Source organism: Cyprinodon tularosa, unplaced genomic scaffold (assembly GCF_016077235.1).
Source record: "Cyprinodon tularosa strain WSP-4 unplaced genomic scaffold, ASM1607723v1 ctg210, whole genome shotgun sequence".
In the NCBI taxonomy this organism is placed as follows: Eukaryota; Metazoa; Chordata; class Actinopteri; order Cyprinodontiformes; family Cyprinodontidae; genus Cyprinodon; species Cyprinodon tularosa.
Window position 1 is genome coordinate 2,068,712 of NW_024038779.1, and position 72,089 is coordinate 2,140,800.

General features: G+C 38.5%; 1 protein-coding gene across 1 annotated transcript; it reads left to right on the top strand.

Annotated features, from left to right (window-relative positions):
* Nucleotides 1-27,679: 27,679 nt before the first annotated feature.
* LOC119783754 lies at nt 27,680-60,411 on the top strand. The gene is made up of 2 exons (XM_038285403.1): nt 27,680-31,926; nt 59,490-60,411. The coding sequence occupies exons 1-2, from the start codon at nt 27,704-27,706 to the stop codon at nt 60,409-60,411; spliced, it is 5,145 nt and encodes a 1,714-aa protein (XP_038141331.1). The 5' UTR covers nt 27,680-27,703.
* The last annotated feature ends 11,678 nt before the right edge of the window (nt 60,412-72,089 follow it).

A 72,089-nucleotide genomic window follows, 5' to 3' on the forward strand; every position in this document is an offset into this window, starting at 1 on the left:
AAACTTTACATTCAAATGATAATTAAAGTAAAGCTATTATTTATTCATTTTCTCTTACCATGTGTCATACAGGTACAAGAATTCTGCAGACTTTGCAGACAGATCACTATTACTTTCAACTCCAGGAATCATTAGTTGTTAGCTTCCTTATCCTCCGTCAATTGAGATGACAGCTTTGTTAGACCTTTTGTGTTGATGCTGTTCATACGAGCTGAGACATGAGGATCTGCTAATAATTAGCTAAATCAAAGAAGGAAAGCCTCCAACATATTCTCTTTCATCGTCCATGAGCCTTCTTATTTTCATCTGTTTAGGTTTACCTTTTGAGTTTTCAGTAACACTTTGTCTTTCTGTGTTTTCTAGTTTATTGGTTTAATTTCCATTTTGTGTTATTCTAGTTGTTTTCGGTTATATTTTTTGAGTTATTTTGTATTTCTTGAGTTACTCCCTGTTGCCCCCTTGCGTTTGTTTCCTTTCCCCTTGGCTTACTTCTAGACGCTTCCAGCCACACCTGTTCCTTGTCAGGTAATTAGCCCAGTCTTTGTTCTGTCACCATTATATAATCTCTCTTTGCAGTTCTTCAGTGTTGGTTCCTCATCCTTTCCTGGGTCCTTATGTGTCCTAAATTTTGGTTTTCTGTATTTAGTTCATTTTTGAATTTGTTTTTATTGATTTTTGCTTCAGTTGCCATCTTTTTGTTATTAAGCTGGTGAAGATTCTAAGTCATCTAGGTCATAGTCATTAAAAAAAAAATTTAAAACCTTCCACTGGACATTGTTTCCAAGTTTTAAGATGTTTCGCCTCCCATCCAGGAAGCTTTTTCAATTCAAAATGTCAGAATTAGCGTGCAGATCAAAGCTTTATAGAGTTGCCCAAAACAAAGCCTTGTTTTGTCTTAGAAAACAGGCAAATTGAACCAGAAGAATAGGTCCACCCCTTAGGAGTGGGGAGTCGTTTGGGTTCTTCTTTGGCCTGCAATACCCAATACTGGTCTATGCCTCTGAAAGGGGTAGTTAGGGGGCAATATAGTCCTAGCTGACCAAGCGAGATTTTTTGGTCCCCTGCATGGGGGTGCGGTTTGAAATGATAGGGGAAAGGAATCAAATCTATTGTTATGTTGCGGGTTTTTGAGAGCTGAAACCTGAGTCCATTCCCTCTTTTTAAGGTTGGTGTAAAAGAGAAAAGAGATGTGTTGTGAATCACTATATGAATTTACTAAGTTTATTTTATTTGTTCCTTTGTGCTACTTTAGGGGATGTATGTACACTGTATATTTTACGTTTTTTTAAATTCTTGTCAAAATACTCTTTTAATACAATGGCTGAACCTTGATTCCTGTCTCCAGAGTTTTATTCTAATTTGTGATTCTGATATTTGGTTCTGATTATTTCCAGAAACCAAGATGAAGTTAAAAAAACCGGGTAAGTTTATTATTTTTTTATTCAGTTAAAACCTAACTATATTCCTAACAGTATGCATGCTTCTTATATGAGGCCCCAGGTTAAAAATGTAGACTCAGTCTGTCTAAGTCTACCGTCTATTTATTCTGTCTTATATTTTGGTCCTATCCATTTTCATTCATTTTCATTATATGTTTCCTGTCCTTAGTACAGCAGCCTGGTAGGAGACAATGAATAAGTCTGGAAACTTCATAGTAGAAGATGATTAAGCTCAATAGTTGGAAAAAGTAAAGTTATTGATGTTCGCTGGCAGAAAGGCAGCTAGTTATCAACAACAGGATGAAAGTCAAACATTTTAATGCAGTCTTTCAATATGGTTTAATCATTTAGAAATTCTTACCTGCCTTTCTGCTACACAGACAAATCAGTTATTAATAGCTTTGAAGCATTTAAGCATGAACAAATTAAATCCGGCAACATTTTATAATTTTGTTATTTAGTCTGACATGCAAAGGTTTTATGACAAAATGACAGAAAGAAGCTTTCTATTCTTAATGACTTTTTACGTCTAGTGAACTGATGTGAATTCCAGAGACTAGAAAGCCATTATACTGCAAAATTATTTTTGAAACTTTTTGAATGCTTGGCAACTTTCATAAAAGAAAATAAAGTACATCCATGGCCCGAGTTCCCCTTACTCTACTAGTGCAGTAACTACTATGCGTCACATGCATAGTAGTTACTGCACAGGTAGCTACTTAACCCCTTGAACCCTACGGACCCACCGGCGGGTCCAGCTGCTACGTGACCTCGTAATTTTAACAAACCCCCAGTATTGATGTAAAAAACACATTCGGCACAGTTTGGTGACATTTTTGGATAAATGTGCCAAAATGGCCTCTCCGCCTAAGAAATTTCTCACTAATACCATTCTAAAATAAATATGACTCATCTGATTGAGTCCAAATTTGGTATATTTTTACACAACATTTAGATTTGAAAGTCTGTACTACTTTTTTGTACTATAAATAATATTTTGGTAGTGTTTTGCAATTTTTATTTCAAAGAAAATTTTGGCAAGGTTAAAAAAAATCCAAAATATTTTGTATTTTGTCCCTAATATTTCAGGCAGGGTCAAACCTACAATTGTGCTGACACCAGAAAACCATTCTATGACATCTTACCTTTACAGAGGTACCAAAAGTTTCTTCTTAAATCTAATAGCTGTGAGGCTATAAGTGATTTACTTTTGTGTGTTTTTGTCAGGCAGAAATTTATTTATACCCCCTTAGGGTGTAAGAGGTTAACAAGATTCTGTATGATCTTCCTCATGACAGTAGCAATAGCAACTAAGGGTGAAGTGTGCAATACAGAACTTTTAAAGAATATGTTAAAAATTGTATACAACAGATGCTCCTAAACAAGTGCTCTGTGAGAGCTAAAAAACAAACAACAAACTAATCTGGGTCCTCAGCCGCATTGAACATTTTGTTGGTAACTCCTCATTCTTTATTGAATAATTCCTGAATACGGATTATTAAAACAATATTAACATTGTGACATAAAATTCACAGATGATGCTAATAAAATTTGTCAAACTAGGAAAAAAAAAAAAAAAAAGACTTGGTGTGACAATATTTATTTGCTTAAATTTATTGTCCGTTTTCATGAATTCATTTTTAAATTGCAATTTACATTAGCTTTTTATATAAACAATCAATGAAGCCACAATTGTCATAATATTCCATTTCATATGAGTGTTAGGCTGTAGTTGTACTAATAAAGGCTTGATGCTTTGAGTTCTGCATAATTTTTCAGCAGTATTTCTCTCCAGAACCATGCACAGCGTGTTATGCTCCACCGTAAAAACTTACTGACAACATAGACATATTTTTAATTCTCCTCATATTCATTCCCACTGATGCTGTTTAGCCAATGTTCAGCAAGGCTTTCTCCCACTCATGTCTGCTTTTTCTTAAGAAATTCATTTTAAGGATGGGGTGAAATATCTGCCAGCAGACGCAAAGCTGAGACATTCCTGTAAGATCCTGTCATGACAGTTTAGCTGACTTTAGTATTTCTTACTATTTATTAGATTTAGCATTGATGTATGTGCCCCAGATATTTGTTTTGGACCTTTACAGAAATATGTAGCAAATCACCATCCTGTGTTGGACCAATATTGGATGTATCATTTGACTGCCACACAAAGGACTATTCTGTAATTCAGGTGACGTTTAGTTACCCTACTGTAACTCACTCACTCACTGACTTTGCTCAGACTGTGCAGCAACACCTACATACTACTTCTATCTCACTAGTATAGAACAGACAAAAACAACCTTACTTAAAGTCGATGTAGGAGAACTTTTCTGACAAATTATTTTACAATGTGGCTTGAAGATCTCCCCATAGCCGCATAACAAGCAAGGAAATAGAAGGTCTGGAAACAAACAAAAAAAAAAGGTCCCCGCTACAGTGTGAAATCAATGAGTTACGTCCACCAATCACAAAACACGGTCCGCGGTCCACTATTGATTCCTGACACGTCAATCAGGGTCGTCTGCTTCTCCCTCGCCCCTGTGCGCGTACCTTGACACATAAACAAATCAACCCCCCCAATGTTTATGCAGGAAGCTATGGCTGGAAGCTCCACTGTTATGCTACGTTTGCACCTAAAGCAGCAAGAACAGCAAAAACGCATGTGCTGCTTAAGTTATGATGCTTGTACTAGTTTAGTTCTGACTCGCAGCTGAAGCAGCTTCACTGCTCTGGCTGTGCGGTGGAAAAAGTGGGTCTGATGCGTGTTGGGCGAGCTACCCTATCCTTTCTTTGCCTGTAAGAATGACAGCTATATGCTGTGATTAGTGGGTAAAAAGAAGTTTGAATCTATTTTGAAGTGAGAAAGTCAACTGTCAACTGTTGACTTTTCATGTAAACTAGCTGCTTTTGCTGCCTCTGCTGCTTTAGGTGTGAACATAGCATTATGTTGTTATTAGTTGTGTCACAAGCACTCGGTCTTGACTTGTTTCTTTCTCGATCTTGGAAACATCGGAACACCTCGACAGACAGCATGCGCATTCATGTGTTTTGGAGGGGTGGTCTGAAGGGAGAGGCATGGTTGTGTATTTTCAAAAATACAGCTTGCTGGAACTGTTTTTCCCCTGATCTCCTATGGCACCTTTAATCCCCTTTTACTTAGAATCAAACAGGTGTTGCAACATAAACAAACCTGTGATTGTGAAGTCAGTTTTTGACTTATTTCACATAAAAGGCTTTGCCAATGCATTATATGCTGCACCAATACATAGTGCTTTTAGGGATACCTCCCTCTCAGATTCTCTAGTTAATCATTGATCTGAGCAGTGTTGAGATCAGTGAATATTTAACATGGCAACACTGTTACTGTTAGAGCCAAAACAGAATGCTGCAAGTAGTCAAAACAGTATTGAGAGAGGTGTTAAATTATGTAGCATTACACTTATGACCATATACGATCTTCCTATATATTATTGGTCACTCACTGTACCCCTGGCATCAGAAGTTCGATAAAAAAAAAAAAAAACAATTCCAAACATCATTCAGTAATTGTGGGAATAAAATCCTGACTTATTTTCAAAGGAGAGACGTAATGATACAAATCAGTTTTCTTCCTTCTAGTTTCATTATATTTGCAAATATTTATGAAAATTGATTTTGAATGAACAAAAATATTTTTTCACCAACTGGATTTTTCAACATACGTTGGTATAGAAAGCAAAGGAATCAATCTATATCTTTAACAATTGTCACATAGAGAAAGTTTTCTAACTACAAAACTGATAAGCTTTGTCACAATTAATAAAGGTAAGATCCTGTATGTTATCCTCTCCAGTAATTTAAAACATTATGTTCCTGTTTAAGCAAGTATCGTACAGACAAAAGTAAATGTCTCCATTTAGCTCCTGTAGAAATATTTCATATTTTTTAACCATAAAATGCAATATTTCTTTATGTTACTGTATACCAAATAAATATAGCATGTAAGTACATCTAAAAATAAAACTTTATGCAAACAGACAGGTTTTTAATTTTTCACCTGTTTAAAAATGAGAGTTTTCTACTTTGTTTTATCATCACCACCATGTGATGCTCTGTTTTTGAATGCTGGGTTACTTTTATAACAGTATGGGTCACACATGTTCAACCAAAGTTACAGTTATGAGATTTATTTCCCATGGGGAATAATTGGGTAAAACTAATGTGAGAGTGTTACTTATTTTTTAATCATAAACTCTGATGCCTGTTGAAGTAGGTAAGTAGTAAGTTTTAGGTTTTATTCTTCTTTTTTGACCTCCTGGATCAGTTTTTGATCCTTGTGCATAAATACAAAGGGACCATTAAAAAATGGGGCTTAGAGAGCAGGTGAATAAAGGCAGCTGGGGGAGAAAGAGCACAGGGTGACAAAAGAAAAGATAGCAGAAGTGAAATGAGATATGTAGAAATTATTAAACCATAGGGCAAAAGATCTCAAAGTGATGTAATGGCCAATGTACAAAGAACAGAAAGCCAGAATTATAAAATAAGAATCTAGGAATTACCAAATGACAAACATGTGGAGATCATGAAATGGATGCATAGAAAGGTAAGATATAATTGCATTGGTGTCTTGTAGAGTGATGCATTAATGGTTATTGCAGACCTTTGAATTGTGCGTGATATTACATAAAGTAATGGATAGATGTGTATTTTAAATCTGCCCTCATGTAAAAAAGCCGGGGCAAAGGGACCCAGTATTCAGGAAGAACAGACAGTTGGAAGGTTGTTAACATTTATCAATAAATAAACAGAAATGAACAGAAGCGGGCTGCAGTGGATCTGCAGCGGCTGCTGGGGGATGCAGGGGGACCGCCCATCAATGACACTCTAGATTAGGAAAAGCACAGGTAAGTGACCACGATAATCTGACAGAAGATTATAATCTACATGGGTCACTTACCCGGTTTAACATTTCAGTCCATCACCTCAGGCGAGGTAGGATCCAGCCGATGCACTGCCAACGAGATGGGGTGCGGAGCCGCCCAGAGTGTCCCTGATGCAGCAGCCCCAATGAACAGGCAGGAGTCCAAGCCAGGACAGGGAAACATTCCACAACAAGGACTGTTCTGAAATCCAGGAGTTCGAAACCTAATCAGGGGTTGCACGAATCCTCAGAGTGTTCAGGCAGAATCAGAGTTTCATGAGTCCAGCAGCAAGCTCAAGCAGATACGCTCAGACGGAAACAGGCACGCTCAGTAGAAGAGATGCAGAAACAAGAGATGGCACCAGCAGAAATGCGAAACTTTCAACTGGGCACCTCCACTGAACCAAACAGGAACAATGCATGCTTCAATGGATAAGAGCCAGGACTTCGGAACTTTAAACTAGCTCCACCCCCACTGAGCCAATATAGGAAAAGGGAACGCTCAGCGGAGAAGAGCCAGGACACGATCAGGAAACACAAGACAGCACTAAACACCCGTGTCTCAAACTCCTGGCCTCTGAGAACGAAAACTTGAACTACGGAAAAAAACTCTAACTCAAACAAAAAACGAACAAACATCCAATGATCTGGCCCGTATATATACCAGAAGGAGCAGATGAATAAGATGAATGGTAATTAGTGAGCAGGTAGGGTTCGAAAGGTGAGAGAAGTGTGCTTTTTTTTTTACACCATCTTATTATAATGTTAAAACATATTTTAATATATTATTTGACATACTTCAATTATTTTTTGCTTTTAGGCTGAGTAAGATTTGGGCAAACATTTACTGACGGGATTATTCCATCAAAAACCAAAAAAAAATTATAAAATATGTGTCAGGCATGGCACACAATTTTGGTGGGCCAAAACAGGTACCGTTAACACAGGCATTTATAAAAGCACTCCATATGAGAAGAAAAGCAAGAAGTGGAAAGAGGTATTTGAAGCGGTTACTTTAGACTCCTTTAAAAAAGGGATTAAAACACTTGTTCAAAGTAGTTGACCAGTTGTACGAGCTGCCTTGCAAAATTCTTCTTCAATATTGTCATTCTATGTCTCAGGTGCATGTTTATGGTCTTTAAAAATGTTAGTTAAACTGCTTCTATTTAAATAAAAATTAGTTCATATAGGTTCTTTGGGCTAAATTGTCAGTTTTATTCTCCTTTTTTGCAGAACTGTTTTAATTCTAGAAATAGTTTGGTAACACTGACCAGAGACTTATTATTCTCAGAAATACGTATAAGATTGTGATAAAACTGAAATTAGGGTTCTTATATAAAAAAATTGTGATCTAATATTTATGCCCACCTGTATTATTACCCACCCTTACATGGATAATTTTCCTGGTTTTAATTTAAACAGGCAAACTTTTTTTAAAGTTAAATTCCATTACTTCTAACTCGGTCCAATAACTTTTTGTTGAAATTTCCAGAAGAAATGGTGGCATTTTTCTATAAGTCTGGCCATTCTAATTTATTTAATTGCATAGAACTTTCAGGGAGTAATTTTCCTTTATGTTTTGCTTTTGCTTATAAAAGATACTATTAATTATCACTGATGTTTACGGGCTGAGTCATTGAGTGGTCTGTCACTTTGTGAGATAGAAGTCATCACTGTAAGTATTAATATTATGTCAAAATTCATATGCAAGAATAAAGGCTGGGTTATGCTTGACACATCATAATTATGTGTGGAAATGAAACAAATGAAACATCGCTGGCACAGCTTGTACAACTACTTATACTGTAGTTGAGGGCCCCTCAACTACAATATAAGTAGTTGACTGGCCCTCTCTAAGGGGGAGTTTAGGGCACAGTAAACAAAGTTTATTTAAAGTTAGATCACTGAAATAGGAGGAGGCAGCATTTAATAGAATTTCTCATCAGCTCTAAACTAACTTCTTGAAGATCTGAGATTTAAGGATAACTTAAAACCTATTCATCTTGCAAGCTAGTTGTTAAAGAATGTTTAGTAATGTTTAATGTTTATTTTCCAGCTCACAAAAGCTGGAAGAAATAAAACCTTGTTAGTTAGACAAAGGGCTTCTTTTATGCTTGGCAGAGGATGATCAGCCACATATAGTTTATTAGGTAGCGAGAGTAGGAAGTGCCATACTGCTGAGAGCGAACCATCAGTGTGGAGTGTGAACATAGGCTCTGAGCTACACATACGATACGCATTTCTGCACAAGTACAACTGGAAGAGCGGAGTTTGTCTGAGTTCAGTGAGCAGGACTGGACCATTCCAGCTTATTTTCTCCCCTGCCAATGCTGCCATGATCCATCAGTCAGCTGTGCTAGTTATAAAACAAATCACAAATATTATAAGTCACAGCAGCTACGATAGCCCAAAATCTCGACATGGAAGACATGCGCCACTTGAAATTCGTAATCAGCCTAAAGAATTGTACTCCCTTTTTACAAATGCTTTTTAAAGGAGACTTACCAAAAAAATTTTCAAATTGAACTGCACGTATCAATCTTTTCAAATACAACACTCACAGTGTTGTATTTAAAAAGATTTAATGGAAGGTTTAATAGAAACTTTTGATAATGATGGTTTAACAGACTTTTTAGAACATGACCAGAGTCAGAAATTGATAAGAACCCTTTGAAGGAAGGGGGAGCACATAGGAAGGTTGGCAGTGCACACTCTCACAGGAATAACCCTCTTGCAGGCAAGGAGAGACAATCTGGTAAAGATTGACCCAAAAGAGGCAGGTATTCATAGGCATGAACACAGCTGAAGGAATGAGGGTGATTAGGAGATAGGCAGTTGCATCTGCCCACTCTAATTAGTGGATGGAGCAGAGAAGAAACTGTTAAGCAGGCAACATGGTCAAAAACATTAAAACGGACAGGCTGCATGACAGCACTGTGGGAGAATATCTAAGAAACACATGATTTCTCGATACTTGGCCTGGAAGTTGTTGGTAGTTGTTGGTAGTGTGTCTATATATATATACATACACTACCATTCAAAAGTTTGGAGTCACATTGAAATGTACTTATTTTTGAAGGAAAAGCACTGTACTTTTCAATGAAGATAACTTTAAACTAGTCTTAACTTTAAACAAATACACTCTATACATTGCTAATGTGGTAAATGACTATTCTAACTGCAAATGTCTGGTTTTTGGTGCATATCTACATAGGTGTATACAGGCCCATTTCCAGCAACTATCACTCCAGTGTTCTAATGGTACAATGTGTTTGCTCATTGGCTCAGAAGGTTAATTGATGATTAGAAAACCCTTGTGCAATCATGTTCACACATCTGAAAACAGTTTAGCTCGTTACAGAAGCTACAAAACTGACCTTCCTTTGAGCAGATTGAGTTTCTGGAGCATCACATTTGTGTGGTCAATTAAATGCTCAAAATGTCCAGAAAAAGAGAACTTTCATCTGAAACTTGACAGTCTATTCTTGTTCTTAGAAATGAAGGCTATTCCATGCGAGAAATTGCTAAAAAATTGAAGATTTCCTACAACGGTGTGAACTACTCCCTTCAGAGGACAGCACAAACAGGCTCTAACCAGAGTAGAAAAAGAAGTGATCGTTGCACAACTGAGCAAGAAGATAAGTACATTAGAGTCTCTAGTTTGAGAAACAGATGCCTCACAGGTCCCCAACTGGCATCTTCATTTAATAGTACCTGCAAAACACCAGTGCCAACATCTACAGTGAAGAGGCGGCTGCGGGATTCTGGGCTTCAGGGCAGAGTGGCAAAGAAAAAGCCATATCTGAGATTGGCCAATAAATAAATTAAGATGAGCAAAAGAACACAGACATTGGACAGAGGAAGACTGGAAAAAAGTGTTGTGGAAGGATGAATCCAAGTTTGAGGTGTTTGGATCACAAAGAAGAACATTTATGAGATGCAGAACAAATGAAAAGATGCTGGAAGAATGAATGACGCAATCTGTTAAGCATGGTGGAGGTAATGTGATGGTCTGGGGTTGCTTTGGTGCTGGTAAGATGGGAGATTTGTACAGGGTAAAAGGGATTCTGAATAAGGAAGGCTATCATTGCATTTTGCAATGCCATGCCATACACAGTGGACAGCGCTTGATTGGAGCCAATTTCATCCTACAACAGGACAATGACCCTAAACACACCTCCAAATTTTGCAAGAATTATTTAGAGCACAAGCAGGCAGCTGGTATTCTATCGGTAATGGATTGGCCAGCACAGTCACCAGATCTAAACCCCATTGAGCTGTTGTGGGAGCAGCTTGACCGTATGGTACACAGGAAGTGCCGATCCAACCAATCCAACTTGTGGGAGCTGCTTCTGGAAGCTTTGGGTGCAATTTCTCCAGATTACCTCAACAAATTAACAGCTAGAATGCCAAAGGTCTGCAATGCTGTAATTGCTGCAAATGGAAGATTCTTTGACGAAAGCAAAGCTTGATGTAAAAAAAAAAAAATCTTATTTCAAATACAAATCATTATTTCTAACCTTGTCAATGTCTTCACTCTATTTTCTATTCATTTCACAAGGTATGGTGGTGAATAAGTTTGACTTTCCAGGAAAACACATGAGAGTGTATGTATATATATATATATATATATATATATATATATATATATATATATATATATATATATATATATATATATATAACATAAACATAGTGCCGCAATTAAGCTACAGTAGGGTTTCAATATGTACTACTTTACTCTCAACATTAAAAGAAGCACAAAATAAATGTTATGCATGTGTCACCCTCCAGGCACAGATTGAAACTAGGACTGAGAAATTGGCAAAGCTTTGTGGGTTTATTTTTGGACAATCCAGGTAATGTTGGCAGACAAGCAGGGGGTCAAAGCTAGGGAATCCAAGGTTGGGGGTTCGGGGTTCAGACAGGCAGTAGACTAGACAAAGAGAGAAACAAAACAAGCAGGTTAGATCTTACTAGACTTGGTCTATTTGGTAAAATGGCCTGAATGTGTTACCACTGCGTTAGACAACAGTCTGATGCCGTGCTGGTGGAGGATCTATCCTTAAATGGCTGCAACTTCTGATTAGGGTGATGAATCCCAGGTGACAGCAGAGGAGCTGGTGTGAAGGTATGATAATATTTAACTATTGCTGGATTAGCATCATATAAAACACCCACATTAAACTAGAAATAAGATTTCTGGGTAGACAACAACACATAGGAGCACAAAGTTTAAATACTATATATATATATATATATATATATATATATATATATATATATATATATATATATATATATATATATATATATATATATATATATATATATATATATATAAATTTTTTTTTTTTTTTTTTTTTTTTTTTATACAATATTTAAAAAAATAAAATAAATCAAAACTGATTAAGAAAAAAAAAAGTGTATAAAATGTTTTTACTCCAAGCTGCTGTTTGGGGGTACATATACTGAGGGGGCTGATTGGCTAAGTGTAAACTGGGGAGCAGGGATTGTGGGAAATATTTTTAATAATGCAGCAGGTGATCCAAATTTAAATGAGAAGAAACCTGGCTAAATACAACAAGAAAGGGGGGAAAATGGGATTATTGTATTTGATGTTCAAAAAAGAACTGAATGGGGACCAGCCAAGGGCCCATCAAGGAAAGTGGGGAAATTGTGAATGGCTACTACTGTAGAGGTAACTGTAGAGGGGTGCTGGGCCGCTGACTGGACCGAACCTGTGACTGTATGCTTCCCTGGGCCGGCCTTACTGGGCTGGCGGGGAGAAGCTCGGGGCCGCGGCTACCGTCACTGGGTCCGGCTCGGTTGATCCGTCCCCTGCTGGATCCCTGCCCCCGTCCGCCGGGGTTCCTGGACCAGCACCGGAGCTGACGGCTCGGTTCGAATGTCTGATGTGTTTCGACTACGTGCAGCACTGTAGTCGACCAAAATCTAGGACAATTTTGAAATTCCCCCCGGAAATTTTTTTTAGGTATAAAAAATAGGACATGTCCAGGAAAAAGACGACGTGTGGTCACCCTAAGGCACCTGGGTTGCTGGCTTGTAAAGGCTATTTCTGGATGCTAAAGACCTGTGGATACGCCCACAGCTATTTTTTCTCTAGTGATGTAAGCATGTGTGAATTTATCGGCAAAATATACTTTTCACAGAGAAACAGCAGAGGTAAGATATATTTTTACAACCAGTTTCTGACAGAGTTGTGTCATCTATTGCTGTTTTTTGGCTCATATCCCAGCTATGCTTTTTTTTAGGGGAAAGTGAAACACACGACTCGATTCTACTGAGTCTCTGCTTTCATTTGATATGTATTTTGGGGTGGTTTTGGGGTTGTGGCCGTTGAGACAGAAATGTTGTTTATAGGTTGCTATTGTCACATGCGTTTATATTTTGCATATTAAGTTTCCTTTAGCCAGTTTGCATATTTTTTAAAGGATTGTGCTAGGTTGTAGTCTAGATTCTAAAGTTTAATTTGATATGATACATTGCCTTATGCTTTGTCATTTATGCATTTATCACTGTTGTTATGGTGTAACTGGGGTATCATAAAAGGTACCCCTCAGGTTCAAAGGGATTCATGCAACCAATTTGTTTTAGTATTTTCCTTTTTAAACAAATTTGTTTTTAAGTTGACCTACATGGAATGAATGATATACTGAAGTTTGTTTTCCTGTTTTTGTTAACAATTTGTCACATTCTCAACTTTATGTCTCACAGAAAATGTTCTTTTAACACGATTGTTAACTGTGAGATTTTTTACCTACAGTATGTCCACGCAGTAACAAACCGAAAACGATCAATGTCACTATGACCTTAACTCTCTTGTATGGTGCTTTAATTTAACCAGCAGATATCAGTCACCAATTAGCCTTGTTCATAGTTGTCTGATTCTGGTCAAAAACTGATTTCTGGATGAATCTTTCGATTTTTAAGTCCTCTGTTGTAGTAACATTTTGCTGATATCTGGCAAATGACCAACAGTCTTCCCATACCTGAGGACAAGGAGGAATTTTGTTTCATAATAAAACGTATTTCTCCGATTGACATAACTCGTCATAGAACATAGGAATGGGATGCACTGTTTGTTCTTAAGAAAAAAAATACATTTTCATATCTACAGTAAATGTTAGAATAAACAGTCCTTATATTTGTAGTACTTGTAAACATGTTCATTAAATTAATTAGTAAAAACTGATTTTCTGCAGCTTTATAAACTAAGCCCTTTTTTTCCTTTGTAGGGGACAATATTGAATCAATGAACAAATAAAATCTATGTTCAGGGTTTGACCATCAACATCTGGTGTTGCACAGAGACTGCTTACAGGACACAGCTGTGCTTAAGGTTGACTTCACAGTGATGATTTATGATTAGATTTTCCTGTTTAGAGTAGATTTCTCCCAGAGAATGATTATTCTTTCAATATTTAAAGCAAAAAGTTTGGCGTGTTTTAAGCTAATCAAAACAGAGAAAGAATAGTCAGATCACACATAAACTAATTTTGTCTGCATTTTTTTTTTTTTTTTAACTTTATTACTAGTTAAAGCATCAGAATGAAGTATAGCCTCCTCAAAAAACTCCCCTGAAATAGTCCTGAAATCAAGGAAGTTCATTTTATTGCAATACGGCTTATCAATAATTTCTTCAAGCATGTCCCGCTCTGCAAATAGAGCGATGATTGCTTGTGCAGACTTCTAATTGCCACGTAAATGAGAGCAGAATAACCAATATGTCAGCATAGAACCCATAACATGTTTGCTCATAAAACCACTAGGCACTCAGAGTTTAGACCACTCCACCAATCTTTCAAAATGTCTTAAAACAATGTTTGCAGATATGCAGTAAATAAAATTTTATTTTGTTTTAGGTTATTTAGTCCTTTCATAGGTGTCCAATGTAAATGCGGAATTTATGTTTGATTCACAAAGAGCTCAGAACACACAGGAAAGGTAACCTTCTAATATGTATACTACAGGGTAGCATTATGTCCACCTGGCTAAATGTTTGTCTTCCTGTATTTTGCTGCCAAAACAGCCTTAACTCATTGAGACATATATCCCACTATACACCTGAAAATGTGCTATGTAATCAACAGCAACATTTTATTAACAGTTGCTATAAGTAATGTAAGTTGAGAGGAGGGACTCCATACTTTAAACTCATTTTTCTAGCTCATCACATATTTTTATCAGATTTCCACTGTAAGAGGCCAAATCCAGGGAATACATTTGAAATCTTCTATATGACCCACAATAAAGGTTTCCTACGTGTATTAGAGGGTAACTTTGGTCCTACCATTTGATGGATTGCAGGACCCAAATTTCCCAGCAGAACAGCTTGCCTTCTACCGAATGATGCACTCTGGTGTCATATTTTATTAGTTAAGAAAATGACAAGTACCTGGCCATTCAAGTGGAGTAAAAAAGAAACAAACAGGATTCAATTATCCAGTTCCAATGCTTCATTACCAGTTCTGATACCCATCTGGCCATTTTTTATCTTTCCCACACACTTAAATTGTAATGTACTGTGTTTTCTGAAACCTTTCCATCAAAGCCAGCATTCATTTTCTCAGAATCAGGCAGAATCATAAGCATATGAGTAGGGGTGAGTAATGGCACGGGTGTTGCGATATAATATACAGTATGTCACAATTTTTGGGTCCCAATACTATATTATCATGATATTGCAATATCACTATATATTATAATACTCTTCTCAACTATCAAAATTACACATGTAGATAAAAAAGCAACTGTTGTATATGTTCATCAGAAGATATTGATCATTTAGTTATTATGGTATCCAGGTTGTTAGGGGTTGTAGTCATTCCACGTCTTCCACAGTGACTGCCTCAACTACAGATATGGTTCTGTGCCTTACAGCAAAAGGACTCTGTGATGCTATATACCACATTTGCGGTGCAGTGGTAGCCCATTTTCCCTCATTGTTTTAGGTAAAATATTTTGTTTTAAAAATTGATACTAGGAAATGAAAAATCAATATTATATCGTGCAGCTAAAAAAAAAATCACAATATTTCACCAAAACGATTTTTTCCCCCACACCTATACATATAAGCATCAATGAGCCTGGCAAGTACTTGACTCTACCAATTTACTGTTCTTTCAACACAGGCTCCCTTTGACAGGTACTGATGGCTGCAGCCAGGGAAAACCCCACAAGAGAAGCAGATTTTGAAAAATTCAGACTCTGTACCGTTTAGGGCTCTTTGAACTCTTTCAAATCAGTCCATCTGCCAATTTCTACTACTTCTCATATGTCAGCATAAAAAAATATTTTATTGCAGATCCCACAAACAGAGCCCACTTATTTAACATCATTTTCTACTGTATATACTCTACCAAAGGAACTCATGAATATATCTTATTTATAGATTTTCACTGTTACTTCCAAAATAATGTAGGGAATGTCTTGCAACATTTCAAGCTGTACATCACATTGGTTGGAAACATGTATTGACAGATATATTAGCACCTGTATTTGCAAGACTATTTTAGTAAAATCATGTCAAACATATGTTTTTAAGGGGTTGAAAGGTACCTTAATTTACTACTAGAAAGTAGATCTGAAACATGTTACAACTGCTTGATTAAGGACAAAGAGGTGAAATGAAACTCAACATAAAAAACAAAACAAAAAAATGTGTATTGATGTTTGTAACATGTTGTGTCTTACGTTTTGTCTGATTTGCCTACAGAATGTTGTAATATTTGGGTATCAAGTGTGCAGGTTAACATAAAATATGTTGTGCTTACATTGCATCATTTGCAGAGGTATTAATGGACAGCTTCAGGAAACCAGGCTTTCCTAGAGACTAGATGGTGATTTCTTTCTATAGCGTTTTTTTTTTCTCTTTGTGGAGCCATCACTATCTTCCTTTTTAAATCCTAAGTAACAGCTTTGAAAGCAACAACCAACCTGTTGGTTATAATAAGGTGTTATAATAATTGTATAAAATGTGTCTTAAGGGGTTAACTAGAAAACATGAGACAGCTAAGATAGCTAAAAGAATATAAAAAAAAACTTAAAATTGCATAAACTTAATGCACATTCCATGATAAAATAGTCTTCCTATTGCTTCTTCATTACTCAACTTTTCAGTTACTTTCATAATATGACAAATATATTTCTGAGGTGTTTTTGTGTTTTTTGAGTGTTTTGAAAATGAATCAGGTACAAAACACCAGCTATTAGCCCATTGTTTTTCACTTTACGCTTCATGCAGCCACTTATTTTCATTTTTAATGCTCATCTGTAGAAGCGAAATCTAATTAGCATAATACACTAAGTTTATATACGTTTATTTGACATACCAGGTAGTGTTGCACTGATACCAATACCAGTATTGGGCAGGGCCCCGATACCAGTATTGGGCAGGGCCCCGATACTGCACTAAAATGGTGCTATCTGTATCGGCAAGTACCGGCAAATACGGTACCGATACCATTTTGAGAGCCAAAAGTTTATTCAACTATTTTCACCCATTCCAGGTAGGCAATAAAAAGTTCTACTGGATTCACTTTGTATTAGTCTTTTTCCTGCCTCACAAAGGTAGGCAGCAGCTTGACAAAGCCATGATGGCAATTAATTTAAATCCAAGTAGTATGCAGTTCTTCATATCTACACACAACCATCAATTTCAATTTCGAACAGATGGTGTGGGTATGGTACCGGTATCGACCGATACTGCACAGCCAGGTATCAGGTATCGGGGGCCAAAAAATGGCATCGGCGCAACACTAATAACAGGTGTCAGATGCAGCATCTGCAGAGTTAAAGATAGTTAAGGCTCCAGAATCTAAATCAGCAGCACAAAAATTGATTGATCACAATTGAAAAAAACACTTGTGAGAAGGGCTGTCAGAGTTAACACATAAATGCACGAAAATGCAATGTCCATTTACTGCCAGTTACATATTTTAATGCAGGATTAATAAAATTTATTAAAACATGCATTTGTGTTTTGTGAAACTTCTCTGCTCTCCTTTAAAGCTCTGTAGAAAGGTCCACTGTCCTTCCACTTCTTCTCATCAGTGCTCTGACCAGATGACTAACCAGATGTGATCTGAGAGGCAATGAGAAGAGAAATAGAACAAACCTTTGGATCATTTAACTTTTCCAGACAAAAGAATGTAACAGACCTTCATTGTGCATGCTGTTATCTACTACTGTAGCAATAATAAACTTTTTAACCAAACAAAAATCTTGGAAGTTGTGAATTCAGAAGCAAGAAAGATATAAAAACTGCCCTCATGTTCATCCTTCTTTTATTGTCCAAATTAGAAATGATTTACTCTCCATAGCACCGTCTGTGAATTTAAATGAAGATGAAAACATTTTAGAGACTTTGAGGATGTCTGTTTTTGACCTAATGTTTGTATCAATTAAATTATTGCCCCAGGTGTATTTATTTTTTATATACAGCACTTTTTGCGTATATTTGTGTTCATATACAAAAATATTGCTACTGTACTTGTTAATGTATTGCTATGGTGCTCCACGCATCTTATGTGTGTTAATGTTTCTGCATAAACAGGTGACTGATGTTGTTCAGTTTAACCATCATACCCCGTAATGATAAATTATAATATTAGTGCTACTTTTTATAGATCATAGAAAATAATAATTTAATAAGAGCCAAATTTGACAGTTTTCCCTAATGACTTTATTTTTAACAAAGTGAACAGTGAAATAACATTTCAAAACAATTGCACCTTTTGTAGGTATTCTATGTGGAAAAAAATCTGTATATAAGGTTTTTTAGCAGATATAAATTGTCTTTGAGTTTACTTATAAATTGGTTATGAAAGATTTTTGGTTATTGATCTATCTATACCGATTTATTATAGAATAAAACTATGGATTCTTGTTAGTATTGTGATTTTTTTTTTTATAAATCATTGCTGCTAAAAATCAACAAAAATCTTACTAAGTAGTTGGATATTTTTACTTTCATATCAAAATTATAATGTAATATTTTTTACCTATTTTCCTGTGACAGAGTTCTGCCTTTAATCAAACTGAATTTTACACACATATACCAAAGTTACATCCCATCCTCCATGCCAGCCATAATTTGGTGCTGCATGTCATGCTTGAGTGGGAAACAGATCCTCACTCGATGTGGATGGGCTTATTAGCCATTAGCAGTTGTGATTGGTTTCAGACAGGACTTAATATGAGCGACCATATGTGGACACACGCGAACATCGTGACAAGTAAGTAGGGTGATGAAGTGGCCATCAATTGGGAAAGGCCCTCAAAGTAGGCCATTACACATTATGGTATCACTGCTGCCCGCCTATGGTTTAGAAGAGAAGTGCTATTCCCAGAGGTCGTAAATTACATCCCATTGTCTCCACTCCTACTCCCCTGGTAGGAGTGGAGACAGTGGTGTCCAATTATTTGCTAAGGTTGCTATGGCCCCCTTGGCCACCCTTGCCTTAAACCATGGTGATGTTGATGACTGGCCAAAAGGTTTTAGGTCAGTCTCGATCTGTCTAAGCTGGAGAGGTACAAGTTGTATTTTTGGTTGTTTGTAAACACACAAATCCCACAAGAATTTGGCTTGCACCTCGCTTTGACTAACTGTAAGAAGGAAATATTCCTGCTCAGACCAAATTCATTTGACAGGTAACCAGCTGTATTCCAACACTCTCCTCTCACAGTAACAAAATATGGGGAATTCAAGTTTTTTTGCATATTCTTTGGGGACTCCATGCACTTCTATTAACACATTAAGACACATAAATTTAGCCCCATGCACAGTGAGCTGCATGTTAAAATTTTTCTTGAATCTGTGGGATTTTTTTTTCCCTCAAGTAAAATGTGCAGGACGAAAACTAAATTAAGGGATACTAATGTATGCTGAAGTTTCTCTGCAATTTATTATTCATTATGATTCATCTATCAAAATCTGAAAAAAAAGTATCCTTGTATCCTGCCTTGAATCCATCTGAGGAGGTGCTGTCTGTTTTAAATGGAGGTGACATTTGTCATTGGCTGTTACAATTGATTAACTTGATGAGCTCTTTAAAAAAAGGCTTCCTTGCCCATAAAACATGTCTGTGTGGTTTCTTTCTCTCTCTTTTTGTCATTAAAAAATGTTGCTTAGACACCATCTGCCTCTACATCATGTCAGGTCCGCTGTGCAACTTGAAATATTGAGAAAGAGACTCAATGCTCTCCAGACACTGGTACCCTGAATATAAGATGGGGTTGTTTACAACAAAACTTTAACAAGGCACAGAGAGAAAAACACACAACACTTACAAACTGAAATGGCTACATTTATTGATTATGTGACTGTGTGTAGATATTTCAGACTGACAATAGTTTCTTACAGTAGAAGATTGTTGGAGCCTTAGTGCAGACCTATTTGATGTGTCATATGTCAAGCAAGCTTTTGAGACTGTGGCCCTGTTTGCTGTTGTTCTCAGAAGTTCAGGTCATTTCCAGGGTTTGTTCAAAAAGCTTAAAACTGTTCATCTTCCATCCGCTTTCTGTCTGTCTATCTATCCATCTATGCAGGTACAGTAAGTTACTCTGTTTGTTTTTATACATACAGGGTAGTACAAGAAAAAACTGCAGAACAGATTGAGGGTTAGCCTGAGCCGCTGTGACTGAGCACTCTGCTCCTTAATGGCTGAGCTGACCTGCATGTCTTTACTTTGGGGGAAATTGGAGCGACTGGAGGAAACCTACAGAGATAAGTTTAGAACATGCAAATTCCATACAGAAAGGCCTCTATCAAGCCAAAGACTTCAGCCAATGACCCTTCTTGCTGTAAGGGAAGAGTGCTAACCACTGTGCCACATCCATCCATCCATCCATCCATCCTTCCACCCATCCATCCATCCATCCATCCATCCATCCATCCATCCATCCATCCATCCATCCATCCATCCACCCATCCATCCATCCATCCATCCATCCATCCATCCATCCATCCATCCATCCATCCATCCATCCATCCATCCATCCATCTATCCATCCATCCGAGACTTTGAATTTCAATGAAACCACATTGTGTGCAAAAGCACAGACAAGACAGTTTTTTAAACCAGAGTCTGCTTTTACTTTTAATGCACACCCCTTCAGGTTCTGAAGAATAAAAAGCAATCTCCTGGTGAAGGCTAGGGACTGTTGTTTAAAAAAATAAATAAAATAGGAAAAAAAAAAACAGAAAGTTCATGAGTCAATGAAGTCGACAGCAGCTGTGAAGTACAGAGTGGCAGCATCATGTTTTATGGATTTTTATTTTTTTTATTTTGCAGGAGAGACAGGTCCACTTTGCAAAACACAAAAAGATGCCATCATTAGGGAAAAAAACATTATGTTGAAATATCAAAATATTTCAAAAAATATTCCAGGAAAAGCTTGGGAACAAATTTATCTTTTAAATAATTAAGAACGAATACATAAGTTATAAAGTAAATATTTCAGAGTGAGCAATGCCCTAAAATCTGTGGGTAGAAGTGAAAAGTTTACAACCAAAAAAAGGAAGGGGGAAATAAAAATGACACCACTGGAAGACTGCCTTTAAGTTGCTCTCGTACTCGTTCCACAAAAATTACATTTCACTTTTTTTTTCAATGGAAAAACAACTGTACAGAATTTTTTTTTTCTTTCTATTGTGTTTAAAATAAACAAATCTATAACTTTTTCTATTTTAATTGTGGGTTTAAACTCCCTGTCAGGCAGTCCACCAGGAAAAAATAGCTTATTTACAAGAAACATGCTCAGCAGGTCATTTAGGAGCCACATCATAGCCTGATACGTAATCTACCCCCAGTGAGAGGATTTTTAGTGTTATAGCACCTAATAGTGCATGTGACTCCATAGGAAGTGCAGTTTATACATACTATGTTTTTAAGCTTAATGGGAGATATTGTAATTCTACTGCAGCTTTTGATTTGTCTAATGGCAGAGACTTCGTTAGGAACACAGCATGCATTTTGTGTGACAATTTTCTCTAGACGGTATCAGATAATGGATGACTCTGTACAGGCTTAGATGAAATCAGTGGGGAAGGAGCTCAGTTGGAGAGGGGGAGAAAAAGGCTACCTTACTTTCACTCAATATGTTCAGTATGCATCCACAGGAGGCGAATGATAGATTCATCAAGCTAGCAGAATCGATAGAAACCTGCTTGAGTTGCCACTCATTGCATCAAAGTAACAGAAGTCTGAGTCACATTTAAACATTGCAAGTATGAGGAAGAAAACAATAAAGAGAATTTTGCTTGGCGGTTAAAAATATTGGTTTGCACAAAGAAAATCCAATACACATATCCATATGTATGCTGGTGATCTAAAGGGGCCTAAAGCATTTGGTTTATAAATGTTAAACTGATCAATTGCCTTTGTTACAAAAAAGAAAGAAAAAAAAAAACGTTGCTGAATATTTTCCACCAAACAAACTGATTTGTTTCCCTAAAATGAAGAAATTATCCTCAAAAAAATTACAGAGGTTTAAAAGAAGAGGTAGAGAAAATTTAACATCTTCTCTTCAAAGCTTTACTTCACTAACTATGAGAAGATATTAGAATTCAAAATCAGATCAAATTTAGAACTGCGCATTCTGGTGATAAACATATTTTCCACCTTAAAAGAAGGGTCTGCCTTAAAAAGAGGAGACCATTATTTCATCACAGCAAGCAATGGAGCAAAGCCTATCACCATCCATCGTTTTCACTGACACTAGTGATATCCCTGACAGCACATTGTTGTACATGTGATGAAGTTCTTATAGTTATAAATTATAATTCCTAATGGAAAGAAAGCACAGTAAAGTTGACAGTTGTCTTAGTAAATATATTACATATATATTACAATGAGGTCTACTATTTTTGTTTATCTTATAAGACGACTTGGAGCATAAACAATGTGTTTTCGAGCAGCCGTAAATCAGTTTCCTTGTGCAAGGAAGTTCTTTTTTTAATCCAACCAGCTTGGTAACCATGTAGTTTCTCTTCTGGAGTAATAGCAAAGGGCAACATGTGAAGATGAATCACTGGTGCAAAGTCCAGAGACAGAGAGGGTGAGCATTGGGTCAGCACAACAACCAGCTTATACACAAAATATCAGTTCCAATCCAGCAGAGTTAGATTTCCCACTGTTTGCAATAGAAGGGGATTCTGCTCTGCTTTTATCTTACATCTCAACATTAATTGCTACTACTAATATAAAACTAAATCCCCTTATCTCTGGTGGAGGACACTAAAACAACAGTGGTTCACTTTGTCCAAAAGTTGGAAGTCTAATAAAGCATAAACAAATGACTTTACTTCTAAATAATTAGAAAATAAACATTATAAAAGGATACAGTGACATGCAAATCAATCAGAACTCTAGTTTTCTAATTGTTATTGTTTCATTTGGTATGAAAAATACAGCCATTCTGTGAAGACCTCTAATGTTAGAAATGATCAGTGAAGAAACAGCATAATGAAGAGCAAAGAACCAAGCAGACTGGTTTACCATAAAGTAGTGGAGAAGTTTAGAGCAGAATCAGGTACCCAGAGAAAACCCACGCATGCTAAGGGAGAACATGCAAACTCCATGCAGAAAGACTTCGGGCCGGGAATCGAATCCAGAACCTTCATTATGCAAGGGAGTAGTGCTACACTCTGCCCCACTGAGCAGCCCTTGGTATATTGTAATCTGCAAAAAAATATTTTCTTACAGTATATATTTAGATTTAAATGTATTCTTTATCTAAAGAAAGTACAGTAAAAAAAATATATATGTTCAAAGTCTTATATTTTGTTGATAAACTCATCAAAAAATAAATAAAAAATCTGGACTCAAAGCAAACCTACAAATTAAATTTTATAGCTCACCTCATCCCAAATGCCTTTTTCTGCAAAACACACGGATAAGCATGACTACGACATAAATTTTAGTTATTTAAAAAACATGTTTGTAAGTCTCTTACCTCACAATAAGAATGCACATGATCTTTTCATTCATATCTGGTATTCTTTTGTCTTCTAATTGTCCTCCCTTTGATGTAGCTGTTTTTAATGACTGATGGTCTGCCTGGGATGTAATCTGTTGGGGCTGAGGACTAGAAACACGTTCCAAATACATAAATGTTGAGCAAAAGGAAAAAAAATATATACAAAAAAAATTAGACTAGCGAACGTAAACTTATACTAACACACAAAAAGCATGCAAATGAAAAATCCTGCAAGTAGCAACAAAAACTGCAAAACAGCATTTTACAATGGAAGCTTTCTAGTCCACCACATTAACATCTATATATTACATCCTTAGTAAAAATGTAAATGGGATGCCAAGAGGATATTCTGAGAGTAGAAAGAAAATTTAGTATTTCCTCTGATTTGTTTTGCTGCTTGTGTTATTTGGAGCTAGCAGCTTTTCTGTACATGCAGTAATTTTTGCTATTTGCATCACTTTACCTTGCATATGTTGTATGTGTTAGCACCATAAGTGCAGCAAGTTTTTTTTTATTAGTGCATTTGCACCTTGTTGGTCGGTTTTGATCGATTGCAATTGCTCATCACATAGTTGTGTTTGTTGTCACTGTTGTATTTACTTATTTACTTTTATTCACTGCACATTGTTGCATTGCTGCCACTAACTTTAAGGAGATTGAATATCCAATATCTAACTTGCAACCAACTTAATGTTCTCCTATTCCTTATTATTATTTTATTTTATATACTCTAATAATTCCAGAGGGAAATTACTTCTCTGCATTTAACCCATCCCTTTGGGGAGCAGTGAGCTGCCATTGTGTGGCGCCCGGGAAGCAGTGTGGGGTAAAGGGTCTTGCTCAGGGAGCCAGAGTGGCAGTCTGTAGGAGTGGGGGATCGAACTCAGAACCGCTGGATTCCAAGCTCTATGCCCTAACCACTAGGCTGCCCCCTTAAAAAAATCTCTGCATTTAACCCACCTGTCAACACAGGATACTCCTGAACTGCTTTATTCTGTACATTTGTTTTATTTATCAAGCAATCATCCCTTTTAACATTTCACCTCTTTTAATCAGGTTAGTGTCAGGCTAGAACACTTACGGTAACATGATTTTTTTTTTTTCTGTACGCGCATTTATGTGTTTTCCTTATGATTTACTAAATTAGCCTGTACAAATTGTTGCTCTATCCTAAATACCGTATATATGTATACCAAAAAGATTTCAAAGTTAGAGGTTGACATCTTTTGTGAACTTAATGATGCTGAGGATGCTAAACAGATCAGGGCAACTACAACCTACACAACCTTGATATGTGTTAAAGCAGGATCACTAATAAATGCATAATTTTTCTCAGTCAATTAAAGATTTAGAAATGTTTGAAGAAACCATTTAGACTGGGTTTAAATGGATCAGATCCTTTGATTTGTGGACTTTCTGTTCTTGTATTTTTTCTTGGTCCCTTTTGTATTACATTACAAAGCTGTAATTTAATGTAGTACATTCATTGGGGTTCCCTCCGGGGATGGGGTGCCCCTGGGTTTCTCGGGTCCCCAGGGCCCATGGCCGGATCCACTTCAGGGTTGCTGGCTACTGCTGAAGCCCGCAGCCTCATCCCCACAGCTCCTGGGGGCTACGGCATTGTGGTGGATGGGGGTTTTCCTCTGGGCCATCTCTTCTCCTCCCTTGGTGCTGGGTTGGATTTCCTGGTTTGGCCCCTCCTGGGCGCCTTTGCTCTTGGGGTCCCATTAGGCGTCTGGGGCTTCGGGTCCCCCGACACTCGCCCTGGTGCTCTGCAGAGGAGCATCTTTGGCTCTTCACAACCACTATTGAGCATTTTTCCTTTGGATAAAATGTACATGCACAAGTGCACCCTCACAAAACACCTACAGGTGCTTGGTTCCAGGAACTTAGAGATTCACTTCCATACAGTAAGCCCATATTGTTATCTTCAGCTACCACAGTATAGATGTCAGATTGAAAAATACTACTTATACTTCAGCGATAGTATCAAGGTGTTACTTTATTGTATCTCTTATACTATATCCGTTGGTTATGCTGTTCTTTTTATATCTCTGTGCAGGTGATGAAGCAGACTGAATAATTTCGTTATCTCCCTTTTACCTCCTCTTTCATCTTTTCTTCTTTTTTCTGTTTTTCCTTTCCTGTTCTACTTTCATTGCAGGTCCATAAAATCTTTAATACTCCCTGTATGAATAAAAATAAAAATATTTAGAAGCATTAATCAAGCAGAACACTATGGTGATAGCCTTACGGCTCCACTTGTGAAAGCAAAATCTGTTGGGCTCTCTTTATGGCATCAAGACAACAACAAAAAAGCTGTAATTTTCTATTTCTTTTTTATTATTAAATTACATACATTATAAAGCTGTACTGTCATATTTCAGTCTTACATCTGAAACTCTGCTCAGGATGCAATCTGCTGGGGCTGACAGCGTTGCAGTAAAAATTTGGTGGAATTTGGTAGACAAAGCCAAGTTTGATTAGCTTAGCTTATGAAGCTATAGAGGATGATTAGTTGTAATTTGCTAGGAGGTATTTGTGAACACACCACCCTAAATCAAAAAGAAAAAGCCTCTGAGAGGCAGCCCTCCACTAAGCAGAAAATTTTGTTCCATATTGTGACTGTAGCTAAAATTCATTAATGATCTTCATCATTACCAAATGTTGCCCTCTTACCCTCTCTATTCAGCAGATCGACACATCGAGTAAAGCATGGCTCACCTGTCCATTGTATTTGTCTTCAGTATAATACTTCTGGACTTTTTTTGAGTCCGATACTGAAGCTGTCAACAGTCACTGCTGCCACTCTCCGGTTTAGGGGAAAAACTAATTGTTATGAAAATGAATGTTAAAGAATTCTTTAAAAAATTCTTGCATCTGGATTCCAGAGATGGGAAGTAACGAAGTACAAATACTTCGTTACTGTACTCAAGTAGATTTTTCTGATATTTTTACTTTAAACTTTACTACTTATTTTTATGGTGACTTTTTACTTCTACTTGTAGCCCGGATGTATAATTAACCCATGCATTTAAAAAAGTCTAAGTTAATATTAATAAATAGCTGAGTTCACCTAACATAAATAGTTTAAAAAAGGTTAAATACATTTTTCTGGAGTTATTTAAAATGTTCATTTTGTAAATTTATTTACAATGTGTTTAAAATATCTGTTTACATGGTTTTATTTCATTTTAGAAAGGTTTCATGTGAGAAGTGTAATTTCCTACAGAGAGGAAGGTTTTTGAAGGTATCACAGGTGTTGAGAGAGCGGGGAGGGAAAAAGAAATCAGCGCCGGTTCGGCTGACTTTAAGTCCACATCTCCAGGGTGATGTTCACTTATTCATGGTTGTAGATGGTTATTGTCGCCGTGGATTGTCCCTACGATAACCCACAAGAGGTGACAGTTGGTTAAGTCCGCGGTAGAAGACAGCAGAGCTTCTACTCGAAGCTTGTGGGACTGTTTTTAGCCGTTAGCTTACCATTAGCAACTCGCTAATGGGATATAGGCTCCCATCGTTCGCTTATTCAGCTGGATATAGGAGCTTGCAAAGGACCGGTACTCAACCAGACAAGAGAGTTTGGACCCAGATAGCACTCTGAGCCACCAGGAAGCGCTCAGAGGACCTCTGGCACCGTTGGAGACAAAGTTTGTGAACGTTTGTGGATTACGCACGTGGTTGGAGCTGTGACTGTGAGCGCCAGTATTTTTTTCTTTCCCGCTGGAGACCAGGACTGAACAGAGCAGAGCGTTTCTGTAGGATTTTTACATCACCTTCCACCAGGTATTCTTTTTTTTTCCCTCATCACAAGCATCAGAACAGGCCTGCAACGTAGGTTTAAGTTGGGGTTTGCCGGCTTTAGAATTAGTCTATAATTTTGTTTTTCAAGAAATATTGAACTGTGAATTTGGATTATCCCATTGTGGGTGTTTTACTTTTGGGTATGTGTTTGTTTTTCTTTTAAAAAAAATAAGGTTCAAAAGTAATTATTTTATCCCTCCTTATTTGTGTTTTTTTTTATTCTTCTCAATAAATGGACGGTTAATGTTAACACGTTATACTTTGTGTACAGTGATGATTCAGTCTGCAATTTCTTAGTTAAATATTAAGTGTGCAATACAAAATCTGAATAGTGTACAGATCAAAGACATAAAATTTAAAGAAAAGAAGATTTATAGAACCCAGAGCCCACTCAGTTAATTGGTGAGTAAAAGAGGGCTACATAAAATGGAGGCACCGCTGGGATGTATTTAACCTAAGATAACCAAAAAGTAATTTGACCCCACAACTCTAGAGTATTTTTTTACTTATTTGTAACGTACAGATTAAAAGTAAGTCAAGTAAACTTTTTTCGATGGCAGCCCAAACAAGTAATCCATCACAACGTGAGCTAATTAACTGGTGCATAGGAGAAGCAGTAGACTTAAAGCATGCTCTTTTGTTATATGGAGTGCCTAAAGCCGCTTCAAAGGAAGACATTGAAAGCACAGCTGAGACCATTAAGGCATTGGGAAAAGTTACTGTTAGAGGAAAAATGTTTCACCCTCAACAAAAATCTCTGATGGTGTTATGTGAGTGTCGTGAAGAGATCGACCCATCTAAAATCCCACCTGAGATAATGCCTTTAAATGAAGGAAGTGGTTGGAAAACTGTTTGGTACTCAGAGCCTCAGACTGATAACTTTGAAGATAAGTTGCTCACCTTTTTACAAAGTGAAGGGAGAACCCTGGAGGACATCCAGAGTCTATATTCACCCCCCAAAGAGGTTAATAGCAATCCTGAAGACATTATCCGTGCCGTCGGTGATGTTATGAGCAGAGCAAACAAACATCCTGACACCCACCCATACAGACGTCTGCGGACATATTCAGGGATTAGTCCCACTCCCGCTGGAGAGGAATCACTGGACAATTGGTTGGAGCAAGCAACACTCTTAGTAGAGGAAGGAGAGTGCTCGGACAAAGAGAAACGACGCCGGATCCTAGAAAGTCTCAAGGGACCAGCTTTTGAAATTATTCAAGCTGTGCGTTTGACTCAACCAGATGCTAGCCCACATGAGTACATAAAGGCTATAGTGAGCATCTTTGGTATGGTTGAGTCCCCAGAAGAACAATATCTGTCTTTTAGAGCCCTCCACCAACGTCCTGATGAGCGTTTGTCTGAGTTCCTACGAAGAATAGAGAGATCTCTTGTCAAAGTAGTCCAAGGAGGGGGTTTATCTGTCAGCGCTGCAAACAGCGCTCGTTTAGAGCAGTTACTTAGAGGGTCCACCTCTGAACTCATGTTGCTGCAGTTGAAAATAAGGGAAAGGAGCAGTAATCCTCCTACATTTTTGAACCTGTTAAGAGAAGTGATGGAAGAAGAAAACCGCCAGTCAGCCAGACAAAGCCACGTGTCACATCTGCGTCCTCAGCGTGTGCGCACTATTCAAGCCGAAAAAGAGAAAGAAATCTCCTCACCCTCCAGGATTGAACTTCAAGCCCAGATCCAAGAGTTGAGAGCACAGTTAGAGCAGACAGCTCAGCCACTCACCGAGGAGTCCATTAATGATCCTAAAGAGAAGCAAAACCAAAAACATGAGGCAAAGAGTGAACTGCAATCACTAAGAAAGCAAGTGAAAGCCTTAGAAAACAAAATGTGTGCAATGGCTGTAAAATATACTACAGACCCCTCAAAAGAGCACACACAGCAACCTTATAGATGCAAAGTAGTTCCAGGTCACAAGCCCACTCATTCCAGAGGCTCCTCTCCAAAAGACAGTAATGAGTTCTTCTGTTATCGCTGCGGCGAAAATGGCCACATAGCTACTAGATGTACTGCTCCTGAGGATCTTCAGAAAGTCATCAGAAAGCTCATACGCTTGGTGCGAGTTTCCCCTTCATCCAGCCAAGACAACCCAAAAAACACAGGTGAGGAACAGTGTGTAGCTAGAATTAACAAGGTTGAAGTCCCAGAACACAATACAGAGTTACCTGAGGGTCTTGTAGGGCCATCATTTATTCACACCATCAAAGTTAATGATGTGGTCTGTGAAGCTCTAATAGACAGTGGGTCCAACGTGACTATTATATTTGAAAACTGGTATAACCAACATCTTTCTGGTATCCCGATAAAACCCCTTGCTGGCCTTGGACTCTGGGGTCTCTCAGATGCCGAGTATCCTTACAAAGGCTATGTTGTTGTAGAGATGGAGTTTTCAGAGGAGATCACTGGTGTGAAAGGCAGGGTAGAAGTGCTCGCCTTAATTTGTCCTGAGCCAAGAAACCAACAACAAACCCCCATACTGGTTGGAACAAACACATCTCTGTTCCGTCGCCTATGGGAACTGGTGAAGACAAAGGGTGATGAAAAAACTGTTCACTCCCTGAGAATCCAGTCGGTGTATGCACCGGTCAAAGCATGGAAGCCACCAGCAGAAAATGAAATCTTGGGACAGATAAGGTGGAAGGGGCCAGGTCTACTCTCTATCGCTCCAGGTGCCAAATGCTATGCCACCTGCACAGTAGAAAAACAGATTGATCCAGGCAAAGACCTAATACTGATTGAGGCACCCACTGCCCCGTTACTCCCGGCAGGTCTGTTGGTACGTCCTGGTGTGCTCCCAGATACTGACGTAGACAAAAGTTGCACTGTGCTCATTCAAAATGAGTCCAAAAGGACAACTTCCATCCCAGTTGGGACTGTTGTGGCGGAGATGTTTGCTGTGGACACGGTTACCCCCGTCCAGCCTTCTGACCCCAAAACCGGAGACTTAGATCCAAGTCTTTTCAATTTCGGGAACTCCCCCATCCCCGAAGAGTGGAAGAGACGGTTTCAGCAGAAGTTGGCTAAAAGGCAGAAGGTTTTCTCACTGCATGAGTGGGATGTTGGATGTGCCAAGGGTGTTGAACATCACATTCGCCTGCATGATTCCAGACCCTTCAGGGAAAGTTCAAGGAGGCTAGCACCTGCAGACATTGATGATGTGCGGCGGCATATCCAACAACTATTGGCTGCTGGCATTATTACCGAGTCGCGCAGCCCATATGCCTCTCCAATTGTTGTAGTCAGAAAAAAGAATGGCAGCATAAGAATCTGCATTGACTATAGAACTCTCAATAACCGCACCATACCCGACCAATACACAATGCCCCGCATCGATGATGCCTTGGATTCTTTATCAGGCAGCAAGTGGTTCTCAGTCCTAGATCTGCGTAGTGGTTACTATCAGATTGAGATGGCTCCTGAGGATAAAGAAAAAACTGCATTCATTTGCCCCCTTGGGTTTTATCAATTTGAACGCATGCCACAAGGAATAACTGGAGCGCCCGCAACATTTCAGCGCTTAATGGAGAAAGCTGTTGGAGATATGCATCTTCTTGAAGCTCTTGTGTACTTGGATGACATAATCATTTTTGGGAAAACGCTTGAAGAGCATGAACAGCGTCTACTGAAAGTATTGGATCGACTGGAGGAGGTTGGCTTGAAGGTTTCTATTGACAAATGTCAATTCTGTCAGCCTGAGGTGAAGTATGTGGGACACATTGTTTCTGCTAGTGGAATAGCTACTGATCCAGACAAAGTGGAGGTGGTAAACGACTGGAAAGAACCCACTCACCTGAAGCCGTTGAGGTCTTTCCTCGAATTCTGCAGTTATTATCGGCGATTTATTGCAAATTATTCTGCTATCGTTCGTCCCCTCTCTGAGCTAACAAAGGGTTATGCACCCACATGGCAAGATCCCAAGTGCAGAAAGAGTGTTGGACAAAGTAAAGTCTATTTCAAGCCATCAGAACCTTTTGGAGAACGTTGGACTCAAGCCTGCCAGGAGGCATTTGAGCGGATCCGCGACTCTTTGATCAATGCCCCTGTGTTGGCATTTGCTGACCCTACAAAGACATACATCTTACATGTGGACGCCAGTATGAATGGACTGGGTGCTGTCCTGAACCAGGAGTATCCTGAAGGGTTAAGACCAGTAGCTTTTGCTAGTCGCAAGCTTAAAGATTCAGAACACAATTATCCAGTCCATCAACTGGAATTTCTGGCATTGAAATGGGCTGTTGTAGACAAGTTCCATGATTACTTGTATGGAGCTAAATTCATTGTCAGAACCGACAACAACCCATTGACTTATGTGTTAACCTCTGCTAAACTCAGTGCTGTTGGACATCGTTGGCTCACTGCCCTTTCCACCTATGATTTCACCATCCAGTATCGTCCTGGGAGGCAAAACATTGATGCAGATGTGTTGTCTCGACAGTACACAACTGAGGAGATTAAAGAGTGGAATAGTATTCCATCTGCTGGCATCAAAGCTTTTTGCAAGCAAGCTTGCATGATTGAAAATGTAGATGTGCCTGACAGGTTGGTAGATCAGCTGGGAGCTCCTGCTGCAGCTGTACCAGAAGCCTACATGTTCCCAGTGAACCTCAGCCTTAACACCATTGAGCAGCTGAGTCTGCAAGACCTCCAGGCGTCACAAGATATGGACCCAACAATCGGACCAGTAAAGAAAGCGCTGGAAAATAATGAAGAACTAGCTCACTCAAAAAATGACTCACCTGAAACTGTGTTGCTTCTACGTGAAAGACACAAGTTGGAGTTAAAGAATGGATTACTCTACCGGAAAAAAGAAAAGATGTGTGGAAAACAAATCAAACAACTTGTATTACCAGAAAGATATCATTCCATGGTCTTGAGATCTCTACATGATGAATGTGGTCACATGGGAGTAGAGCGCACCGTTGAACTAGTCAAAGACAGATTCTATTGGCCACGGATGGCAGCTGAGGTTGAGCAGTACATTCAAACCTGTGGTAGATGCATCGCCAGGAAGACGCTCCCTCATCGTGCCTCCCCTTTGAACCAAATAACAAGCAATGGCCCTATGGATTTAGTCTGTATTGACTTTTTGCAGATAGAGCCAGACTCTAAAGGTGTAGCTAATGTGCTAGTTGTGACAGACCATTACACACGTTATGCACAAGCCTTCACTACAAAAGATCAAAGGGCAGTCACAGTGGCCAAGGTGTTGTGGGAGAAGTATTTTGTGCATTACGGTCTGCCTGCACGCATACACTCTGACCAAGGCAGAGATTTTGAGAGCAATTTGATCAAAGAGCTCTTATCCATGCTAGGAGTCAGAAAGTCAAGAACTTCTCCTTACCACCCGCAGGGGGATGCACAACCAGAAAGGTTCAACCGAACACTTTTATCAATGCTTGGTACCTTGGATACTGTAAGGAAGCAATGTTGGAGCCAACATATCCCCTATTTGGTACATGCATATAATTGCACAAAAAATGACTCCACGGGATATTCACCATATCAACTCATGTTTGGAAGGGACGCCAGGTTACCCATAGATATCTGTTTTGGAATCTCACTTAATGGTGAAAGTGAAACCTCCTACCAAAAGTATGTTACCAGGATGAGGAAAGAGTTGCAAAGTGCTTACCAGTTGGCTTCTGATGCTGCTACAAATAATCATCTGAAAAACAAAGCACGCTATGACCAACGCGTGAGAGATTTGCCTTTGGAGAAAGGAGACAGAATCCTCATTAGAAATGTGGGTTTCAAAGGCAAACATAAACTCCAAGATTGTTGGAAATCAATGCCGCATGTTGTGGTGGAGAAGCTGCCTAACCTGCCTGTTTACAAAGTTAAACCAGAGAATGGCACAGGTGTGATGAAAATTCTCCATCGAGATCATCTGTTGCCTATTGGGTACTTGGTGAGGATGCCTATCCCCACAGATGAAGGAAATCCTGCTCGGAGACCTGTGACCAGACATCAACATACTCAGAAATGTCAGCAAACAAAGTCTGTTTGGCTCCTTAGCAGAGAGTGACATGGATTCATCTGACTCAGACTTTGAAGCAGTCCACATTAATTCACATTTTGATACGGATGCAGTAATGAGACAAATAGACATGAAGAATCCCCCCATGGAGAAATATGAGAGTCAGAGTTCCGAAGGGAGTGAAGGCTCTGGGGAGGATGGCATTTCTCTAGAGGAAAATCAACACCTTACTCAAACAGAGTATGAGGAAACACCGGAAAGCCTTTCATCTTCCCTATCAGACTATGATGTCCAACAAACAAATGCAGAATCTATGGAAGAGGGGTTTCAAGATCCAGAAGAGGGAACCAGTTCATCTAGAGTAAACAGAGCACAATTTGATGAAGCTTTCACAAATGGAGAAACTGAAAAGCCTTCTGCAGGCCGAAAATCCCTGAGAAAACCAAAGCCAGTTATGAGGTTTACCTATGAGAAACCTGGTTATCCATCTTGTGAACCAGTCACCATAATGCATCATGGCATGGTCATCAAACTTACATTAAACTCTTCAGACAGTGCCAAAGCATCAAAGAAAAAGTCAAGAAGTTCCAAAAGGAAATTCATCCCATAGTCAATTGGTTAAAACTTTTGATCAGAAGTCAAAGAGAACTGTTAAGCTGGTTGTACGTTTAACTTATGTTTAGCTAAAAGAAAAAAAAAGAAAGCGATTCGCCAATCACGATAATTCATAGAGGGGTGATGATAACTATTGGCAAGAATTAATATGCATTTTGTACTGAAGGGTTATTCTGCTTCCTGGGTTAAGATTTTTGGGTACTCTGTTGAGGGCACCAGACATTTAGAAGGGGGAGGGTGTAGCCCGGATGTATAATTAACCCATGCATTTAAAAAAGTCTAAGTTAATATTAATAAATAGCTGAGTTCACCTAACATAAATAGTTTAAAAAAGGTTAAATACATTTTTCTGGAGTTATTTAAAATGTTCATTTTGTAAATTTATTTACAATGTGTTTAAAATATCTGTTTACATGGTTTTATTTCATTTTAGAAAGGTTTCATGTGAGAAGTGTAATTTCCTACAGAGAGGAAGGTTTTTGAAGGTATCACAGGTGTTGAGAGAGCGGGGAGGGAAAAAGAAATCAGCGCCGGTTCGGCTGACTTTAAGTCCACATCTCCAGGGTGATGTTCACTTATTCATGGTTGTAGATGGTTATTGTCGCCGTGGATTGTCCCTACGATAACCCACAAGAGGTGACAGTTGGTTAAGTCCGCGGTAGAAGACAGCAGAGCTTCTACTCGAAGCTTGTGGGACTGTTTTTAGCCGTTAGCTTACCATTAGCAACTCGCTAATGGGATATAGGCTCCCATCGTTCGCTTATTCAGCTGGATATAGGAGCTTGCAAAGGACCGGTACTCAACCAGACAAGAGAGTTTGGACCCAGATAGCACTCTGAGCCACCAGGAAGCGCTCAGAGGACCTCTGGCACCGTTGGAGACAAAGTTTGTGAACGTTTGTGGATTACGCACGTGGTTGGAGCTGTGACTGTGAGCGCCAGTATTTTTTTCTTTCCCGCTGGAGACCAGGACTGAACAGAGCAGAGCGTTTCTGTAGGATTTTTACATCACCTTCCACCAGGTATTCTTTTTTTTTCCCTCATCACAAGCATCAGAACAGGCCTGCAACGTAGGTTTAAGTTGGGGTTTGCCGGCTTTAGAATTAGTCTATAATTTTGTTTTTCAAGAAATATTGAACTGTGAATTTGGATTATCCCATTGTGGGTGTTTTACTTTTGGGTATGTGTTTGTTTTTCTTTTAAAAAAAATAAGGTTCAAAAGTAATTATTTTATCCCTCCTTATTTGTGTTTTTTTTTATTCTTCTCAATAAATGGACGGTTAATGTTAACACGTTATACTTTGTGTACAGTGATGATTCAGTCTGCAATTTCTTAGTTAAATATTAAGTGTGCAATACAAAATCTGAATAGTGTACAGATCAAAGACATAAAATTTAAAGAAAAGAAGATTTATAGAACCCAGAGCCCACTCAGTTAATTGGTGAGTAAAAGAGGGCTACATACTCCTTACATTTTTACACAAATATCTGTACTTTCTACTCCTTACATTTAAAAAAATTGGCTCGTTACTTTAGTTTTGAATCATTTCAATGAAGTTACCGTTATTATTTTTCACGTCATCAATACAAATTCAATCTAATTGGATGGGAATCTACGTTGCATTTGACGCACCACTACAAGATGAATCGACAGATTCGGCGGTATTCATTCGCGGCAAATCATTGCAGCTTGGTGGCGGTGGCGTTAGCATAGTAGCATGGACGACGAGATGATTGAAAATGAACACAACGGAGATCTAGTCCAATTGGCAGACATCCATTTAAAATGTAGGCAACGACATGAAAAAAGTGGTTTCTACTTTTACTTTTACACTTTAAGTAAATTTACAAGCCTGTACTTTGTTACTTTTACTTGAGTAAAGAAGTTTAATCAGTACTTCCACTTTTACCAGAGTATTTTTTAACACAAGTATCTGTACTTTTACTCAAGTACGGAAAGTGAGTACTTTTGCCATCTCTGCTGGATTCTCATGTACAGTGTAAATGTTCACAAAAATTTAATGGATTGTTCCTTGAACTCAGGTGCACCTTCGGTAAAACTTTGAATAAAATCTCCTCATAAATTTTCAAACTTTCCTGTACACAGACAAACACACAAATTCGCCGTAAAACATAACCTCCTTGGTGGAGGTAAATATTAAACCTGTGGCTAAGATGACTACTTCCACACAACTGAAACATTAAGGGCTTGGACAGCATAGAAAAACAGCCACTTTCATATAGGCTTGCTAAAGTTTTTATGCACCTGAAAGTTTGTTGTTGTCCTCTGTGTTCTATTCAAGCCACAAGCACGGATTTCAATGTATTTTAGTTGATTTTTGTTTACAACCACAAAGTTGTGCATAATTAAGGATTGCATTGGAAATTAAACATGGCTTTCCTCAGTTTTAAGAACTAAAAATGTAGAATATTGTCAGGATTTGTTCATGGATAGTTGACACAAAGCAGAGGCAAGAAGGCAGAGGTGAATTTCTAGTTGATTTAATGATGAATTTAAAAAAAAAATTGAAAACAGAGGCAGGTTATTCAAAAAAACAAACAAAAGGAAAACCAAAGTCCTAATAAACCGGGAAACCAAGAATCCAAAAATCAAAAAGAAAACAAAAGTCCAAACAAACATGAAACCAGGAGACCAAAGTCAAAAAGATAAAAAAAAATATCAGGTATAGGTATAGGTACCAAAAAACCATGGAGACATCAGGGGAAGCAAAATCACAAGGAGGGAGGCTCAGAGAGACGAGTAGGAGGAAGTATGACGGAGTTAGGCGAGGACCCAGCAAAGAGGAACTGAAAAGAGAACGCTTTTAAAGGAGACGGGGGACAAAGAGAGGGCTAATGAGAAGATTAGGAACAGGTGAGGACAGAGCAGAAACAAAAACAGGAGCTAGGGAGAAATGAGAAGAGAAGAGGGCAACAAATGAAAAAAAACCTGGAGGACTGACAATAACTAGAAAGTACAACAAAATAATAATTAAACCGCTAAGACTCTAAAACAAGGAGACAAGTAAAACTAAACATTTAAAAGAAAACATAACAGAACCAAGACTGAAACAGTAGCTAAGAATGAACTAGAGAACACAGCAAAATAAAAGTAAAACCACTAACACTCGAAAACAAGGAGCAAAGCAAAACTGAATACTAAAAAGAAAATGGAACAGAACCAAGACTAGGACAGGAACTGAGAAAAAAACAAAGAACACAATAAACTAAGAATTAAACCATAAAAACTAGGAAACAAGTAGAAAAGCAAAACTGGATACTCAAAAGAAAAACATCACAGAAAACAAAAACCTAACAAATAAGTTATGTTGCAGCCATTTAACTGATCTACTGGAAATCTATATAACTATATTTGTCTCTACCAGCTTTGAAAAAAATTTATTATAAATAGCTTAACCTTTAGAGAGAGAGAGGGTGAAGTTATCATTTTAAAATTCTAGCTACGGATTCTACTGTATGTTGGACTTTGGTCTGTGGTTGATAGACCCTTGTCTAATGAAGTCAGGTTTGAATGTAAATATTTTGGTTGGATAGGGACTCCCAAATAAGTGATTAAACAGACAACATTTGAAACCTTGTCCCAGAGTTGGAAAGTTTTAAGACAACCCAAATGCCTTTTTTGTCTGTCCTTGATTGTTGTTTACAACCTGCCTTTTTTCCTTCCTTCTGATCCTTCTTTACTTCTGTGGCAGCACAGCCACACTACTCACTGGCATTACATAACTATTACAATAAATATTCTGGCTTCCCTTAATGCATGCAGTTTAGTCTGTATCCTGCATTGATACCTTTACTGCTCCATTTACATGTAACATTTGACTAAATCCAGACTTCTCATTGTAGCCTCAGCCTAATGTTAAAGGAGAATTCCGGTTTTTAACACTTTTAGCCCATTTTCTGTAGTGTCCAGGATGAAATCGAATGATCGACACCAAAATTTTGACAATTGGTCCTGTCTCTGCTTTTTGGCTCATGCAGAATCCCCCCCTGGCTGCTTCAGAATGGCTTCCATGGTGCATGTCCGATAATGTCCTTAAAACAACCTTAAATGTTCTTTTTTTTAAATATGCTACTCACCGGGTCGTCAGCGCTGTTCAATGACGTTCCAAAAAAAGTTTCGTAAAGAAAAAACGTTCCTGTAGTGTTTTATTTAGCATTTTGTAAATCCCATTGAGTTCTGTTGCAATAGTCAATATCCCTCCGCCACCGGAAACGGAAATGGGTCCTCTTGACACTTAGTTGTAGTCTTTTCGCAAGGCCCAAGTGTTTATGCTTCACTCTGTGTACTCCGACGTCGAGGTGCTAACGTCTCTGTTAAACACTTTAAAAAACTCTGAAAATGGAATACGAAAGGTGGATTCTTGAGGAGGACATATTGGACTTTGAGTTTGACGGTAGAGGATACCGTCGCCATCTAGTGGTCTGGAGTGTGCAACGCTTCAGATTCGAATGGGAAGCGGAAGTTTATAAGCGGTTGTGATGTATCGGAAAAAATAGTTCTGGGATTTACAAAATGCTAAATAAAACAAGACAGGAACGGTTTTTCTTCACGAAACTTTTTTTGGAACGTCATTGAACAGCGCTGACGACCCGGTGAGTAGCATATTTAAAAAAAAGAATGTTTAAGGTTGTTTTAAGGACATTATCGGACATGCACTATGCAAGCCATTCTGAAGCAGCCAGGGGGGGATTCTGCATGAGCCAAAAAGCAGAGACAGGACCAATTGTCAAAATTTTGGTGTCGATCATTCGATTTCATCCTGGACACTACAGAAAATGGGCTAAAAGTGTTAAAAACTGGAATTCTCCTTTAAGGATAAGCTGGTCTTGTGCTGGAACTGAGAGTCAACCCCAGTCTCCAACCTTCTGCAGTTACAGAAAGGTTTTCTTTGGATTTAGTTTTTTTATTCATCTCTGTATATTTTATCAGCTCTGATCAGATTTCTAATTCTTGACCATTACAACAACAAAAATTCCCAACACCACAGTATGATGATACCACCAGGTTTCATGGTGGAAACAACGTGCCTTGGATGATATGTAGTGGAAATTGTCAACAAAAAAGTAGGTAAAAAAGTTTAATTTGTTAAAAGGCTAATAATGAATCCATTTGTCCATCCTGATGGCTTTTTTCCCAAAATGGGTTTCTTCACTCCACTCTTTAATAAAGCAAGATTAGAGAACACACATCTGTCAATTTCAACTTTCCATCTGAGCTGTGAATTCCTACAGCCCCCCCAGAGTAAAGCTATGACTCTATTCTGCCATCATTAGAGTCTTTCTCTCTCTGTCATTTAGCTTTGACGTGACTTTGTAAGTTAGGTACCAGACTCCATATAATCCTGCAAAGAATCAATGAGCAAGTAGAAGATGGATGCGAAGCGATACAGATAAATTACATACATTAACATTTAATGTTCATCGCTTTGGTCATCATGCATAACAAAGGTATTCGGCCATCATATTGCACTGTTACTCTCCATTGACACTATAAGCCTTGTATGCTACTGAAAGCATTTTTTCAGAAATTATGCATGTTCAGTTTCTCTGTTTCCCTTCATTTGCTGATAGATCACAAAGCCAGTCATCACACAGTGGTTTCCAACACCTTCCCAGCTGACTATGTCTAAATTGTATTTTTTCTCTACTGAACACTAATCGCTTTGTCAGATAAGGACCTTTATAGTGAGCCCAGTATGGTATAAATAGACAGTGAACTCGTAAGAAGCAGATAGGGCATCTCTACAAGGCTTTGCATGGTCTTCATTTCCCTTATGTACTGTAGCACAGTGGGTCATCTGTCATCCTAAGAATGCAAAGGTAAGGTTCAATTAAGGGGTGGGGGGAAAGCCTCTTATTGCTCAGCACAAATGCTTCAGCTTGTGATGCAGAACAAGACATTGCCTTCACAGTGATGGTAATGTCCTCATACTTGACAACAAACTGGAATACATCAGAAAATATGAGCATTTGCAAACATAGCTTCAGTAAATGAGCTATTCTGAAGAGTACACGCCATTATATGTGTGCTATTATCCTTTACAAATGCACATAAGATTTCAGCATGAAATCAAGTTTGCTCTCAGAAAATCCATTAAGAAGTCATCCTATCTGTCATCAAGTCTCCCCAATTCAAAAAGCTGCATTGAAATGAGCTATCAGACTGATGCACTGTATTTGTATAGATGCATCAGCTGTTGTGATTTTTTTCTTACTGTGAAAATGAGGAGCTGGATGTTCAAACCCTACAGGGAGGGACATTTAACTTGGAAATTAGTTGTATAGAGAAGCTCATAATCATTTTTTTTTTCTGAACCTTTTAACAATGCAAGCTTTTCATCCTCGTGGTGTGTAGAGGGTTCCTCTACAAGAAAAAAAAAGCCAAGGGGTATAACATTGGACTAGAGAGTTTTCAAAACCAGGATAGGTATAAAACAACAAAACAGGGTAAAGAAAGAAATATATTTGAAAGAACTTTCTGTTGTTGTTTTTGTTGATTCCATCCATCCATCCATCCATCCATCCATCCATCCATCCATCCATCCATCCATCCATCCATCCATCCATCCATCCATCTGCAGACTGCACTTGTCAAGTAGTTCATAGACATCTGTATAAATACAGACTTTGGAAGAACCAGTGTTGGTTAATGGATCTTTGTGCAACATCTGTCACTGATGATCACTCCATTTTATTACAACACCGAGAAAACTGGTTCAAAACACATCACTGAAGAAAGAGAATTCTTTGACCTACAGTGGTGTCAAGGTTGATTTAGAATTTAGGCTGGTAAATCCTACAAGACATTTTGAAAACTTAGAATAGAAAAATAAATCAATTTATTGCCGTAAATCTGTGGTATAACTTAAGATTGTACAGTATGTTCTACAGTGTGTGTGGTGTGTCCTTACTCACACCACACAGAAACACTCAGAACATTTAGCTGGGAGATCTTGTTAAGCCTCTACATAAACATGAATTCATGTGTATATCCAGTTTTTACTTTTTTAGCAGCTAAAAGTTTTGTTGATTAGAACCCTGCAACTTGTCAGATATGGCAGATACGGGTAGAAAATAAAACAATTAGTTCACAGTTACAAGGACAAGTATCAAGAAGAAGCAGGTGGGTTAACCAAAAAATGTTTCAACATGATTTGATAATTGCTGTTTTTTAAGCATGCAAGTCAAAGGGAAATGCTTCTGCTTCTTATTTTGCACACTTCAAGTTGTGAAATTTAGTATTATACTGTTTCTTTTTTAATTGTATCTAACATGGAACTGTTGTTTCAAAAAAGCTTTTTTTCCAGATAAATGCAATCTTGAGTGTGTATTTGAGTTTGTGAGTGAAAGAAAAGGCACTTTCCTCTTGAATATCACTAGTCATCAGTGAGCACAGTGCCACTGGAGTGACAGCATTAGGCAAGATGCTAGTGACTGTCTTGTTAAGACAGCAATCTCATTTAAAATGGTTAGCCCTGATTGACTGGGAAAAGTTAGGGCATGTTTCAAGCTGTACTGTGGGAGCTGTCCCACCATGACCTTCACTCAGTCTGCCTTGTTTTGCCTCACAGCCCTCTGGAACCACTCATTAAATAGAGATAACATGGGAATCCTTTGCTCCAGCTGTGAAATTCGTGTTTGGTGTGAAGGTACCTTCACACTTATATGTCAGTGATGGGAGCTGCTTTAAGGAGAGCACGTTACCCTTGCTTTTCGATCCTAGAGGGGGATCAAATTGGCCCTTTCTTCTTTGAAACATATTTGCATGAACATTACCAAATTTCAAGAAAAAGGGGTTTATTCACTGTCACCTCTCTTAGGAGGTGTTCCAGGAATGTACCAACAGGAGAAGGCCTAGGACACTCTGGAGCGGCCATGTCTTCTGCTTGGTCCACGGATGCCCCAAAGGTGCTGGAGAAAGTACCTGGGGAGAGGGAAGTCTGGGCGTGTCTGCTGATACTGCTACCCCGATTACCTGGTCCTGGATAGATTTTGGATTGAGACACATATGACTTCCTGTTTTACTGCGTGCTATCCTTAAAGTACAGTATCTCAGAGTCCTGTGGCTGTTCTTTAATGTTCGATTAGTCTAATTTTCAAAACAGGAGAGGTGTAAACTACAGTGCAACTAATAATTAGGTCTACAGAGAGAATCATCAGAGTTAACCTTCCTTCCATCAAGGCCTGGTAGAAATCTAGGATCAGGAAAAGGGCGAGATTTTGCAAGACCCTAAAAACCCAGGACATCAACTGTTCAGATTTATATTTTCAGGTCTGCTCTACAGAGCAATACTTGCAGAAACTACCCACATTTAATACACTTTCTCCTCCAAGACTGTATCTCTAAAGAACAATACACATTCAGAGTGCCCATAAAGATACCATCCATGTTTGCTCTCATTCAGTCATGTCTTTCTATTTTGCAAAAACACTGTATAAAACTTCCATTTTTATCCTAATCAACATCTATTTTTCTTTCTATCTATCTTTTATTCATCTCAAAATAAATAACTAAAGCTGTATCTGGTTCTACATTTTACTTTCAGAAACAAAACATCATAATTATATTTTTTTGCGGGGCAAAGTAGTTTCTGCTTACTGGTCATCATTTTCTTCAGTGAATATGCTAAATGAGGCAATAGAGTCATGCATAACTGACTGCTTAGCCATTCTTCTCCTGCAACACCCAGATAACATGAAATAACACAATGTTCACAGATTGACCACCTAGGGCACTGTGGCAGCACAAACATCAACAGAACAATTGTTTTCATTCCCTCCTCTTCCTGATGTGTCTCTTCTCAGCTGCAGACTCCTTATTAACGCCACCAAGGGTCTATTCTGTTGATCTTTCAAAGAACTTACATCTTTTTCTATAACATGTGGATGAATCTTGGGAGTATAATGTCAAGGGAATAGGCTGTGAGATGGCAGCAACTGCTGTGAATAACTGCACTCCCTTAACATCACACACTTACTCAGGGAACTTCTCTGCCCCTCCTATCACTTGTATACCAGCACTTCTATTTCTGTATGTTTATTCCGAGTGGCGCCTGATGCAGATGTCTTTGAGGGAAACAAATGCTCACACTAATTAGGTTTTTGGAAGTTGAATGTAAATCTATTAACCTGTTTCTTTACACAGGAAGACCAATAATTCAAAAGTTAATTGAGTGCTGTTTTATTTACATTTGGTGCCTTATTAACTGGAGTGAGCGTGCTATTCGTGTGTCAGTGTTGGAATTGACTGCTGGCCTATCTAGGGTGCACCACGCATTCACAAGTCGATTAGTATTAGGAGTCTGCAGTTGGGTAGACCTCTGTAGAATAAGAATGCATGACTTTTGATATGAGGCATACCTTTTTAAAAGTTGTGTTTGTATATACACTCACCGACCACTTTATTAGGTACACCTGTCCAACTGCTCGTTAACACTTAATTTCTAAGCAGCCAATCACATGGCGGCAACTCAGTGCATTTAGGCATGTAGACATGGTCAAGACAATCTCCTGCAGTTCAAACCGAGCATCAGTATGGGGAAGAAAGGTGATTTGAGTGACTTTGAACGTGGCATGATTGTTGGTGCCAGAAGGGCTGGTCTGAGTATTTCAGAAACTGCTGATCTACTGGGATTTTCACGCACAAACATCTCTAGGGTTTACAGAGAATGGTCCGAAAAAGAAAAAACATCCAGTGAGCGGCAGTTCTTTGGTCAGAGGAGAATGTCCAGACTGGTTCGAGCTGATCAGGGCAACAGTGATGAAGGGCAACAGTGACTCAAATAACCACCCGTTACAACCAAGGTGGGCAGAAAAGCATCTCTGAACGCACAGTACGTCGAACTTTGAGGCAGATGGGCTACAGCAGCAGAAGACCACACCGGGTGCCACTCCTTTCAGCTAAGAACAGGAAACTGAGGCTACAATTTGCACAAGCTCATCGAAATTGGACAATAGAAGATTGGAAAAACGTTGCCTGGTCTGATGAGTCCCGATTTCTGCTGCGACATTCGGATGGTAGGGTCAGAATTAGGCGTCTACAACATGAAAGCATGGATCCATCCTGCCTTGTATCAATGGTTCAGGCTGGTGGTGGTGGTGTGATGGTGTGGGGAATATTTTCTTGGCCCTCTTTGGGCCCCTTGGTACCAATTGAGCATCGTTGCAACGCCACAGCCTACCTGAGTATTGTTGCTGACCATGTCCATTGCTTTATGACCACAATGTACCCAACGCCATGTCATAAAGCTGGAATCATCTCAGACTGGTTTCTTGAACATGACAATGAGTTTAATGTACTCGAATGGCCTCCACAGTCACCAGATCTCAATCCAATAGAGCATCTTTGGGATGTGGTGGAACGGGAGATTCGCATCATGGATGTGCAGCCGACAAATCTGCGGCAACTGTGTGATGCCATCATGTCAATATGGACCAAACTCCCTGAGGAATGCTTCGAGCACCTTGTTGAATCTATGCCACGAAGAATTGAGGCAGTTCTGAAGGCAAAAGGGGGTCCAACCCGTTACTAGCATGGGGTACCTAATAAAGTGGCCGGTGAGTGTATGTATATATATATATTTTTTCTTTAATCTCTGTCTCTAATTAAATTTTCATATATCTTTTATAAAGTGCTCTTGTAAGCAATTAATGGCTAGAGCATATAGTTCCCGTATACCATAATGGTACTGGTTCTTAATTGCAATGTTTTGCACCGATGCAATGCCCTGACCATCCATGATTTAACGTTTGTAAAACTGGTGTGTTTCAATACAAAGCATTAAAAGAGTAAATTTCAATAAATATGTGCCTCTTAAATGTCAGCTGCTTAAAGATTCCATCAGAGATAGATTTTTTTTTCACCCTAATTTAACTTTAGCCTCTGGTGTATTAACATGAAACAACAACCTTCTTGTTGCTAAAGAATTAAATGTCATCTTTGGATAATCCATTTAAAGCAGTTGTGCTGAAACAGCTTTAAAATATTACCATTTTCACCTAAAAGCAATTATATGGGCAGTCTAATTTTATTATCCTTTTTTATGTTGTTAAAGCAAGCTTGGAGTTCTTATTGTAATTCATCTATTAACAAAAATCACAGATGCAATGTCTGGTCAAGTTCTATACTTTAGGGGTCAAAATTTTGTGATAACTGAAGAAAAGCAAATCAAGAATAAGAATATTTGAGCACTTAATGAAATGTTCTTCCTCTTTATTATCCTTTCTAGGTTAGCATGCCAGAGATCTCTTCTACCTTTTAACGTTGGACATATGAACTTATGTCTTGAATCTACCAAAATTGTTTTGACTAATTTGCTGTCCCTCAAAACAAAAATTGTCTATTTTACTGTTTTCTCTTTGCACATAGTACAGGGTAAATTGAAATAGGTACAGTAAGAGAATACTGGAATAACTGAACAGAATATGCCCTAAATTTGTTGGTGTCATAACTCATTTGTGACTACATTCACAGTTTTCCTCATCTGCTGAGCTTTTCACTAAAAGGCAGTCGAAGGAATATTCTTGTTTATACAGGCCACCTGATCAGAATGTTATGAGGAAATTTCAATTCCCCCTTCCTGTTGGAAAATGTACCATGAAAGGCATGACACAGGTTGACCAAGTGATGTACACAGAGAATAGTTTGATGCCACACTGACTGTAAAATTAGGCTTGTTGAATGTCATTAGGTTAAAAAAATGTCATTTCTTTAGAATGTACAAATTAAAACAGTAGATATACTAATTAGAGAAACTTGCATTTTCGATTTAAAAAGCAGAGCTGCGTTTTGAAGATGCCTCTCAGGTTCCACTTCTTTATACTGAGACTTGACAAATGAAGTGACTTTGTTTGGTTATCTACAGGTGCTGGTCATAAAATTAGAATATCATGAAAAAGTAGATTGATTTCAGTAATTCCATTTAAAAAGTGAAACTTGTATATTATATTCATACATTACATACAAACTCATATATTTCAGATGTTTATTTTGTTTAATTTTGATGATTACAAATGACAACAAATGAAAATCTCAAATTCATCATATCAGAAAATTAGAATATTGTGAAAAGGTTCAAAATTGATGGCCCCTGGTGCCACACTCTAATCAGCTAATTAACTCAAACCACCTGCAAAAGCCTTTAAATGGTCTTTCAGTCTAGTTCTATAGGCTACACAATCATGGGGAAGACTGCTGACTTGACAGTTGTCCAAAAGACGACCATCGACACCTTGCACAAGGAGGGCAAGACACAAAAGGTCATCGCTAAAGAGGCTGGCTGTTCACAGAGCTCAGTGTCCAAGCACATTAATAGAGAGGCGAAGGGAAGGAAAAGATGTGGTCGAAAAAAGTGTACAAGCAAGAGAGATAACCGCACCCTGGAGAGGATTGTGAAACAAAACCCATTCAAAAATGTGGGGGAGATTCACAAAGAGTGGACTGCAGCTGGAGTGAGTGCTTCAAGAACCACCACACACAGACGTATGAAAGACATGGGTTTCTGCTGTCGCATTCCTTGTGTCAAGCCACTCTTGAACCACAGACAGCGTCAGAAGCGTCTTGCCTGGGCTAAAGAGAAACAGGACTGGACCGCCCGGGGAGTGGTCCAAAGTCATGTTCTCTGATGAAAGTAAATTTTGCATTTCCTTTGGAAATCAAGGTCCCAGAGTCTGGAGGAAAAGAAGAGAGGCACTTCATCCACGTTGCTTGAAGTCCAGTGTAAAGTTTCCACAGTCAGTGATGGTTTGGGGTGCCATGTCATCTGCTGGTGTTGGTCCATTGTGTTTTCTGAGGTCCAGGGTCAACGCAGCCACATACCAGGAAGTTTTAGAGCACTTCATGCTTCCTGCAGCTGACCAACTTTTTGGAGATGCAGATTTCATTTTCCAACAGGACTTGGCACCTGCACACAGTGCCAAAGCTACCAGTACCTGGTTGAAGGACCATGGTATCCCTGTTCTTAATTGGCCAGCAAACTCTCCTGACCTTAACCCCATAGAAAATCTATGGGGTATTGTGAAGAAGAAGATGCAATACACCAGACCCAACAATTCAGAAGAGCTAAAAGCCACTATTAGAGCAACCTGGGCTATCATAACACCTGAGCAGTGCCACAGACTGATCGACTCCATGCCACACCGCATTGCTGCAGTAATACAGGCCAAAGGAGGCCCAACTAAATACTGAGTGCTGTACATGCTCATACTTTTCATGTTCATACTTTTCAGTTGGCCAACATTTCTATAAATCCTTTGTTTTTATTGGTCTTCAGTAATATTCTAATTTTCTGATATGATGAATTTGAGATTTTCATTTGTTGTCATTTGTAATCATCAAAATTAAACAAAATAAACATCTGAAATATATGAGTTTGTATGTAATGTATGAATATAATATACAAGTTTCACTTTTTAAATGGAATTACTGAAATCAATCTACTTTTTCATGATATTCTAATTTTATGACCAGCACCTGTATACTCTCCAGTGTCTTACTTACTTAATCATATCTGGTTATCAACCCCTCTCTGACTCTAATTTTTTCAGCATACCCAGACCATCCACACACCTTATTATATAAGAGCTGTTTGTTAGTCGTGTTTGTAACTCAAACAATATTTAATTAGGAAATAAGAAACCACAAATTAGTTTGAGGAGTACTTTACTTAAAAAAGAGATTAGATCTTAATTCATGTCTGTCCATTCAAGATGAATTCATTTTTAAAGTTTGCAAATGGAATATAGTTGAAGTTTTTGTCTGTTTTTTATCGCATATTAGCTCAGAAATAAAGTAAAAAAAAATATGCAAAGATTCTCATGTTACTAATATTTTTACCCACTTTTTACCCACCCACTATAGAGGGAATTTGGCATTACCTTTATATTTAACTTTTTTGAGCTGTTATAGTTCAGTTAAATAAACATGGCATAGCAAGTTAAAAGTAAAAGTTGTTTTTATAAAAAAAAAGAAAACATACTCATGCCATATTTTTTTCATTAATCTACAGCCAGAAATAAATTCAGGTATATTATTTTGGTCATAACGGAGACTAATGAGGACACTGTAGTTACCATGCAGCAAAAAGGTGTTGTACACAGACAACCACACATAAAAGCAGTCATGGAACCTGAATCATTAATGATGAAAATAACAAGATATTTAAATGCTTAAAATAAATAAAAGAACAAAGGGGAAAATGACTATTTGGCTAAAAGACTCTGCCTGGATGCTTAAACATTACACTTTAGAAAGCCAATGTAAATTATTGTACAATTCTGACCAGTACTATACAAATTAAATGCTTAGTAACATAGCTTCAATTATCAAGTAATGCACATACACCTGTGATTTGAAAGGTATTGATATTTATTTCGACCAAGGAGGTTATGTTTTTAGTCAAGTTTGTGTGGCTATTTGTTTGTCTGTCATCCATCTGTGTACAGGATAATGAAAAAAGTTAGAAACAGATTTTAATAAAATGTTTACCAAAGGTGCACCTAAGTGCAAGAAACAATCCAACCTGAGGATAATGACGATGCATAATTTTTTTGAAGGATTCTTTAACATTATTTGGCAGAACAAGCACTTCCCCGAAAAGCAGAAAGTGGAAGCTTCAGCATCGGAACCAAATTAGTTCAGACCTCTTATACTGAGCTATGCCTCGCTTGAAGTCTTAATCTGCTGATCAAGCAAGAAAGCAGAGTGCAGTATCAGGTTATGTGGAGGTTTTTAAGAGCACCCAAATACAGAGACGGAAGCCTCCTTATTTCTTGTAGATTTAATCTTGACCCAAAGGAAACAGAAGCAAATTCCAAAACAAAATCCAGAAAAAACTAAAAATCCAGGAGACATCAGGGAAAAGACACATGAGTGGCAAAGAAATGACAGGGAACCAGCAAACAGTAAATGAAGAGGACAAGTATAAATGTGGGACTGAACAAAGACCAGGCTAATCAGCAGATTGGGAGCAGACAGAAGAATCAAGACTAGGAGCTAGGAGAAAGGAGACTGATAGAGGCTGTGCCCTATTTATAACTAGTTACCAAAGGTGTACCTCATACCAAGGAACAATTAATTCAAAATTGGTTATGATTCAGATCATGTGAGAGTTCTAGCTATAGCTGTAAGTCACAATATGGGGCAGAATTTGCTGCTTGGTGGAGGTCTGCACTCTCCGAGTGCTTTTCTAATTCGAATTGTTGTGAGGTAGTGATGTGCAGAAGATGGACATACTGACTGCTGGTTTTCCACAGAATCCTGCTTCTGAAAAAGCAGATTGCAAGCAGTTAAAAGTTAAATTGGAAGTCAGTAATATTCGTCTTTTGCAATGTTAAACCAAACATGTTCTGAAGTGGAGGGGCATTTGGACTTCACATTCGTTACTGAAACTATTGTTGTTGTTTCTTGTTCTGACAAAGACCATGACTGCCAAGAGATGAAGACCTGGTTTGGGTTACAGAATAAAAACTGATACATTGAAATCTTTTTTAATCATTTTTTTATATATATATATTTTTCATTTTAGTTTTTAGCTTTTCTACCAAGAAAAAAGGAACTTTAAACCAAATCCATACAGGCCCAATCACGGCCTCATGTCCAGCTTTGAATAATTTAGTCCCCTTTTAAAATGTTCTGATTCTTTTTTTGTATATGAATACTCTTTCATGCTTGGAGAAAATACATATTTATTCAGCATGTTGTGCATCATATATCTTACTTTAAATGATATACACGGGGTATTAAACAAAAATATAAGGAACTGAGGTGGATATAAAGGATTAGTCTAGTACCATCAAACCACGCCGTTTAATATTTCAGGTAGCCTTTTTCATTGAAAATGATCTCTTATCCGTTATTGTCAAATTATTCAGTGGAAACGGATTATATGATATTTAATCTTAACAGTGATTTTTTTTCAGCTTAAATAAATTATTTTACCTCTTCAGCTTAACATGGGAAAATAAATTGAAAGGGGATTTTGGCACCTATGAATGAGGCAGGTAGATTTTCAGCATCCTTTTAAAGCACCAAGACCTAGAAAGATGCAATTTTTCTCCCCTGTGTTTGCATTACTGTGATTATTCCCTGCTCAGCTGCTGTCAGCTTCTGTGTCCTAAGCCTAATCAGATCAAGCGCAGAGGAATCCATTTCTGTGAAAGCTTCACGTGATCACTCATTTTGATTATTACTTGCTAAGCTTTCATTCTTTTTTCATTGTTTTCCTTGATGCCAAATTAAAAAGGAATTTCATCATACTGCCTCCACCATTTTGCTTAATATCTAATAGAAAAATATGCAGGTATATTTAGCAGGAATTAAATTACATGCCTATTATCTATTTGAAGTAGTCATAAATAATGTAGAGGAGTTAATAGAGTGGACAAGGATTTTTATATTCTGGGAATAGCCTTCAGCTACACAGAGCCGATTTTAATCTGTGATGCCTAAATCTGTAAGGAACCACCTAAGATCAAAGGGGACACCTGACATTGTAACTGAAATTGTAACATTTCATCAAAATTAGCTTGACAAATATCTCAAGCTAACTTTATTATTAGAGACAATAGTTTTCTCTAAAAAACAAAAAACAAAAAAGAAAACATACAATTTAGAGGGAGTCAACCTATACAGCTAAAGCAACAAGAAGATACAGCTTATTTGACCAATATCAAAAAATAGATTATATGCTAACAGCATTTAATTATTCATGTTTGTATATAGATAGTAAAAGTTCTATATGAACATTTACTAACTACATTAAATCTACACGACAGACTGCAGTGTTGCAAATAATAACAGTTTTGTTATTTTGACCTATTACTCCTTCAGAGAATGTTTCTGTCTTTATTTCTGGATATGAAATAATGTTGGAGAACATATAAAAAGCTTAAATAAAGTTATGATTCTTTAGTTTAAAAAAAAAACAAAAAAAAACTTTTTGGGTTTTTTTTTTCAATCTTTTAAGAGAACAATGTGAAACAAAACAGCTATAATTCTGGAGAGATGGAAAAGGGGCAGGGTTTGTTGACCAGGCTCCTTTCGAGGTAGACATCCTCTGATTTCTATCCGGATTTCCCCTGTAATCCTGTCTTTCAATTTAGTGCTTCAATCACATGTTCAGTGAATTAAACAACATGACCTGTCACAGTTTCCTCTTTGGGGGCTTGAACCAACCCACACTTGTAACTTCTCAGACAGCCTGATTCCAGAAGCTTTCATTCAGCCAGCAAATACGTATCTTCCAACTTCTTCTATTAAAGATGGCCACAGTTTGAGTCAGGAAATCTGTCTGTCTCCGGGGGTATGTATAGAAAGCTGTTTGTTTTTGTCACAGTTTTTCTTAGTTTCTTTGGTGCAATTCTCACAACATATCAAAGTTTGCACCAATGGAAAGGTGTTTCTCAAAACAACAGGTAAAAATTGCAAAACATGGTAGATAACTTGCAAAACCAGATGATCACCTTCTCAAAACTGATAATTAACAGCACAAAATCAAGTCAGTAGCTCAAAATAGGTATTCATGTTTCAAAAGCAAGTCTCTTGATCAAAAAGGGTTATGTTTTTTTCAAAAGAGAGTATTTATGTTAATAAAAGTGTCAGTGTCATCAAAATGGCAGGTTATGACACCAGAATATCAAATTAAAGGGTTAGAACTCTGAAAGTGCTTCCCAATGTCATGTAAAATCAGGACATTATACACCGTGGATTGCATTTTGAAAACTAAAAGTCAATAAAAATCAGAACCAGTATACTGCATATATGCAACTGTTCACAGAAATGTGCAACAAGAAACACATTTCCTGTCTGTCTGGCCACACATTTGTATCTACATCACAGTGAATATTAGCTCTCTCAATTCATTGAAGATAGTAACCTCTTGAGTGCCGAATGACCCCTCTGCAGGAAAATGCTGTGATCTCATCACAAGTTACATCCATGGCTTTTCTGAGCTTCTTTCATACTTTGTAATATCCTCTACTCTCCCTACTCATTGGCCTAGGACAACTATGTTGGCTCTTTCCAGTGCAATTTCTTCTCGGACTTGCAAATGTGTGCAGTTGTTCCCTAGCCTCCAAAGCCAGGATACAGATTTGAGCTTAAAAAGTCAGTGTACCAGAGGATTTGGCACAACAAATTATATGACATGCACTGTAAGTATAGTTACAGTAATATGAGTTACAGTAACATGAGTGACACTGTAATGCAAGTGTTGTGCATACTGTAGCAATACATAACAGTTGTATACTAAAGCACTAAACAGTAAAGCATGCATACAAGTTTTACCTGTAGATGCTTGTGGCGAAGCTCCTTCACTTGATAACTGTTCCATTCCAATGGTACACTTTAAAAAAGTTTTTTGTACATTTAATTCTGTTTAATCCTGACTTGTTGAAAGTTTTAACCAAAAGGACTCCCTTATTGCCACTAATGCAAGCCATGTCAATTACCACTGAAGCGAGTTAGAGCTGGCTTTCTGAAACCCAAGTGACAAAAACAATAAGTTAGACTAGTCCAACTTGGTGTGGTTTACCAACTAAGCCAGTTTATCGTACACCCATCTGGTGTCAAAATCTTTGTTGTCCCCCTACAAACTAATTATGAACAGCTTGTGCTAAGTAGTAGAGCACAATACCATGCTGGAAAAGGCCATGCTGGCCAGACTTGCAGAAGCTAAGGGTTTTAGTTGACATACCTAAAAAATATAGTTCAGAAAAAAAAAAAGCATAAACATATTTCTCCAAAGTAAGCATTACATTTTGTGATAAAATCTCTTTTCTGAGAAAACGGTGTATTTTCAGTCAGAATGAATCAGACAAAAAGCAGTTATTCTAATTCACCAGATAAGGGGTTCTCCAGGAGATGGTTGCATTTATGCAGCTTTCATCAGCCTCTACTAGTTGCTTTCATTAATAACTGTACCCATTGCAAGTTTCATTCTGAAAAGGACTTCTTCCTAGAACTCAGTGGGAGCTCTGGCCTCGAGCATGCTGAGGAAGGACACACTGCTTCTGTGACATATTTGGGATGGGAAATAATAGGGGATTTTAAATTACTCACATCTGTTCAGCTGGAGATGCATTCACCTATTCCTCGGCAATCACCACTAAACCAAATAAATGCTTTGGCCCTTTTTAGACTGGTATTCAAACTGAAGTACACTGTAAGCAACGGAGACTTTCAACTAAGCGCTGAGTGCCATACTTATGTCTGCAAAGTGAACTGCAGAGAAAGTAGAATTTTAGAAACGTTTGAAACAGTAACATGTAATGCTATGATTGCCATGGTCTTGGTGTTGTTTAGGTTTTCTTTTGAGTTTTCAGTTTCACGTTGATCCATGTTTTTCTTTGTTTTCTAGTTATATTAGTTTTATTCCTATTTTTTGGTGTTTTCTGTATATATTTGTGTTCTTAGGTATTTCTTGATTGCCCTTTTGTGTTGGTCTCCTTTTCCCTAGCTCCTTTCTAGAATCCTCTGTTCACACCTGCTCCCAATCAGCTCATTAGTCCTGTCTTTGTTCAGTCTCCTATATATACTCTCCCTGTGCAGTTCCTCAGTGCTGGTTCCCCGTCTTTTCCTGGCTCCTCATGTTTGTTTTCTCGGATGTAATTTGTCATGTTGGATTTTTGGATTCCTGCCTCAGTTGCCTGTGAGCCCTTCATTAAATCTACCAAACTCACCTCTGCCTCTTCCCCTCTGCATTTGGGTCCTCAAAGATCTCAACCAAACCCTTACAATGATACTATGATTTTTTTTTTTTATTTAGCTTTAAATTATTATTAACATTTTAAATGGTTAATTTTTTTCTGAAAGGTAATTCTATATTAGTCATTCTGATAGTCTATTATATACTTTCAGAGAGGCAATACAGTTAACATATATCGGAAATCAGCTTATTATGTGTGAAAAGACTTTAAAACAGGTCAATGCTTCATTGCAGAAATATCATCTCTGGGAATATACAGGTGCTGGTCATAAAATTAGAATATCATGAAAAAGTAGATTGATTTCAGTAATTCCATTTAAAAAGTGAAACTTGTATATTATATTCATACATTACATACAAACTCATATATTTCAGATGTTTATTTTGTTTAATTTTGATGATTACAAATGACAACAAATGAAAATCTCAAATTCATCATATCAGAAAATTAGAATATTGTGAAAAGGTTCAAAATTGATGGCCCCTGGTGCCACACTCTAATCAGCTAATTAACTCAAACCACCTGCAAAAGCCTTTAAATGGTCTTTCAGTCTAGTTCTATAGGCTACACAATCATGGGGAAGACTGCTGACTTGACAGTTGTCCAAAAGACGACCATCGACACCTTGCACAAGGAGGGCAAGACACAAAAGGTCATCGCTAAAGAGGCTGGCTGTTCACAGAGCTCAGTGTCCAAGCACATTAATAGAGAGGCGAAGGGAAGGAAAAGATGTGGTCGAAAAAAGTGTACAAGCAAGAGAGATAACCGCACCCTGGAGAGGATTGTGAAACAAAACCCATTCAAAAATGTGGGGGAGATTCACAAAGAGTGGACTGCAGCTGGAGTGAGTGCTTCAAGAACCACCACACACAGATGTATGAAAGACATGGGTTTCTGCTGTCGCATTCCTTGTGTCAAGCCACTCTTGAACCACAGACAGCGTCAGAAGCGTCTTGCCTGGGCTAAAGAGAAACAGGACTGGACTGCTGGTGAGTGGTCCAAAGTCATGTTCTCTGATGAAAGTAAATTTTGCATTTCCTTTGGAAATCAAGGTCCCAGAGTCTGGAGGAAAAGAAGAGAGGCACTTCATCCACGTTGCTTGAAGTCCAGTGTAAAGTTTCCACAGTCAGTGATGGTTTGGGGTGCCATGTCATCTGCTGGTGTTGGTCCATTGTGTTTTCTGAGGTCCAGGGTCAACGCAGCCACATACCAGGAAGTTTTAGAGCACTTCATGCTTCCTGCAGCTGACCAACTTTTTGGAGATGAAGATTTCATTTTCCAACAGGACTTGGCACCTGCACACAGTGCCAAAGCTACCAGTACCTGGTTGAAGGACCATGGTATCCCTGTTCTTAATTGGCCAGCAAACTCTCCTGACCTTAACCCCATAGAAAATCTATGGGGTATTGTGAAGAAGAAGATGCAATACACCAGACCCAACAATTCAGAAGAGCTAAAAGCCACTATTAGAGCAACCTGGGCTATCATAACACCTGAGCAGTGCCACAGACTGATCGACTCCATGCCACGCCGCATTGCTGCAGTAATACAGGCCAAAGGAGGCCCAACTAAATACTGAGTGCTGTACATGCTCATACTTTTCATGTTCATACTTTTCAGTTGGCCAACATTTCTATAAATCCTTTGTTTTTATTGGTCTTCAGTAATATTCTAATTTTCTGATATGATGAATTTGAGATTTTCATTTGTTGTCATTTGTAATCATCAAAATTAAACAAAATAAACATCTGAAATATATGAGTTTGTATGTAATGTATGAATATAATATACAAGTTTCACTTTTTAAATGGAATTACTGAAATCAATCTTTTTCATGATATTCTAATTTTATGACCAGCACCTGTATTGTTTCCAATGAATCACCAGCTACAAATCTTTAAAAAGCCAGAAAACCTTATCAACAAGAGGTTAATGTGTATAATCTAATAAAAAAAAGTGTCACTTGTCTTTGAAATACCTTAAAGGAAGAATGGCAGGATATTGGGTCTTTTAGATGAAGGAATAACAACAGTGACAAAGGATTATCCTCCACAGAGATGGCAAAAGTACTCACTTTCCGTACTTGAGTAAAAGTACAGATACTTGTGTTAAAAAATACTCTGGTAAAAGTGGAAGTACTGATTAAACTTCTTTACTCAAGTAAAAGTAACAAAGTACAGGCATGTAAATTTACTTAAAGTATAAAAGTAAAAGTAGAAACCACTTTTTTCATGCCGTTGCCTGCATTTTAAATGGATGTCTGCCAATAGGACTAGATCTCCGTTGTGTTCATTTTCAATCATCTCGTCGTCCATACTACTATGCTAACGCCAACGCCACCAAGCTGCAATGATTTGCCCTCAATGAATACCGCCGAATCTGTCGATTCATCTTGTAGCGGTGCGTTTAAATGCAACGTAGATTCCCGTCCAATTAGATTGAATTTGGTATTGATGACGTGAAAAATAATAACGGTAACACCATTGAAATGATTTAAAACTAAAGTAACGAGCCAATTTTTTTAAATGTAAGAAGTAGAAAGTACAGATATTTGTGTAAAAATGTAAGGAGTAGAAGTAAAAAGTCGCCATAAAAATAAGTAGCAAAGTAAAGTAAAAATATCAGAAAAATCTACTTGAGTACAGTAACAAAGTATTTGTACTTCGTTACTTCCCATCTCTGATCCTCCATTAGCTAGCTGATAGAAGGCATGTGTTTTTTATTAGCATTTCTATAAAAAAAGCAAATAAATCCCGATATATTTTTTTTTTACTTATATCAGATTGATAACAGAGATAAATATTGATCAGGATATCTCCATATCACCCTTCCTCTACTATGCTTGACTGTGGGCATAAGTGACTCTCGTAGCCTTTGTTTAAAGTGAACCTTAAATGTTTGTTGCAAAAAAAAAAAAAGGTATTATTATTTGAACCTAACCAAAGCACACAGTTGAAGTGAAATGTGTTTTAAGATAGTAGCACAGTTAGGGTTTTTCGCTGTAAAGTAATCCAAAGTATTTACTAGTTATGGTTAGTCTCCGCCTCTGTTTAAAGTTTATGTCACCATTTCGTTAAATAGGAATGTGCCAGTTGTTCCTATTCCCATCGTTGAATATTTTTCTTTGTTTGGGTTTCAACTTGATCAAGCTTTTCTCAATAATCCACAATAAGAGATGAGCAATAGGATGATACAATTTGTACTGATATCGTGTCAGGTCAATATTGGTATTGATCAATACTCAAAGCTGCAATATCTGTATTGCATCAAAATAAAAATAAAAATTACTTGGACATCCCCAGATACTATTAGCCTATTTCACTTCAAAAAGCCATATGAACATTGTTAGACCACAAAGCCCTTTTTAGGGCAGAGTATTGAAAACAGGTGTGCCAAAAACTTCACTGTTGGCTATTGGAAAAAATAAATCCCAAAAGAACTGCAAAATCTTTTGTTTTTGTCTCTTTTTACAAAGAAAAATCCATACATTTAGAGAATATATTTTTTGACATTTTACACTTTGAGTGTGGGATTACATTTTTGGGGATAAAAACTAAATTGACGTAATGGCTTTCTATTTAAATTTGGTAGGTGTCAAGCTCTTGGTGCTGATGACTGGCTTTATTCATTTCATTCACCTGTTTAACTCTATCCGGTTTATCATTACTGCTCATCGGATCCACCCACTCCTGTCTCTATTTAAGGTGCTTGCATCCAGTCATCATAGCCAGATTATTCTTGTTCTCTCTAGTCAGTGGTGAAAGTGTTTTTAGAGTACCTTGATGTTTCAGATTTCCTGATCCTGACCTGTTCTACCCCTCAACCACCTAGCCAGCCTGTTCCCATCTGATCTCAGTGGTGAGAGCATTTTTAGCATTACCTTAAGGCTGATTTGTACTTCGAAACTAGGTGGTCTGCATAGGTGTCACAGTGAACAAAAAGACGTCCCCGCCCCCTCCGCAGACACTCTGCACCTCTCCCAAATTGTACCTGACCGCAGAAAGTGCCGCAGACAGGAGGCCGGCTTGTTTCGTTTTTATGAGCGAAAACAACAATGTGGAAAACAACTCGTGAAGTTTGACCAGCTAGAAGATTAAGGCACGCGAGAATGCTGGGACCCGTTTTCCACCTGGATCCCCGCAATTTTTCACCGTCATGTCCCTCTGTTAGCGGACAAAACTCGCCCCCACTTCCTCGCCGCGTCTGCCGTATCTAGACCCACATTGTATATAGCGCAGACCACGCTCAAAATTGAGCATAAATCAAAAAATGTCTGCGTCAAACTCACTGCGACACACTTCTGCGGGAGTATACCAAGCTCTTTAGGTTTTCTGATTACCTGATCCTGACGTGTTCTGCCTCTCAACCACTGAGCCTGCCTGTTCCCATCTTATTCGTTTGCCTGACCTGTATTCGGATTCTTGGGCCTCTGAGCCTGCCTGTTCATGTTCTGATCTGTTTGTCTGAGCTTTATTTGGAATCCTGGACCTCTGAGTCTGTCGGATCCTGTTCTGAGAACCTGATGTGTCTTCAGATGAGAGGATTTATTTTAAATGTTATTTCTATTGTTTTATTTATGAAGCGTCTGACCAAAGCTCAAAGAAATTCTCCGCCTGAATGCTTCCCTTTGATCTAGCTTCTCTCTTGTTTAAACTTCAGATATTTGAATTGCTTGATTTAAGTTAGGATGTAATGTCGCCGAAAATTCCATTAAAAGTTCTTATCTAAGTCGATGAGCAAGAGCCAAGTAGGAAAAAGTAATATAAAACCATGAAAAGACTTCTAAAATAGACAGAGCGTAATAAGAGAGAAGATCACATGTTATAAAGTGAGACAGGTTTCATGTCTGTTGCATTAATATGGATATGAATAATGTGCAGAGGTTTCAGTGATGGCTACGGCTATAGATAGCAGCCTTGGTCTGGAAAAATGATCTGCAGCATTCCTTCAACCTTCTCTTTTATCTAAAGACAGGCCTTAACACTAGAGTTAAGCTGCTGTCAGTACCTGCTCAAACATATGAGACACATCCATGAGGTCAAACTCTGCTATGTCAGACAGTAGGGGAGATTAACTACAAGAAAGGAGGAAGCAATCTGCAGAGAGATCCAGATAACCAAATCAGGTAACAAAGTTGAGAAAATTAACCCTTTTTATTGGGGAAGGGGGTTTATTACTCCAGAGGACATTAGAACAAAGGGCCAAGCTGTCAGTCAAAGATTGTTCTATTACAATTTGAGATAATTAGATGATCTAATTATGTAAAAAAAAATCCTCTAGTTGACAAACACGCATCTATGTGTCTGCCTTTAATCAAAAAAGCTATCATAATTGTAATGCCAGTCAAATAAGCGAGGCTTTCCTTTATCGCTACACATGTTGTTGTTAGATATAGCGCATCATTGCTTTTGTCCTTTATTACTATGTCTCTTGCTTCTCCCAAAAAAGTTTACTTCTAAGAGATAAAATTCACCTGCAGCAGGGACTAAAAAGGTCACACTGTCCTCCAAAAATCATGAAAGACAGGTGGAATATCCTGTTTATTCCCTGTGGTATTCAGTGAAATCAAGTCCTGAGAAAAAGAATAATACCTTTCTTTCCTACCCTCTCATTTGGTCCTGTCATTTTAGGTCTTATCTTAACTCTGTAAGGAGTAGCACTATGCCCCTCCATTTTACACCTTCCATCTTCTACTCCTGACCTAAAGGCAGATCTGACATTTGCCTAAAGGCAGAAAAATATGTGTGTGATACGCCATTATTCTCTACAGATGGATGTGAAGCCATGATGGACCTGTCTTAAATCAGTGTGAGCCTAAATACATTTATTGAATTGTGCTTTGGTTGTCTCAGAAAACCAGTTAAGATACCATTAAAATAAATCCAGTGATTCAAGGAAAAAAGTGAAACTTGGATGGATTACCACCAACTGTAGCTTTCTTTGTGCGTATGTATGATTGAGTGGTTGAAGGAGAGGGAAACGTAAGCAACCAGCAAAGATAACATCCAGAACTGAAGCGGGGCTCCTGTTTTGATTACACCGGCTACCTGGCTGCTACCCACCGGCTACCTGGCTGCTACCCACCGGCTACCTGGCTGCTACCCACCGGCTATCTGGCTGCTACCCACCGGCTACCTGGCTGCTACCCACCGGCTACCTGGCTGCTACCCACCGGCTACCTGGCTGCTACCCACCGGCTATCTGGCTGCTACCCACCGGCTATCTGGCTGCTACCCACCGGCTACCTGGCTGCTTCCCGCCGGCTACCCACCGGCTACCTGGCTGCTTCCCGCCGGCTACCCACCGGCTACCTGGCTGCTTCCCGCCGGCTACCTGGCTGCTTCCCGCCGGCTACCCACGGGCTACCTGGCTGCTTCCCGCCGGCTACCCACCGGCTACCTGGCTGCTTCCCGCCGGCTACCGACCGGCTACCTGGCTGCTACTTACTTGCCTGTTGAAGCAAAGCCCAAGAGATTTTTCCAGTCAGCAGGAGCAACGTCCTTTTCCACAGACGGCGAGGTACTCATGGTGTCCCGGACGGGCGAGGCGATCAGCGGAACGGAGCTATCATGGCCCGGGAGCGGCGTGTCTACCTGGGACAGACCACGCACGCTAGCCACGCTGCGGCTACATTCCGGACTGGCACATCATCCCCTGACGGCTCCAGTCAACCATGGCGAGACCGGACCGCACCACTGTCGACCTATATACGGACGCGGATCGGCCATATCCCACAGATGGGGAGACTCCCTCACCAGCTCGTATCCACCCGGACCCCACCATGTTCACCTGCTGCAACTCCGCGGCCTCAATCAACACGTCATCAGAGCATGCCCAATACAAGGACTAATAAGCCACAATACCGGAGGGCTGGAATACGCGGAGTGGATTTCAGTCTTCTTCGCTCTTTCCCAAAATATAAGCCAGCCTCCAAAATAAAAATGGAACTCTTCAACACCCAATCACTAACAAATAAGAGCGGCCTGATATCTGACCGCATACTGGACAAAAACATAGATATAATGTGCCTCACCGAAACCTGGCACAAACCAGGGTCGTATCTGACATTAAATGAAGCTTGTCCTCCAGGATACACCTACCTGGAAAAGGCTCGGACCATCGGCCGTGGAGGAGGTCTTGCTGTTATTCATCACAAGGACCTAATTATAACTCCCCACCCACTGCCAGAGCTGACAACATTCGAATGCCTTCTCTTTAAATGCAAATCACAAATAGAAACAGTTTAAATTCTTCTCATTTATCGCCCTCCCAAACCACACCCCCAATTCATAAATGAACTGCAGGATCTCCTGACAACCCTTTGTGCAACAGCCAAAAACACACTTATACTGGGGGATTTCAATCTACATGTAGACTCCCCCACTAATCGCCCCGCTGCAGAATTTCTTGAACTCCTGGACTGTCTACATCTTACACAACATGTCACAGTACCAACACACACCAAAGGCCACACACTGGATCTGGTTATTACAGACAGTGCTTCCATCACCAATCTGCAGGTACATGATTTAGGCATGTCAGACCACAACAGCATCTCCATGGAACTGTCCTTAGCAGGCCCGTTAAATAAAACAAAACGTCAGATCCATTTCAGAAACCTAAAAGCAATAGATGGCAACCTCCTCAACCAGGACATACAAAACATCTCACTTGACCCACAGTTCACATCAATTAATGGATCTGTTAACTACTACAATTCCAGCCTCCATAATATCCTGGAATCTCATGCACCTCTAAAAACAAGAACAGTTCACTTTTCCAAATCAGCCCCCTGGTACACCATAGAGCTCCGCAAAATGAAAACTGCTGGCCGTGCCCTGGAGCGGAAATACACCTCCACTGGACTACAAGTTTTCAGACAGGCTTACCGTGAACATCGAACATCATATGTCAGAGCACTCACCACAGCCAGATCCCAATATTTCTCACAAAAAATCTCAAACAGCACTGGAAACCCAAAACAACTATTCTCAACAATAAATTTTCTGCTCAAACCTCCCACACATGCACATGTCGATAATAGTACTAGTCAGTGTAACAGATTTATGGACTTCTTCAAAACAAAGGTAGCATCAATCCGGTCAGCCTTCCCTGTTACAGCCCCATCACCGTCACCCGCTGACGGCACTCCCTCAACCCAACACAATACTTTCTCAGTTTTCTCAGACGTCACGCAGACAGAGGTGGAGAAGATCTTAAAAAGCATGAGGCCATCCACCTGCGTGTTGGACCCTCTCCCCACTGCACTACTAAAAAATCACATCACAGCCATCAGTCCATTAATCACAGCAATAATTAACCAGTCATTACACTCCGGTCAGGTTCCTCCAGCTCTCAAAAGTGCAGTCATTCGCCCCCATCTGAAAAAGCCCTCACTCGACCCTGAAATCCTGGCCCACTACAGACCCATTTCAAACCTGCCATTCCTATCCAAAGTTCTGGAAAAAGTTGTAGCAGCTCAACTCCACAGTCATCTTCACACCCATAAACTATATGAAAAATTTCAGTCCGGTTTCCGATCAGCACACAGCACAGAGACAGCCCTGGTCCGCGTCATGAATGACCTACTCATGACTGCGGACCAGGGCTCACCATCACTCCTCCTCTTATTGGACTTATCATCTGCCTTTGATACCGTTGACCACACCATCCTACTCCATCGTCTTCAGTCCACAGTTGGACTCTCTGGAACCACACTCAACTGGTTCCAGTCATATATCACGGGAAGGTCCGAATTTGTTGCCATAGGACAGTCCAATTCATCACCCCATACAGTCACCTGCGGAGTGCCTCAAGGGTCGGTCCTTGGGCCGACCCTTTTCACCATCTACATGCTCCCACTCGGTCAGATAATCAAAAAACACAAGGTATCTTTTCATTGTTATGCAGATGACACCCAGTTGTACATAAAAATGGACTCCACTTCTCCCACAGTTCTGCCATCTGCTTTTCACTGCTGCCTGGAGGAGATAAAGACATGGATGGCTGAAAACTTTCTACAGCTCAACAGCAGCAAAACAGAAGCCATTCTCATTGGCACCCCACACCAAACCAAGTCCTTCTCCCTAAACAGTATCCCTATCTTCGGTCAAAACATCCCTCTGTCCTCATCTGTCACAAACCTTGGTGTCAAATTGGATCCACATCTCACGTTTGACTCCCACATACGTCACCTCTGCAAGGTCTCTTTCCTCCACCTCAGAAACATCGCCAAACTCCGCCCCTCCCTTTCCCAACCCGACGCAGAAAAGCTAATCCATGCCTTTGTCTCCTCCAGATTGGACTACTGTAATGCCCTCCTCGTCGGGGTCCCTGGCAAAAGTCTACAAAAGCTGCAGCACATCCAGAACTGTGCTGCCCGGGTCCTGACGAGGAGGCGCAAAAACGAACACATCACTCCAGTCCTCAGGTCCCTTCATTGGCTGCCCATCCAACACAGAATACATTACAAACTTTGCCTCCTCACTCACCAGTGCATACATGGAACTGCCCCGGCTTACCTCAAGGAACTCCTCACACCTCACACCGCCTCCAGAACCCTCCGCTCCACCACCTCCACCCACCGACTGCACCAGCCAAGAGTCAAGCTCTGCACAATGGGAGATAGGGCCTTCCAGGCAGTTGCCCCACAACTCTGGAATGGCCTCCCAGAGTCCCTTAGGGTCCCACAGAGTGTGGAGGCGTTCAAGAAAGGCCTCAAGACATTTTTATTTAAAAAAGCCTATGAACATTAGTTAGTATTTTATCTGTGTGGTTTTATGGTTATTTTACTGTTTTGTTTTTACTACGTATGTTATCATACTGTAATGTCTCATTTTAACTATGTATACTGTTTTTATTATACGGTTTTGTTTTAACTATGAATTTTGTAGCACTTTGAGATTTTTTTTAAATGTAAAGTGCAATACAAATAAAATGTATTATTATTATTATTATTAAACTTGTACTTTTAGATTCATTACACAGATATTGATAAATCTGCCATATAAAATAGTGTTGTTTTTTAAAATGGCCTCTAACCACAGTGGGTGCACAATAAAAGATAATCATGCCGATTTCTGGTAAAGGTCTACTCCTTTTGAGAGACACCACATTATAGGTGAGATAATCCTATTGGGTGTGGTGTGTTAATAGTGATCGGGTCTGCCTGGAAGGACACAAAGTCCCCTCTGAACGCAATCTGGAAAATCCAACATTTTGGATTGTCTGGACCAGATATCCTACAGTGTGGTCTGGTGTTCCCCTGAGGACAGCCTAGCAAGCAACATTCCACAACAATATTGTGGACTATTACTAATTGTGAGCAGATCCATTGAGAATTTCAATTAAATTCAGTTTATTTATATAGCGCCAATTCACAACACATCTCATTTCAAGGCACTGTACAGAGACAATTTGACCAGATCATAGTCAGATTGGTCCAAAGTTTTCTATCTAAAGAAAAATCAGCTGATTTATTCAACTCATCGAAGGCAATCCCTCACACCAAGCATGCTTGTAGTAACAGTGGAGAAGAAAACCCTCTTTTAACATGAAGAAATCTCCAGCAGAACCAGGCTCAGTATGAGCGGCGAACTGTCAAGGCCGACTGGGGATCGAGGAGCTGACAAAGAGATACAAAAGGCAACTGTCAATCAGCTCCACAGGCGGCCCCGTCCAGGAAGCACACAGCAAGGCAGGCGAGCTCCAAGCTAGCTCCCGTATGAGAGGATGATGGAGAGCACACATACACAGAATAACAGAACTACACCAAAAATCTGAAAAACAGGCAATGCTCCAACATCTATAAACAAAGGCAGTGATGGCAGCAGCACAGCTTACACCTCTCTCCAGGATGGTTTCACAGCCAGTTGAGGAACTTACAGGATAAGGCTACTATGATGAGAAAAGCAGAGACACCATAAAGTTAGAGAGTGAACAAAGAAATACTACAGAACGGGAGAATAGATAGAATGATGAAAAGGGGTCCCCATGTCTTCCAGCCGGCTAAGCCTATAGCAGCACAAATGCAGAAAATAGCATAGGATAACCTAAGTATTTTGGATGAGGCATAAGAAAGTTTAGCCAAAGGCAGAGCCAAGGAGAAATATCTCTCAGAACTGAAATTCACCCACGAGGGATCGGGCTGTTAAGGATCCAAGTAGAAATGTTTTTTTTCTTCTGCTAAACAGTCTTTTTTGGCATTTCATCAGCTGAGAAAACCAGTCAAATTAATAATAAAAGAAGTATTTAATCAAACATATGTTTAAACACAATTAAATTCATAATAACATCTATATGGTTTCTAAAAATACGATGGATATGTATATTTGTTTTGTATTATTTTGTTGTTATTTATAGGAAGTGTGCTTTATGTGCAGACAGAGAATACATGAAAAACTAAATCTAAATCAGGCTAAAACTACTGTTGACTAAAGCTTTTGAATGACTAAATCGTGAGTAAAACTGCTCACTTCATCAGTGTGACATTTATTTCAACAGTATTTTATCATCGTTATTTTCAAATGCATATATATCTATCTATAAATGAATATCACAAGCACTATGGTTCAAGGTTGATAAACACCTTTCCAAATTCAATTAACTAAAGCATACTGTGCATACTTGAGCACATTGGGCATACTTTTCAACAAGGTTGATTTTATACTCTGAATTTTTTTTATGTAATTTCATGTTCTGAAAAACCTAAGTCCTAATCATCTAAATTAATCAAAACTTGATTAATTCAAATATGTCAACCCCTTTAATAGTTCCCCAGAGTGATATATTTCAACTGCTGAGTCACTTTCTTAATGAAATTGTTAGAAATCTAAGAACTTTTATATGATATTCTAATTTACTCCAACGCACCTGTAGGTTTAGAGATTGTTAATACCTATGAGAGATTTTATAGCAGCAGCTACATCTAACCAGTGAATCTCTACCACAATAAAACATATTTAAAAATGCATAAAGATAAATGTTACTGGTTAAAAAAAGATGGTAGTGCAATGTGCTTTACTATGTAGAGAAGGCCCAGGGTAAACACGCCGCATTATTGTTTGAGCAAAGATGCATTACTTGTGAATTATTCAAAAAATCCATTATGCAGCACAGCTGCTTATGAGCTGTGTAATCTGTTATAATTAGATCAGTTTCTTAGGTCTTCACAACCAGTAAGGATGGTTTCCTTCAAATACATCAAATAAATTCAGTATTATGAAAAAATGGAAGCCTGTGCGATGTACATCTGTAGGTTGACAGATTAAAATGAGTATTGAAATTGATCTGTAATAGAAAAATTGAGCGCCTGTTATACTTTAATAAAATCTTAGAAAATGTTGCATTGAAAAAAAGAAATGGTTTTTAAATGATCTACCAGTGTTGCAGATTGGGAATGAATGATAGATCACAATTTGCCATGATTCAAATACTTTTAAAACACAATCTGGAAGATTTGTCAGCTTCATCTGAACCACCTGCTGTGTCTCTTGTTCAGCTCCAGCCAATCAACTGGGGCCCATGATTCATGTATCAAGTTCCCCTTAATTTTTCTCCTGACCTAGCTTCTCTCTGGGTGAAAGCAAACTTTACCTTTTACCTACCTTTTTACCTACCCGTGCCCCATCTCCTCCCTCGTTCTCAGAGTATTCTTAGTCCAACTCACCCTCTGGCTTATTCCACCACCAGTGGGTATGACGTCACCCACGCGTGCCGGCTACCATTACATTCATCCTGTCCGCTGAACTGCTGCTAGTTTTACTTACATGCCTAGAAGATGTCTAGTGCTACTACCACAGATGATCTTGCTGTCGAAATGGAATTGAAAGAATCAGATTAGCTATCCGGATGAATAGAAGGGGTAGAGCGAAGCCGCCTGTGGCCCGGGCTGCCTGTCACAACTCCAGTCCGGCACACGGATGACATCATACACACTACGCTTTGTTTTAAAAAAAATATAAATATAAAAAATATAACCGCGGATGTCTGGGGGACAGTGATTCGCCTACATGTTATGAATGCTGGCGTACCATAAAGAATAAATTATGAACAGTTTAGTTTGTGCTTTTAAGTTGTTTACCCAAAGGAAGACGTTATTTGGATATAACCTAACGGAATATCTTCAAAACAGCTCCAAATGACACAAAACTCATATGGGTGAGTAGAACATGATAACGTAATAATAACGTAAAATCAAGGGGTCACTATAAAAAAAAAACGGTGTTCCCCTTTAAAACAGTATACTTATCAAATCAAAATTTACCACTTGGCTACACTAATAATCAAATTAATGTTACATCATTAAATGTGTCAATTATTTTATCAAGCTACTGTAATATGCTGCATTTATTACTGTATCAGTCTAATGTTGATTGGAATGTACAGAAAGATTACCTACACATACGGCATGTTGTTTAGTTAAAATGATTTACTACATAAATCTGTAGGGGCTTATGCACTTTTATTTGTTACAAGTGCCCAACATGCACAAGAGAAAGCATCCAACTCTTTACTGGAGCAAACAGTGAGATAACAACGTTCTCCTTTAAAGAACAAAGGAATTGGTTTTTATTTGATCTTTTTCATGAAAGCTTTTTTCAATTAAATGTAATGGTGTCACTTGGAGAAGTAGAAGATAGAGAAGAGTTTTTTTTGTCCCCTTTCAATGTTTTAATTATCTGAACCATCCATTGGTTGAAATGCAGTTCTGTTGCCTTAATTAAGTATTGATTTGTTATAGCTTTAAAGTTGTGTGTACAGTTCTGTCATTGATTGTGATGTAGGATATAGGGTGTAGGTGAGCAAAGATTAGGACCAACAAAAACAACCCAGAAACAGAATAGAGATATTAGTACATGATTTAAACCAGCTGCACACTCCTTCTGAGCCCAAATGAAACCTCTCTACTCTAGATACTAGGAACAAAATTATATTTCTTTTTAATATTAAAGCATTATTATTATTTATTTATTTTTAGGAATTTATTTTACTTCCAAGAAGTTAAGATAATTGTTATTAGTCGTTTCATTGCACAACAGCTATGATGGATGAATGTGTAATGCAGGTGAAAGTTTACTAGGACTTCAATTACTTTAAAAACTTGAACTATAATAATTAACTTGAAGTATCATAATGCAAGGCTTTTTATTTTTATTTTTTGCTTTCACAATGCACTTTTCTGTTTTGCTGTAAAGTTAACCAGAAATTCCTGCACTTTTCTTGATGCTAGAACCTCTACTGTTGCTGCTGATGCATCCCTTGCTACAAATGTCCAAGTCCTACAGAAATGTAAAAGATATATATATGTATATAAAGGTTATGAAAATAAAAAAATAAAGAATGCAATTTATCGTTTTTACCTGCATTTTGTTTTTTGTTTATTTCTCTTACTCTAAAAATTATTGAGTTTTTCAGTCTATTGACTGCAGAATCTGACAGTTTTTTATTGGTGTACTAGATTAATTGTCATGAAAATCAACAGAATACTTGATTACTACAATAATTCCTAGCTGCCTAAAGTTTAAATATCCTAATCTCAGGAAATAAAGTCATTTTAAAGGTACACTATGCAACCGGTGTTGATTTTCCAGCGAGGCTCCCCCAGAGGGCGAGTGCACTGTCGTAAATATGCACAGCAATATACACGCAACGAATGAGAGCTGGCAGGGAGAGAGACACAGCGCTTATGATCAGAGCGCTATGATCACTCCTCCTAAACAGTTTATTGATGCCTAAATTAACTTAAAATGCAGAAATCTGCCGGCAGAATATGTTCGCTTTTATTATCCTGCTGCCTGCAGTTTGGATTATTTAGATGAAAAACACCTACCAGCTGCCGCAGTGAACCGCGAGGAGGCGACCCGGCCAGAGGCTGCTGATGAAGGGATTCCTACTGTCGGCGCACCGCTGGTATGTGGGGGCCTGAGCGGCTCCGACAGAAAAAATATTGTAAGGCAGGATGATAATCTGAATGAACTGACTGCACTGATTACGTTTTCAGGTGTATTTTCTCACTTAAAAACATATTAAAACTACTTTATTCCCACTGATCACAGCAAATATAGCTGCAAGGCAGAGAAAGGATAGTGAAGCTCCGCCCAACGCGCGTCAGACACACTTTTGCACCGCGCAGCCAGAGCAGCAAAGCTGCTTCAGCCGCGCGTCAGAACTAAACTGGTACAAGCAGTAAAAATGAAGCAGCAGACGCGATTTTGCTGCGTCCGATGTGAACGTAGCATAACTGCACAAAGATCGCCACTGTGCTAGCAACGAGAATGCTTTTAACTGGGGGGTGTAGCAGTTCTTGCCGTAAAGCAAGACCGACTCTCGCGAGACTTCTGAGCCTGTGGGTGCGGGTCGGTGCTCCTGCAATTGCAAGTGCGGTATTTCCCCCACAGACCACCAGGGCGGCCGAGAATACCTTTGTTCAACCTGAAATGACTCATTTAATCATCCAAAACGTTATGGAACACATTAATTAACTAAAAATGTTGCATAGTGTGCCTTTAAAATTGAATACTTGATAATATTCATATTGTAAAGTGAATTCCCAATAATGCACTTAAACTATGTTCTGTAAGAGTAATCGATTAAGCAACACATCTAAATGTCAATTGTAGTGGGTTGTATAAGATTGGTCAAAGAAGCTCAAAACATACCCTTATATACTGTCACGTCCGTAGTTTGTTTCAGATCGAAGTGGCAACAGAGATACAGAATAATAAAACTGAAAGACTTCCAGAACACACAGAAACCTGGGTGGCAGCAACAGTGGAATACAATGGAGGATGACCTAGACTGGAAGAATCAAATATTTTGGAAATTTGATGAATAATTTGGAAACCAGATGAGCACAATAAAAAGAATACACTATAAGCAGGGAATCAAGGACAGGTAGAATGATAGGTACCAGAGAAGAAGAATAGAAACATACAGAATCTAATCAACTAAAGCTGAGTTGAGTAATTTCAAAATAACAGATCAAAACAAGGGAGCTAACAGAAAGCCACCATTATGATCTAGATACAGACACAAGATGAAACGAATTAATGACTTATAATGCTAGAGATGTCAGCCTTTATACCTGAAGCCATTGACAGTTAAACTAACTCGCAAGCAGGTTTTACTTTCATGTTAAAAAAAATACACTGGTCGTTCATTGGTGGCCAAATGTGATAAAATAGTAAAAACAGTTTTATTATTGAGAATCAGAGGGAGTGAAAGTGGACAAACTTTGCTTACATGGTTGGCTAATTTCTAGAGGAATATTGCTCTTCCTATGTGAGGCCCTTAACTGATATACTATCAACATGGCTCATTACTGAAGTCCATTGTGTGTAGTATCAAATTGACATTGAAATGGTGAGATTGATGCTTTACTTTCATATTCACTCTTTTATGCAATGCTGCTGTAAATCAAAAAGCCAACAGCCAGGTTGACGGTAATTTTTAAATAATATCTGTTCATAGGTTTATTTGTGTTCAACATTGTTTGATAAAAATTCAGAAAATAAACTCAATTGAATTGAATAGGACTTTTCTAATTGCAGTTTCTCTCTGCAAATCTTTCCAGGTCGAACTTTTTTTTTATTTTTTTACTCTGTCCTACATATTACTAAGTTAAAAAAGTATCAGCATTGGCCATAATGTCTCTGTATTTAGTTGGTATCAGATTAATGTGAAAATAAGAAGTATTGCACTATTCTAACACCGAAGCTTCTGGGTGTTTCTTGAACGTAACAGAACATTTGTGAACTATATTTGAAGCCGAATCTGTAACACGAAACCAATCCATTTAAAAAGAGTATCCAGCTTCTGTCAGTCATGGTATAATTGCAGTTTGATGTTTTTCTTCTGAATATACGACGTATAAGAAAGCACAAAATAGCTATTAAATAAGACTAGTCAAGAAGGCCAAAGAAAAAAGATTTTTTTAAGCAGAGATACTGTATGAGTAAAACTAAACTCCTGCCATTCTGTTGAATTATTAGGGAGATGTTTGCTGTTTATTTGTATCTATCTAATTGTCTTCTACTTAAATGTATCTTAATCTCTCCACTGAAGTCATTAAAACCCTATGTGCTAATTAGATTAGCTTTTCATGCATTGTACCATTAAGCAGTCACACTGGCAAATCATTTCTAATGGTTAATGAATCCATTAGAATACAACAGGAAAGGCAGTGAGCTCCTGGGTCATGTGTTAGAAAGCAGAATGACAACCTTGGCTCATCTGATTTTGTGGTGTACTAAAAGGAGGTCATAGCGACAGTCCCTTTTCTTTATTAGAATTGGGGTAATGGCACAACAGTAATGTCCTACAAGACAATAATGAAGGCTTTTAGTCAATAATCATTGATCTGGGACTCATCTTATTAATGTGTGAAAGCAAACCTTCCAGTGCTCAAGGCAGCAGAATGTATTTAGAACAAATAATGATACACTTTAATTCTTAGAGAACTTTTAGAGAATAACTTTGCATTCTGTTTGAAATAAAAACTATTTTGTAACATTTATCCTGATCCTAAAAAAAAGACAAATAAGAGAAATTAAATCTAAAATATTGTCTGATTATACACAAAAATCTCTTTGCAATTTGAAACCCACAATAAATAGAGATATCTCAAAGCAGATCAACTTTGAAACAATGACTCAATAATTTGGGTCAAAAAACAAAAAAGTTTTTGAAAACAGTCACAGTGGGGGTGGAGATTTGACAGGACCCAAATGCAGACAAAACCTTGAGGTGGTTACTTGAATGTTTTAATGACTAAAGTTTAACGGAAGCAAAAATCCAAAAATATAAATCCATAAAAAATTCCAAAAATGCTCAAAACGAAGAATACTCACAACAAGAAGGGGACAAAGTAATGACAACAAACCAGCAAAGAGTAACTGAGCCAGAAGGAAATTATATGGGAGAGAGAAACAAAGACCAGGCTAATTAGCAGATTGTGAGCAGGTGTGAACAGAGGAAAGAAGGGAGCTAGGAAAAAGGAGACTGACACAAGAGGGCAAACAGGAAATATCTAAGAACTCAAATACATTCAAAAATACCTAGAATCGAAATAAGACCAATGAAAAATCTAAATAAAACTTGGACAAAACTAAAACCATGACAAAAACTATGGATCAAATTTTGAGATCTATAAATCTCATCAATTAATCAGATAAATCAATCTGAATTATTTAATATAAAACAAATTCTCCACTCATACCCTGCTTAAACAAAACACACAATACTGGAAAGACTTCACAAAACAGTTCTAAAGCCCCTCACTGAGCTGTTTCTGATTGTTCATAAATCACCTTCTTAATATACATGGTGGAACCAAAGGAAGCATGGTTTTTCATATTCACTAATTACCCTTTATACCACTCACCTGTGTCCTGCCCTGATTTTTCCAATCAGCTCACCTGCCTCATCCCCTTTATATACACCACTCATCCAAAGTTTTTGTGCCAGATTATCGAACACATTCATTGTCAGTAGTTTTCCAGCACCCTCTCCCTCTATGGTTTTGACCTTGCTCTTGTCCTTGGATTCACCCCTTGTCTTGCCCATGTTAGACTGCTGCCTGAGCTCTTTATTTTGGCCCTTGACCCCTTGGATTGCCC

Excerpts from the sequence above, each read along its gene's own strand:
- LOC119783754 (XM_038285403.1), top strand. The coding sequence starts at position 27,704 with ATGGCAGCCCAAACAAGTAATCCATCACAACGTGAGCTAATTAACTGG. Across the intron at positions 31,927-59,489 it reads CTTCTACGTGAAAGACACAA|CGGGGCTCCTGTTTTGATTA; the intron begins GTTGGAGTTAAA and ends CCAGAACTGAAG.